At 40.3% G+C, this 72,089-nt stretch overlaps 1 protein-coding gene across 2 annotated transcripts; it reads right to left on the reverse strand.

Annotated features, from left to right (window-relative positions):
- Positions 1 to 2,723: 2,723 nt before the first annotated feature.
- Positions 2,724 to 55,724, reverse strand: Gucy1a1 (guanylate cyclase 1 soluble subunit alpha 1). Of its 2 annotated transcripts, none has more exons than XM_051157344.1 (9): positions 55,515 to 55,724; positions 28,845 to 29,203; positions 22,937 to 22,998; positions 20,156 to 20,214; positions 17,641 to 18,350; positions 14,962 to 15,447; positions 11,090 to 11,233; positions 5,928 to 6,082; positions 2,724 to 2,928 (listed from the first exon to the last, which is right to left on the reverse strand). In XM_051157344.1, the coding sequence occupies exons 2-9, from the start codon at positions 29,097 to 29,099 to the stop codon at positions 2,724 to 2,726; spliced, it is 2,076 nt and encodes a 691-aa protein (XP_051013301.1). In that variant the 5' UTR covers positions 29,100 to 29,203; positions 55,515 to 55,724. The 2 variants fall into 2 exon arrangements, with proteins under 2 accessions (XP_051013301.1, XP_051013303.1); XM_051157346.1 differs by lacking the exon at positions 55,515 to 55,724 and adding an exon at positions 55,077 to 55,180.
- Between the last annotated feature and the right edge of the window lie 16,365 nt (positions 55,725 to 72,089).

The raw sequence follows: 72,089 nt of genomic DNA on the forward strand, positions 1-72,089 counted from the left end.
GCCTTGGAACTTGCCAGTAGGATATACAAGATGGCCAGAGAATGTGAACCTTGGAATCTGCTTGTCTCTACCTCCCTAGTGCTAGGATTACAAGTGTGAGCCACTATGCCCCACTTTCTGCATGAGCCTTGGGATTTGAACAGATGTCACCACACTTGTATGCACTTTACTGACTCAGCTATCTTGTCCGTACTTTTGGCAAAACACCCAAGCTATAACGTGACCTGTTTTTCACTATGATAGAAACAACTGTTCACGTGATTACCTCTGCACATAAGTATTCACTGTTATCTGTGCATTTCCTGAAACAGTTTTTGAGAAATACAGAGTACCTACCACCCTCATCCTTTATGATTCAGCACACCCCTTGTCTCATGGTTCTAACACTATTATAGAGAGAGAAGAAGATGATGGATCTGTATTTCTTTTTCTATAGTCAATGCGTGCTCATAAGCAGATCTAGAGAACCTATAAAAGATATTTGCTCCAGAAAAATAATTTTTGATAATATTTTTATTTAGATAAAATGAGAAAATAATAGAAAAAAATTATAGGAATCGTACAAGGAGCTCCCATAGGTTTTTTTTTTTTTTTTTTAATTTGGATTCTACACAGTACCTCCATTTGCTCCAGGCATGTATGCAGGTGACATAGGTGAGTGTGATCATACATCATGTACATGCAGTTTCTTCGTGCTGCTTGGGTTGGAACTCAGGGCTGCCTGAATGCTAGGAAGGTGCTCTTCCACGGAGCTACATCTCCATCCCTAAATGACACTGGGGAATTAATCCTAATTACTGCGCAAGCTCCGGAATCAGATTATTAGTAATGTAGCAACTACCTAAATGCACAGGTTAAGAGGATGACGTCCTGTTTTACGCTACTTGTCTGTAGTTCCTATTACTTTCCTTGTATTAAATTTTAGTTTCAGAGAGTGTATTTACCTCTTTACTATCTTAATAGGTATTCACTGAACTTCATATCAGTGTGACACTGTAAGTACACCTTTGCCAGGCCTGTGACACTCTCCAACATCAGTGTGACTGTTTAATGAGACACTGCCAGTCTTTTGGAAAATCCACTGGAGGGTTTTAGTCACACCCCTAGGAGGCTAGAACTAGGCAAATAATGACTGCTACTCCCTATGCCTGGAGACGGATGGCAGTGTAAGGGACTTTTCAGCCGAGGTTCTTTTCAAATCCTCACATAAGAAGCCGGCATGTCTGTAGCTCTGCCAATACTGATTCAAAAACTCAACTGCATCTTTCTCCTGCTTTAAAGTAGATCTTTTTCTAAAACCATATCCTTTTTATCAAACTGAGCACTGGGACCTATTTGGGAGGGAGTATATGCTGACACCATTAGCAATAAAACTCAAGCTCTCTGGTGAAGAAGTCACTCAGTGACAAAGCCTGTGCCCAGTATGCACAGGCCCTGTGTTCAGCCCACAATCACACATACATGCACAACAGGAAGGGGAGAAAGGGAACTTGAAAGGAGGGCAGGGAAGGAAAGGAAATTAGTTCAAACTCAAGGGAAAAACATGTTTAGAAACATGAAACCATGTTGAGGTTTTTTTGCATTGGTACTAGCGGTTTCTTTAGAACATGTTACTAGGATATTTTAACTAGAATAAAAATTTTATGAATATACACAGAGTAATACAAAATCAGATTCTTTACACATACACAAACACTAAAATGGTGAGTAGAAATATTTATGAAGCTCTCAAGAAAGATAAAACACTGCGCCCCCCCCCCCCCAGGATTGTATGGCTCAACATGGCAGTAGGATCATTTAAACATATATGTGTGTGAACACTTTGCCATGGTTCTCTAGAGCAGGCTCTCTGTGTGCAAACTTTAATTCCACGGTATGCTGACTTATTTAAATTAGAATATTATTGCATTTTAACTATGGCTATAAGCGTTTTTAATCTTGAAAGCTTTGCTGTTAGTAAATTTTACATGAATTAATAGGAAGTATGTTTTTTTATTATTAATAAGAATAGGTTTATCATATATGACATCAAAACCAAAGAAGTATTTGTTGTATGATATATTGTGCTATAGAGAATATCTTTAATGCCAAAGCATGAAAATATTCCTTGTATTTGCAGAACTACTTTATGCCACGTTTAATGTAATCTCTAATGGCTTAATTTCTCGGAAAGAAAAGAAAACATATACATATACACAAAGATGTAGCTAAAAAGAAGGTGGAGCCTATTGTGTTACATATGCTGCAGTTACTAAGGAAATCTAATTAGATACAGAGTTGAAAGGCTGGGAGCTCTTACAGAATTAAACACTGATCACTTCTATTTGGAGAGTTTAAAGGGGGATGCTATCACAAACACACGTTAATAACCACGGCGCTGCACTGGGCACAGGCTGCAGGTGAATCCATGACTTTGTACACTTGAACTTGACTATGACTGTCAGGAGTATGTACAATGTGCTGGATTTTAAGTGCAGGTAGTGATTGTTCTAGAACAAAACTATGTCCTCAAAAGTCACTTTTGAGGTTTGTTCGTTTCTTAAATAGAAGGTTGAAGTGCTGCAGCGAACACCTTTTCTTTTTGCCATCTTAGATGGGAGACAGAGGAGACTGGGCTTTAGCCTCTAAGAATCTAACACTGCTTTTCATCTTCCGCAAGCCCAAAGTCATCTCTGAGACTCTGCACATCCTCAAAGGCATCGAGCATGTGAGCACATGGCTCACTAATCTACTCCTGACGCTTTGCCTAGGAAGTTGGCGTTTCCATCTTCCACGACGTTCTGCTGGAACCATGGTTTAGAATTAGGTCCTTGTTGCTGATAAGCATCCAGAAAATGGCAGATTCCAGGAATGTCACTAGGGAAGTTTGGGGGAAGTTCCTCCCTCGATCTCGGGGTAAACACGAAACCAGGACAGTCCTTGAGTAACCTGAAAAAAAAAAGACAGTAAAATGAAAACGTAATGCTGGCAGAAACATTTGGCAATTCAGGACAAGAAGACAACAGAAATAAATGAATATTACAGCAGTAACCATATTAGGTATGATTGACAAAAGGATTCCTTCCATAAGACACTCCCATGAAAGAAATACTACAAAGAAACAAATGCATAGAAAATTCTACTCACTCATACTAAAAGAAAGATTAATTATTAGATATTTGGGAAAGTGTGATTTACATAACAATTGAATTCCTAAACACAAACATACCTAAAGTTTTACTAATAGCAAACATTATTTTAACATGATTGAAAAGGATTTCCTAAGTTAAAAATTCATTCATTAATTAATTATATAAATGCAACTGGGAAGAAATCATGGGCAAAATGTCATGAAGAATGGTAAAATGATAAAAGTGATATAAAAATTACTTTCTGAAATATTAAACGATTTTTAAAAAAATGAATTCCATAAAGGTAGAACTCCAATGATCTTTTTTTGGTGGGAGGAGCCTATGTGAGACTGTGCCTCTTGTAGCCCAGTTTGGCTTCCAGCTCACTGTGGACTTATAGAAGACCTTGTCCTTCTGAACCTCCTGGCCCCACCTTCTAAGGCCTGGGATGACAGTCATGCACAACCACTCTTGCTTTATGCAGTGCTGCGGATCCATCCCAGGGCTTTAAGCATGCTACGCAAGCGCACTGCTAATGGTGGCATATCACCAGCCCACAAACGGGCTTCAGTTGCATGTGCTGGTGCTCTACTTACTGTTTGGCATGTATTTGTATGATGGAACATAAATGCAAAGGGACAGCAAGAGACTAACTTGGCAATCAAGAAGGTGTTATGTTTTAAAGAGACGAAATGGTATGATAGTCTTGTGATCTGTGGGGACCTAGAACAGTTTATGTTATGTTGGGGTGTCCACTAGAGCTTTTGTTTTTAAATAGGACAAAATTTATGGAATAAGTAATAGTCTATGGATATGGAATGGCTGCTTATCTTCTGGTTAAATGAGGGTAAGTGTTACCACAACACAGCAAGTTAGTTGCTCAGGTTGCCACCTGCACATTTTCAAAGAACTAGAAAGAGAGGTCTGCTTTTTTTTTTTTTTTTCCTTTGCTGTATGTGGGACTGAACCTAAGGCCTCATGCATGCTAGGTCAGGCTGAGCTATGTGTCCAGTCCTCCTTCAATTAAAAAAATAATTATTTATATATGTTTTATGTATATGGGTGTTTTGCTGCATGTGTAGTGTGTTGTGTATGTGCCTGGTGCCCACAGAGGAGAGAAGAGGGCTCTGGATCACATGGAACTGGAGTTGAAACAGCTATAAGGTCCTGTTTGGGTGCTAGGCATTAGACCAGAGTTCTCTGGAAGAACAGCAACTACTCTTAGCTGCTGAGCCATCTCTCCAACCCCCTCCTGCAAGTGTTCCTTTAACTGTTTTGAGACAGGGTCTCATAAATTGCCCAGGCTAGCTTTAAACTCTGTAGTCCATACTAGCCTTGAACTTGATCTTATCCTGCCTCAGTCTGCCATCTTAGTAGGAATTATAGGTCTGTGCCAAACCATACACTCTAAGACGTCCTTTGACCCAAGATGACACTTGCCTCCTGTGCTATGTTGTCACCATTGCTGGTCCTCAAGAATACAGGCTGGACTGTTTAATAACCTGACAGCAGTTTTCTCTGCTGAACCTTCCTACTGTTCTGAAACAGGGGATTTACCATTGGAGGGAATAACCCGCAAACCCAGGGAAAGTTCATAAATGACAGAGTTGCTGTTGTTTTTTATGAGCCCTTTGGCTTGCACCTCAGTTGATGTTAATAAGATGATTCAGAATGAGATTTGGGTTTCAGAAGTATCCCGTTATTAAGAGAAGGCTGAGGCGGGGGACTGGAAACTGAGTTTTATTAGTCAAGCCAGTGATCCAGTCCATCCTCCCTCAATAAGGAAAGCAGGGAATGAAGGCATCAACCCTTATAAGGGCAGAGCTTCCTTGTTATAACCCCACTGGTGTGGCAAGAGCCAGCAATGTGTTCATATTGCAAGGGGGAGGCATAGGAGCTCTGCATTTGGAGCCCAGCCGGGCCTCACCTATAAGCTTCTTTCTTTGGGTGATCTTGATTTGCAATCTTTACAATGAAGGTGTCCTGGTTTGCTTGGGTGACACCTACCTGATTCTGGTATCATTCTCAAAGACTAAGTTGAAGGAGTCAGGGGAGTCCTCACATTTGTGGTTAGTTGGTCAAAAGTGTAATAGCCCAGGCTCCCCTGAAGTGTGCCTGGTGTCTGATGCCAATCACTTGTCACTTGTTGAGCCCCTGTCACTTCAAAATGTTAGAGTTAAACTCTGGTTGCCACTAGAGTTATGCTAAAGGACACCAGCTGCTGTCAGAAGACCCACTGATATACCAAAGAGGTTAATACACATTTTCAATAAAAAGTTATGGTAGAAAATACAAAGTCTGTTAAGAATTAATGCTACAATTACCTCCCAAGCATAGTGAAAACTTCAGAACAAGTTAAGAACAAGGGCACTGACTCTGACATGAACTATGAACTCTGGTGCCCCATATTTGACCACTTCCCCCAGGTGGGGAGGTCTGGTGACACTCAGAGAAAGGATAAGCAGGCTACCAGGATGAGACACAATAAGCTATGATCATATGGTGGGGGAAGAGGTCCCCTTCTGTCACAGACCTAGGAGAGGGGGAAATAGGGTGAAAGAGGGAAGGAGGGAAGAAGTGAAGGGATAACAGTTGAGATGTAATATGAAAAAATTACTTAAATAAAAAAATAATAAAAAGGAAATAAAAAAATAAAAGAAATCAGAAATAAGAAAGCGGGGAAAAGCAATGCTAACATAATTCATTTCATTTTCCTATAAGATTTCTAATGCAGAAAATGAGGCTGGAGGATGGATAAAGATGACAATTGCGTCTAAAAGAAAACCATGGATTTCAGGTTCTTAACGCAGTTAGTACCTGTATGTGGTGGGGCTGACATTGATTTTCCGTGGCACACTGCAGGACTCAAATTTGTTAGCCAGAGTGACATTATTTCCAAACAGGCAGTAGCGGGGCATTTTCACTCCAACAACTCCAGCAAACACTGACCCAGAATGCAGTCCAATTCGCATCTGAAAGCAAAATAACAGCATTCCAGGTCACCGGCACGTCACTTCCCACTTGTCAGTATTGTCTGAGCATCTTGACAAGATGTTTCTTTCTGATCAGTAACTAATTCCAGCACACCCCTGTCTTCCTTGAAACTTCCAGTCAGCCACAGCTGCTCACGCAAGGGGGCACTGCCAGGGCTGGCCAGTGGTCACACCTGGAAACTCTGCTCCCTTGGGTGTTGTTTAGTTTCACCTGTCTTTAACGTCTGGGATAAACTTGTTCTCGGGCCTCTCAGAATCGCTGTGGCAGAATAACAAAGCATCTGTAGGCTGCTCTGTCCTTTACACAGGAGGAAGCCATCCTTTCTATACTCGAAATTCTCAAACCAAGGACAGAGTATGACACACCTGTAGTTCCAGATACTCAGAAGGCTAAAGCAGGAATATCTCCTGAACTCTGGAGTTTGAGGTCAGCTTGGCCAAGACAGTCAGACTCCAATTTCAAAAGGGATGGGAATCTAACAACCATTGCGCTTTAAAGTAATTTTATGGGCAAACACTAGTCCTTTATTTAAATGACTAAGAACTGGGAGAAAGGAATTATAATATCGAAGTGGAAATGACAGAGGACAAAGAAAATCAGAGTGTCTGGGCCCCACATCCCTGTGTTTACAATCTATACAGTCTAGACGTGGCAACCTAATACCCAGACCCATACCACACGAAGCTTAGGCAATGTCTAAATAGAAGACACGAGTCTGGAGCAGAACTTAGAAATTATGAGCAGGCAGAGGAGCCTTGAGTGAAATGTTTTCTCTGAATTTTGGGCCCATGTAGTCTCATGTGTTTCAGGCTGTCCTTAAACTGGCTATATCCTGGAGGATAGTCTTGACAGTGTGAGTCTCCTGCCTCCACCTCCGAATGCTAGACTCGGAATGAAATACTTTTAAGTGAGCTATTCTGAAAGACTCAGTTCCTTGACGGAGTGAGAGGATACTCACATTCTTAACTGGCTGCTATAGCGAACATGTTAACACATGGTAAGCATATCTTACATGCTCATTCTTTTCAGATTCTATGTCTGATTGGTCATTTGAAAGGTTTTATTAGCTGTACATACTTTTTAAAAGGTCAAAGATTCAGCTATCTGAAGTACTTCTTTATAGTTAAAGGACTCTGTTAGTTTTTAATTTTAAAAATATATTTATTATCCAGATGTGGTGGCTCATGTCTTTAATCCAAATACTCCAGAGGCAGAAGCAGGTAGGTCTCTGTGTTTTGTGATCAGTCTGGTCTACATAGTGAGTGCTAGTATGGCCAGGGCTTCATTTTCAAAAGGAAGGAAGGAAGGAAGGAAGGAAGAAAGAAAGAAAGAAAGAAAGAAAGAAAGGAAGGAAGAAAGAAAGAGATGGGGTGGGTGGAAACATGGCACAGCAAGTTGTGGAGGTCAGAGCACAGCTGTGTGGAGTGGGATCTCTCCTCCTACCTTTGAGGGCTGACGATAGCACTCACTAGGCTTGCTGAGCCAACTTTCCAGCCCAAGATTTTCTTACTTTTACAGCTAACTTTGGGCATCTGCTAGAAATGACCAAGAGTCATATCACACATTCCCCAGCAATTTTCAAAGCAGAGCACTGGGAGAGCAGCCTGCTGAAGAGCTGCCTTCTGTGCCTTTGTTTGTCTCTGCTTATTTCTTCATCTATGAAGCACATCGGTGGATGATCCTGAAAGCCATATTTCTACGCCAAGAAGCAAAATTTAGATGTCTATTGTTCCTAGGTTTTTGTCTTTGTGAGAATATGGGCTTACACACCTAACAATTGTACAACATTAAGTTAGACATAAATGCAACCTTAGCACAATATCCTGAGGAGGTTTTATTCTCTTGGGCATCCTCCTATGAGCCAGTTTCTCTGTGTATATGAATGTTCTGATTTTTCAGATGATAAATTTACCATAGCATTTTATTGGTTTATTTCAAAAGTAATATGTAAGTATATTCCCATCACAGATACAGCCAAAGCCCACATATTCCTCCCACACAGCTCTCCCTCTCTCTCTCTCTCTCCCCTTCTCAATGTCATATTTAGCCAAAACTCAAGAACAAAAGTCCATTAATAGCATAAAAGGAGCAACGTGTCTGAGCAGACTTTTTTTTTTCCATAGGAAAAAGACAGTGAAATTATAAAAGGCAAAAAGAATCCATCTCTCTGGAGCTCTTAAGGGGAACCTTATAAGGAAGCTCTCTATTTGAAGACTGCTCAGCATTGCTCCTTTCTCCTCCTAGGTTCTGGGGCTAGGCAAGAAGATACCTAATGTGGGGTTCTTCTTTCCTGCTACTTACTGACTTGCACTGTCAAGTCCAACCCTCAGTGGTCCACCACAGTCTACTTCCAGTGTCCCAAACCTAAGTAGATGAGAATGAGTGAGGACAGTCCTCAAGAGGAGTTCATGACTCATGCACACACATGACTATACCAGAGACCAGCACACAGCTAGAGAAAAGAACAAAGGAATTCAACAAAAACCAAACAAAACCATCAGGGAAGTAGTTTTCACTTTCTTATGAGGAAACCAGGTTTAAAAAAAAGTAAGGGAAGTCTGATTGCTGAATCCAAGACTTCAAATCTAGGTGCCCAAGGAAGCTGGCCAGTCTTCAAACTGTTGTCCCCCAAATTAAATGAGGCAACGTCTAAATCACAGTGTGCAGCCCTCCATACATGCTCATGTTTCCCCGCATGCTAAAATCACTCCCCACTCAGCCCTGTATTCTTCCCCATGAATGTCTAAATCCATCGAGTATTTCCCAGGACTCCAAATGCATAGAAAATAAAAGACCCATTTACTCTCTTACTTCACAGGTCATTAAGGCTAACCTGCAAGGCTAACCCAGGTAGTTATCTTTATGGCTAACTATAAATAATTCTCTTAGCTGCAAAAAGAAGAAAAACTACATTGAGACAACTAACAAAAACACTGCCATTAATCTTCTGATATGGATCAGACATGTAAAAATAATTTATGTGGCAATTATTGGCCTTATTGCTAACAGTCTAGATATTTTTATTATGTATTATGATGTTATGAACTCTATTACCAAAATATTAGAACAAAACCCCTCACTTTTTTCTCTAAAAATGCAATCATAGAGACAACGTCTGTTAATGTGAGATGCTGTGAAGCTTTTACAACACTATTCTGCACTCATTTGCTTCAGATTTGGGGTCGGTGCCTCCTCTGAACAGGTGCACGATTGATCTGAACAATAGAATAGGTGGAAATGGCTCTGTGTGCTGCATAAGGCCAAGTCATAAAAGGTCATAGAGCATGTACCAGCCATTCACTGAGATGTTAGCCACCATGGTAAGGGCTTGATCACTCTCAGTGCACCATGCTGGAGCATGTAGCATATAAGTAGGCATTAGTAGTTGATACCAGACTTTCCTCTACCCAGCAGGCGAGTAATGCAGTTATTTAAGAATGGATCCTCCTGCCCGTGCAGTGCAATCCTAGCTTTTCCATAACACCTTCATCTATTGCCAGCCAGGGTCCCAGATACTGTGTAGCAAAGACTTGGAAGTCTGCTTATAACTTAGTCAGGCTCATGATGCAAAAAGCCAGTGCACAATAAGTGGCTGCAGATTTACACTAATAAATATTGGGAAGTGTTTGACACTGCAATGTATGAATGAGCTGATGACTGACTTTGAAAGTGCCATGAAGGCTTAGACACATGGCTTCTCCTAAGGTTACAGACCAAGGCTAAACTTGTCTTTACAATAGTTTTATTTATAAGGTTTTTGTCTGTCTTGGAATTTGATATCAGAAAGTTGAGTGGATAGAATTCTGTATTATTTTAAGGGTTCGTTGCTGAAAAGCCATCAAGTGAAGAATGTTCTTTAAGATTAAGTGGTAGCCGGGCGTGGTGGCGCACGCCTTTAATCCCAGCACTCGGGAGGCAGAGGCAGGCGAATCGCTGTGAGTTCGAGGCCAGCCTGGTCTACAAAGTGAGTCCAGGATGGCCAAGGCTACACAGAGAGACCCTGTCTCGAAAAACCAAAAAAAAAAAAAAAAAAAAAAAAAAAGATTAAGTGGTAAATTAACTATAAGACAACTTCTATTATAATCCAGCCAAGTTCTATCTGCTAAATCAATACCTAGTATATTAATTTCATTTTCTTTTTGCAATAGCACTTTATTCTGGATATGTCTCATCTAAAATTTTTACAGTGTCACATTCCTGGAGAATGCTGTTGGTTCCATAGTCAACATTTTTTCAGTCTTAATTTTTTATTAAAAATTCATTATAAAGAACCTGCAAATAAAAGTATGCCAGGCAGTGAAATTAATAATACCTAATCTTTACATTTCAGTGAACCTCTACAGCATTAGAATAACCAGTCCATACACTAGGGTATATATATGTGTGTATCTTCTGCTATTGCTGAAAACAAAAATTGCCTAACACGTTGAGAATACTTGAAGTTTGGTGGATGCTAGGCATGTGCTAGGGTTTTGGATGGTCAGACTCTGTTCCCAGTGTTTACAAGTGTGAGTGCTGCTGTGAAAGGTTTGCAACTTTCTATGGCATGCTTAGCAGAGAGCCCACTGACCAGGCTCACGCCCTGCAACAGCACTGACACAGAATTTCCATCTTGCTGCCTCAATTTGCAGTCAGCAGTACTAGAAACAGCTTTCTGCATGTGATGGTTTCCTGCCACAGCTGCAGCGCCATAGCTCTATTCTATGTTTCCAGGCCAGAGGTAAAGTGGTGGTGTGCTATAGACCTTTAGCAGGCTTTTTTGAAAACTCAACTTGCAAGTGGCATTTTCACTCATCCAAATACCCTGTAAGTCCATGTAACACCCTATAGGGATGTCCTCCCCCCTCCCTCCACCCACTACCACCTAAATGAGTTTAAGAAGACTTTGCTCTTTAAAACTTAAACCCTGGTCAACACACCAGCTTTTAGACAATGCACACTAGGTTTTGGACAACCAACACTTATGCAACCAGTCACTGCCTTACCTTGATGGGTTCTCCATGGGGAGACATGACCTCACTGGAGAGCTCCATCATCTTCAGGGCCATCAGCGCTATCTGGACAGCATGGGTGTCACTCTCTCTGTGCAATCCCCCTGCCACACAGTATGCATCCCCAATGGTCTCCACCTACAGATAATAGAATTTGTCCATTATAAATAGAAGCTTGGAGGAAGACAGCACAACAGACCTGTACAGCAGAAACCTGAGTGTGCAAGTCCTATAGAGCAACCAGGACAGTGGGACAGTGTCAGGAGTACTTTTCATTTCACAAAATGCATAATGTTCTAATGCCTTTAGTCAGGGTAGTAAACTGAAAGACAGCACAGTCTGTAAACACACCACCAGATGATCAGATAGTCTCTACAGTAGGCTTACTTCTACTATACATTCTTTCTCTCAAAGCAAAACAAAACAACGAAAACAAAAGACAATATAAAATGACTTTTATATAAGCAAATGGATTTGGTATTTAGATTTCATCTTTATTCGTGGTTGTATGTTTATTTATGTGTATGTGTGCTGTATGCATGTGTGGGTGCCTTACAGATGCCAGAAGATGGTATTGGATTCCCTGAAGCTGGAGTTACAGGCAGTTATGAGACATCCCATATGGATGCTCAGAGTTGAACTCATGTCCTCTGGAAGAACAGGAAGTGTTATTAATGGCTCAGGCACTTCGGCAGCTCCTAATTTGAATTTTGCTAGTGGGATCAATTTTCCATCATACACTCAAACACAATGAAATATCCATCTATGCACAACTGCATTTAAATGGATTCATCCTCCTAACAATATCATATGAATGCAATGAAAATGTGTGACATAAAACTAAGATCCTTCTAGCAATAAAAGAAAAAAAGATAGGGCTTTTCTGGGAATTTCTGCAGCTATTAAGCGCATACATGGATATTAATCACAAAGGATGCATAGAAACCAAATTGTTAGGTAGAGAATGAAAGAAACAGTGCAAGGAAACTGAAAAGGAAGCTGTTATTTAAGTTTGAACTATGCTTAGTATCTTTATTGTTCTTTCCATATGCAATTCTGTATTTTTGAGAGAGCTAAGTGTTAAATTATCAATTAAAATATATATATAATTCTTCTAACCCAAATAGTTGAACTTGTCCTGTCCTTACATTAAGCTATTCTCATCTAGAGTCCACTATGAATTACAAAAGTAAAAAGAAAGTGGGGCAGCCATTGTGAGTTACTTCAAATAATTCCCATTATTGATGGGCAGCTACAGGTCTTTGGATGCCTCCAGAGTTGCTATGGTATAACTGGGAGCTGCAACCCTAAGGCCTAGCTTTCATAGTGTCAGAACGCCCTTTGACAGTTATTGGAGAAGAAAAGTAATAATCAATCTTATACCAACTGTGAATACTGTGAGATACGTTAATGACCCGCCTGGCAAGATATGGCCATTGATGGCATGAATGTTAATGGAGTAACCAACCACCTTTAAAAAAATTAATTTAAGGCTCATCCCACAAGATGGAACCTGTACTTGATATTGTCAAGGGCACTAAGAACCTGTGACTAGAGAGGTTGTGGGCTGTAGGTGAAAAACCTACTACTATTGTTCTGCTTAATACACAGAGCATCCAAATTGTTGTTCCCACAAGTCGGTGCATCTCTCCAACCTCATCCTTCTTCTTGCAATAGATGGTAATTAATACAGTGTATGGAGAACAAGAGAGTTTGGAGTGCTCACTCTCCATGAGTGTCTATATCGCAGCCCACTTCTCAGGCATGAGGTCTACTTGGAAGAGGGGACAGAAACATTGTTAGAACAGAGGTGGACAATGACTTCAAGGAAGCAGTGTTTTACAAATGTCACAGAGCATATGGACATACAGCCTTGCGGTGATTGCAACAGCATGCACAAGTCTTGTGAAAATTCTACCCAGACAAAATCCCAGCTTGGAGGAAGGGAGGTAGCAATGAAATTCAAGCCCTAGCTGAGGAGAAGACTTTAGCATTTGACTGATGCTGGGAGGAGAGTCAGTTTTCTTTAATGATGTGGTACCTGATATGCTGAGCACACTCCATGTCAGGCCCTGTGCCCAGGAGCAGTTGGCCAACATGGACTGGAGCTGACGAGTTTTAACAAAGAGTCAGAGAACAGGAAGTTGGGTGGATAGGCAGGTAGCAGGGCTTCAGAGAGGGGAATGAATAGGATCAAACCATGATGTATGAAAATCTTACAGAACTCTTAAAAATGGTTTAAAAATAGACCTTTCTCATTTCTCATAAGCTATTTAAGGTATTTTCATGCAGAATCAGAAATGAGGAGAAGGTAGAAATGAGACCTGGGGAGGGAGTGATCAGTGGTGTGTTATCTGGCTCCATCTGAAGCTAGTTAGCCAAGAAACTCTGTGGACACTCTCCTTCTTGGAGGGGATATAGCTAAGGAATATCACTAGAACCATTGCAACTGAAAGCAGGGGCTGACAAGTACTTCCTCGGCACTCACAGCTGTCTATGTGACGAAAAAAAAAAACTTACTTCTCTCAGTGCTGAGAGAAAAACCATTCTCCTTGGGCAGCATAGGTACAAATCAACAGTAAATTCCACAAGAGGCCATCAAATGTAACTGAACCGATGCCAATTCTTTTACTGTAATCATACAAGGACTTCTTCCTCCCCACCCCCCAGGAGAAAATTTACAACTCCCTCTGAGATTTCCTTTAAAAAATTCACCAGAGAAGGGTTTTGCTTCTAGCATCCCCACAGAAACAAGGCAGGGTCTGTGTGTTCCCATAAACAGTATTTGCTTCTTCCCAACAGTTTATTTCTTTTGTGTTGGGCTGAACTCTGGAGTAGCCAACTGCTGTGAAAAGCTAAACTGATTATTCAAGTCAGGCAGAGATGAGTGTTTCATTCTTAACTGCACTGCCTAACATGAGGCAAAGCAATTTAAGCCAGTGGAACTTTCTAATTGCATAGAACAGGTAGAACCTGAAATTTCATTTTTCCCCTTCCTTAATATTTTTTAAAGAAATGACGTATTTGTCATCCAGGACATAATTGCACTGTTGGATCCTCAGTATCTAGAGAGACGCCTATGTGATCACTCGAACCCCTTAAAGAATCCATGATCCTGAGCCATAACACTTAGCATCTACAAAGACTTCATAATGGTTCCGTTGACAAAGGTTATGGAACATTATTTGTGGATGCAAGCTCCGGAGAGGACTACTGTTTTTGCTGTTTTACAATTGGGAAATTGCTTGCTCTGTTCACAAAGCAAGAAAAGGCAAAGACAGGATCTGAAGGCGGGCCTCTTTAATTTGAGTGTGTCTGCCTTTGATGAAGACGCAGTGAACGTTTTTAAGGAGCTGATGCTGATTTCCTGCTAACTGTCTTTGAAAAGTATCAAGTAAACCGTGCATTGACTTAGTCTATTTTAGGACAAACCCTTTAGTATAAACCCTCTGTTTCTTTATTTTTAGAGATACAAAGGATAAAGTTCCTCTCTGTGAGTCATACCTTTAATTAGGCCTTGTTTAACTCAGTTTCCACAGTTAAGTGGCTGGTCCATGGGTGGCTAATCCCTACCTTCTCACCATAAGAAAATCATCCATTCACCCAAATCTCTCTCCATTCTATGCTCATTTTTAGAAGATAATGTGGCCGACCTCTCCAGGAACAATTAGTTCTTATTGAGCTATTTCTGGCTGGAGCACCACCCACATAATTAATGCACAATGCCTGACCCCCAGATATAGCCTGTGTGACCCAAATGCCGGGAGCTATTCATCAGCATCATAGTTTAACCAGATGCCAGCCACCATGCCTTCTTTCCAAAGTGCCTTCTGTCTGCTGGGCCATTCTTGTTCTACCTCCCCTACCTTGTAGACATCCAGTTCTCCACACTGACGGTCAAAGCGAGTGTAGAGTGCGTTGAGCATGGTGATGACCTGCAGAGGCGAACACTGAGAGCAGATGGCAGTGAACCCTACGATGTCTGAGAAGAGCATGGTGACGTTACTGAACTTCTTGGCCTGCACAATCTGTCCCTGCCACAGCTGCTGAGCAACCTCAGAGGGAAAGATGGAGCACAGAAGATCCACTGTTTTCTTCTTCTCCTCCTCCAGGGCTTGGTGGGCATGTTCCAGGGTTGCCTTCAGCTTCCCCAACCTCTTCTTGAGGCCATCCTGAGCCCTTGCCTGCTCCCCTATCAAGACAACATCCCTCAGGGCATTATGAATTGGGATGTCAGACAGATAGAGCCCTCGTCCTGTGAAATCCTCCAATCTGTCCACACAGGGTGAGCCCAAGAACAAGATGGCACTGGATTCAACAATGTAGATCATTTGGCCTTTGAGATCCATAACCTGCAAAGGAAAGGAGGAGCAATTACAGTGGGTTTGTCAAGTTCCCCAAACCCACTGAAACAGGTGAGGGAATGGATATGGGTATAATCTTTTTGTGTCTGACATTAGAAATGGATAATGAGATAATCTACTCTGTTTTCAGTATGCTATAAAAGAATAGGCTTTTTAATCACTTCCAGTTTGCTCTCTGTTCTGAAATTCATGCAGACATTTGACGAATATATTAAAATATACTACACAGAAATTATGAGCTGCTGTGAGCAGTGTGAAACATGTCTTGCTCTCAGGCTCTGTGAAGCAACACTCTGGTTCTGTTGCTGCTGGAGTCTTCTTATATTCTCATGCAGTTAATCAAAGTTATAGTTCTCACATAATGTGGTATCTATCAAAACCCAGTTTCCATTCACCCTGCCCAGCCCCATCGTTCTCTCTCTCCTTTCTCTCTTGGCTTCTTTCTCTTTTAGCAAGCTTCTCTTCTTTTCTCCCATGAGTGACTTGTTCCATCTGGCAGGCGTAGAAATTAAAATATCTCTGAATATGTGTTCAAATATTTCTTTTTTTTTTTTTTTTCTGTCTCAAGAGTGTTAGAGAAACATCGTTTGGAAATGATTATTTCTCTAGTATTTTTAGCCTGAGCTATCTGGGCCTTAAAGGAGAGGATATGTCTGTGTTTCAATTTTGTCTTTAGCTTTTTATTAAAAAGGCTATTTTCCAAAATATAAGAAAAAAAAATACAACCCAACCTACAGACACAAGTGTACCCAGAGGGCCTTGCAGGAGGATAAGGCCTCAAGGGAATGTCTTGGACCACAAACTTGTTAACATATAGAGAAGTGGACACACTTGTGTTTACACTGTGTCAGAGGCCAAGCAACCTTAGTGCTCATCAATGGGAGACTGGAAAAATAAAATCAAGCTTAACCACTGAGTGTAGTAAGCCACAGACTCAAAAACACTGAGACAAACCAATGTCCAACAGCAGGGATGAGCGACTAAATTCTGTCCTTCAGTGGCAAAAGCAGTTGTAGGAATTTGTTGTCGTATCTGTAAACAAGTATGCATACACACACACATACATAGGACCCCTCATTTTGATGCAGTTAGCATCATTTTAAAGTACCTAAATATATATTTTTGCCAAAAAAAACAAAAAACAAAAACAATACAGCTGTGTTTATTTTAAGGAATAGTCAGCAAATCTAAGGGGTTCTGTTCCTAAGGTCACTCCTTATCTATGTATATGGCACCCACCATGGAATTAGTAAACTTTATTCCTGAGACTAAATGCTTGCCAATATTTTCTAATCACAAAACATGTCCTCCCTTATACACACATTCTACAGCAGCCCATCAAGTTAGTCTTCCATGTATTTATTATAGATTGATTAAAATTCATTCACCCACTTCTTACAACATTCAGCTTTCTCCTTATAAAACAATACTTTTTATTACTCAAAGCCAATGACCTATTTGATAATAATCAAAAGCAGATTTTCATATGAACACTTCTAGCTTGCTTATAAAGCTCTCTGTTTTGATTTTGTATTTGTTTACTTATATTTAGATGTCAATACATTTATGTGTATGTGCACTGGAAGGCATCCACACGCCATAGCACAAGTGGAGGTCTAGGGGCAACTTGTAGCAACTGTGCTTCCTTAAACTCTGTAGTTTCAGAGATAGAACTCGCCCTCAGGTTTGGTGGCAAGCACCCTTATCCACTGAGCCATCTCGCCCTGTATCTTGTTTTGAGGTAGGGTCTCATTTACGTGGAGCTGGCCTTGAACTAGATATATAATCAAAGATGACCTTGAACTTCTGATTCTTCCACCTCCTGAGTGATGGGATTAGAAATATGTGATATAACCCAGTGTAATTTTATGGAATATTTGGGATTAAACTGCTGCAGGCCAGGCAACATTCTACTGATGAGAAGTGCACATCCACATCATCATTAGAATTCTTTTTCATAATTATAATTTTAAGATGCAAAGTGCACTCAATCAATATTCCTAATGAATGAAGTAGGCAAGAAAATGAACATAGAAAAAATTTACTGGTTAAAGTAATTTTAGAATTTTAGACAGCTGTGTTAGCAAAATGGCATGTGCTTGCTCATTTGTCTTGTCATTCCTTCCCCTTAAATACGAAACAAGTGGTTTTATTTTGGATAAGAGTTTGCATCTTCCTTACCCTTGATGACTTCTTCACGGAGTTATCCCATCTCCTCACCCGTATCACAAACTGCATATTTAGCATAGTCATGATGCCGCTAAACGTCTGGTTGATTTTGGGAGTCAGAATCTCAAAGAACTCTTCAAAGTTGGGCTTCCCTTGGAAGTCCCTCTTGTTCACCAGCCTTCTGATGCCATTACCCAGCTGTAGGACAGCCAGGTCCCTGTCCAGCATAAAGTGGAATGGGAAAGTCTTGCAGAAGAGTGAAGTGGGGATCACCAGTGAGGACTGGGGCTTGCCTGGGGACAGAGAAGGCTTGGTGCTCTTCACGTGGACAGAGTAAAGCAAATAGGGCTGGTTCACAAATTCGGTGCAGTCACTTGGGAAGCAGGAAGGCAACAGGGACACCTCCACGTGGCTTTCATACAGTATGCAAGCGGCTGCTTTAATGATACCCGGGAGAAGCAGGGCTGTGGTTCTCTTGGGGAAGAAGTAGTAAACATTGAGAAAATCCTCATCCTTGTCCAGGCATAAGATGGAGGCATCTTCCAGTCGTCCCCTCTTCTCTGCCTCTTGGCAATGGCTGCTCTGCTTCAGGAGTGTGCTGAAGCTGTTTAGAAAGTCCTTTAGGGTGCCGCCAACCACTCCCAGGCTGTGCTCATCTTCCTCATAACAGATCTTGAACAGCTCCTCACCCAGGGAGTCTTTGAGCTCCTCCACCGGGACCCCTGAAAGCACACAACAGAGTCGGCCATCAAGTGTATCAACACAGAAGGGGGTGGCTAGTGTCACTACACACACCATCCCACGATTTGTGATTAACTTCTGTTACTATCTGCGGAGTTCTAACTCAAATCAAATGCTCACACTAAACTCAGCAACATAGATGAGCTTTTAGAATTCTGGTAACTCTAACTATCCACAAACTGTTTATTGTAAACTGAGAATGAATGACTGAGTAGATTGTATGACTTTTTCTCTTAAATATAATGAACAACTAGAGCTCCAAGATTAAGTCCATTTCACATGAGGCCTGTCTGTCCATCTCTTAACCACTCAACATGCCTCTTTCTGAAGAGTCCTCTACCCAAGAGGTTAGAGTGTACGGCTGAGGATAAGAGTCACAACAGAAGTTAATTTAAAACATGAAACTGGGTTATGTCTGGAGATGATTTCAGGATGATGTTCCCTAAGTGAATATTTGCACGAATCTTATCATTTGCCTGCAACATCTTCCTCCCAAGCTTCCTTCTTGTCTCTATACTCTGGGCACTACATGTATATTATTTCTTTTATTTTATGGTATAATTACATCATTTCCTTCTTCCATGCCTCTCCATCTAGGTCTTCCCATACACTCCTTCTTACTCTCTTTCAAAGTTATGACCCCTCCTTTTCATTAATTGTTGTTACATATATACATATATATATACATATATATATATATACTGCTCGGTTTGTATTATGTTACTCGCATGCGTGTTTTTCAGGGCTGACTATTTGGGTGATGAATTGGTGGGCTCTTCTCCCAGGAAAACTATTTCTCCTACACTGAGGATTCCTTTGTTGCCTGTGGGTCTCTTTTTAGGCTTGAGGCCTTGCAGGGCTTTCTCCATCCACTTTGGCATGCCCACAGGCACTGCCTTTGTTCGGGTCCATTTGAACAGTCATGTTGGTGAGACTTCATGAGTGCAGCTCCTTGTATTATAGGAGATACAGTCTTACAGCAAACCCCCTGATTCCCTGGCTCTTCTTATCTTTCTAGCCCCTCCTCTGCCATGTTTCCTGAACCACTCGGACTGGCCTCCACAACTCTAACTTTGATTGGTTGTGGTTTTCTGTTATGGTCTCCTTTCTGTTGCAAAGAAGTTTCCTAGATTTTTTTTTTGTAAAGTAAAAAAAAAAAAAACAAAAAAAACAAAAAACAAAACCAACCAATACTACTGTCTTTGAGGAATATTGTGATGCAAGGAAATTATGTTTAAAAAACGGTCTATCTTCCAAAAATGTTTCAATATTCAGTAGCCCTTGTTAACATTATATTTCTTAAACATGCTATCTTCCTAAGCCTGTGACCTCTCACTTTTCATGCCCATACTTGAAAAGGTTCAATAACAGTCGCTCATCTCTCTTTTCCCCTGAAGTTAAGTATTAATGTCACAATTCTGGCAGACTATTTTCTTATGATTCCTTCCAATCTTTTAAAATACCCTTTAGTTTACCTTGTTGAGCAGAATTTTTCACATACAAATGAAAAGGACAAAGCCTGTGAAAGTCAAAGTCTGAGAATCAGCTCCCCACCTAGGCTTATATACTTTCTCAGTAAATAAACACTATGAAAAGAGGAAATGTTTGATGCCATACAACAGCATGTCTTATGGAAAGAGTTAATCTGCATTAACACATACAGAGCTCAAAGACTTCATGCTGGGAGTCACTAACAAATAAATACAAATATGATGAGATAAATATTAGCTATTCAGGGATGGCTATGCTTCCTAATTGTATATATTTAAATAGTGTTATTTATTACCTGCTGCAATTGCTTGTTCTGCAATTATTTTTTCAAGGTCTTCTTTTTCTGTAGATCTCCTGGGAATAATTAAGTATCTTAAATTATGAACTGATAAATAAATGCTAAAAATTAAGATCCTGTACAACATATAGATAATGGTATGAGATAATTATTTTTCCAGAAGCAAATCTTGACTCAACTATATACGAAAGAATCAATAACCTGAACAACTCAGAAGAACTGAGAACAACTGAGGAAACCCAGTGTATACATAGCATGGAATGTATCATAATTCTTCCCGAAGCATATTTGCGTTTGCGGTTCACTAGTCACTGTGAAAATCTGCACCAGCACGCAGTCAGGAGTGGATAATGGTCAAGCAGAGAACAGCAGGATGCGGGTAAATGGCAGAGGAACTGCCCTGAATGTGGAGGACCCGGCTTCCACCCCCAGCACAGAATGAAGAAAATGTACATTTAAAATAATAATTAGTATTTATAAGGATTATTAGGAGGGTGAAATAATTTCAACTGAGCAGCCTTTTACTCTTAATTGTAGAAAAATTTAAAATTATAATTATTTATCTTATACGCCAGATGATTCCTATAAACGTTATGGTTTTCCTTTGTACTTATTCTCCTTTTTTGCTATGTTTTATTATTATTATTATTTTAGATAGAGGCTAAAGTCTGTGTCTTTTGTTTTTTCTGTAGTTCTTAATTGAACATTTACATTTTAGACATATTTTTTTTTTGTGCTTAAGAACCACATTTTCTTCATGATTCCTGACGCTCAGCGATATAGAATGTCAGTGTCTTCATAATATCAACCACGCAACTTTGTCATTTGTGTCCAGCCGGCTTGCTTTTTGAAAGCCTCTCATTATAGTGACTGATTATGGGCAAATTTGCCAAACTCTTCCAGCACTTTAAGAGTATAAAAGGCTCTATTTAATTGCAACGTTCAACTTGTCATTAGCTGAGCCAAGTTTAAATGAAGGTATGCTTCTGCTGTTTCAAAATAGCATTTTAACAAAACAGGTTATAATTTAAAGAGTTTTAGAGGAAAATATTTGTGAGAAGGAAAGTTGGCTAGAGCACCACTTTGTTGCATAGAAATATGACGCTTGTAAGTATGTAAAGTACTAGGTGGAAATATTTTTTTTCTAAATGGACTAAGGCTCATGATATAATGTTATATTCAATTTGAATGGGGAGAGCTGCAAACCCTTTCTTAGATAATTCACTACACTAACAAACATTTGTTATTCCTTCATTATTTTAACTTAAGCAGATTTTTTTTCTTAAAGAAAGAGAGCAGGCCTCCTCCTCACACTAATACTGCCATTTTCTGACATTCACGCTGTCAGAGGAGAGCAGAGTGAAGCTTTGTCATTCCAAACAGCATACAGGGAAGAATGAACTAAATATACCTTACTTTAGCAAACACAGCAGAAAGACTTGTGAGCAGCCAGCAAACTTAATATTCTCTCTCTCTCTCTCTCTCTCTCTCTCTCTCTCTCTCTCTCTCTCTCTCTCTCTCTCTCTCTCTCTCTCTCTCACACACACACACACACACACACACATTAGTTATGAGTTCATGGGGGGGCAGCTGCAGCAATTCTCTGAGCAGCAAGAGAGATCACAGTGACTGTATTAGATAAGGGCTCTGGACCTTCCTTCTTTCAAGGACAGTTCGCTGCTTAATCAGCAATCAGCTGCACGAAACAGGGTTGAGATGTGCTCATCTGCTGGCAGACCGAGGAGAACACAAGCAGTGTTTGTGAGGCACCAAGAAACAAGTGAGAAAAGAGCAGCACACAGAGGATGACCAAGACTCAAGAGAAAGGAGACAGAGCCACTCCACGCGTCAGCGGGCAGGAAGGAAAATCCTACTGCACCAACTGGGTCAGCATCATGGAGCTGTGTCAGCCTGCCAGCACCTCTTTTCGTTAAGAAATGATTTCCAAATGAAAAGATTGCTGGGGTGGGTTACCCTTCTGAGGGCTCTTTTACAGGATGCACCACAGAAACCAGAATTCCATCCAGCAGCGGGCATGTTTCAGAGAACAAAGGCCTGAGAATAAATCTCTAGCTCGCTCACTGACTGCCAAGGCCTTGAGCCAACAGCCCCCAGTAGCACCACAGAGATTGACTTGAAGCTATCTTATCTGCCTGCCTGGGAACTAAGGACAGAGGCAGAGGCGCCTGGGATGCTTGTCAGCTCAGTCCACCAAACAGCTTCTGTCAGACGCAGATTCACACTCTCCTGGGCCGTTCATGACCCTTTCTTGGCTCAGCTGCGCTGCCTGTATGAAGTCTGACAGCAGTAACTCTGGAAACTTCAGCCCAGAAAATCCACAGGGCAGACTACTGTGCTTGTGAGGAGGAGAAACACGTGAAGGTGTTTGTAGACTGTGCTCACCGCGGTGCCGGTTAGAAAAACTACAATGATCTGCTCTGCGAAGGCAAGCTTAGTGTTTATTATTTACAAGTAAGTCCCGAGAACAGGGATAGTCAATTTATCCACCAGCAGCACGTGGCCAGCATTATTATAAAGACTATCTATACTAACCAGATCTAAAAATAAAATAAGAAAGAATGCAGTTCTGTCTTGCATCTCTTCTGAAATCTTTAAAAGCAAGTGCGTTTAATTTCAAATTTGTGATTGCTAACATACATTTTCAGTTTGAGTGTATATAATAAAAATCCCCTAAGCGTCAATATATTCAGTAAGGATTAGTTTTTAAACAGTGTTCATGGGGTGAGGGGGTCATACAACTAAAGTGATACGGCTTACCTGTTTTCTTTTATTTTATGCTTCGCCAATGTTCTCTGGAGTGCAAGGTTCAGTCGCTCGAACTAGAAATCAAAGAGACATTTGTAACATTTCCTTAAAATGCCTTATAAAGGGTGGGAGCTTGACGGTGAGTGTCACGGATTTTCTAGGTTGGGACCTGGGACTTTGTTCACTCGTGTATTTCAGTACCAGGAAGAAGACTATTTTTGTGTTTGGTTGCACGGGGGTCGCTGGCCATAAGTCTCTGAGAGAGTCAGGATGAGTCTGAACTCAAACAGAAGATGTCAGGTCTTCTGCAATGCCGGCCTCCACATCATCACCTCCGTCTGGCCGGGCAGTCTCTCTGGACACACTGCCAATATTTCCACTGCCGAGCTCAAGCCAGACACACTCTATCCAGCCCCAGACTCTATCGCCTCCACCGCTCACCCAAGGACGGCAGCGCCCTTCCCACACGCTCTATTCACATTTCAGATACCCCAGGCTCTCTCTGCCCTTCTTTCTGCCATTGCCCTTTTAGGCCCTAAAGCTAACCTGCCACAAGGATTGTTTATTTCAAGATTCTTGGGCTTATCTTTATTAACTTGCATTTTTTTTTAGCCAACAAGCCTTATCCCATATTAGCACGTTCACTCTATTATTCATTTCTGGGCAGTTTATGAGTTTTCCTCTTCTGTGAGACATGCATATGCAACTCTCCTTCCACTTGGTATGTTTTTTTTTTTTTTTATACTGTATACAGATCTCTTTTAATGTGCCTTTGTTTCTACTTGATAAACAAGAAAGGACATTAATGAAATATTCAGTTTTGCATCTGATATGAAAACCGTACATCTATGCATGGATACATGGTCACTGATTCTTATTTTCACTTTACACAGAGGAAAGTCAGGAACTTTCTGGACATGATCCAAGTTGGGAAATTCTTTTTTGCCTTAATCTATTTATATCTCTCATAGAGTTTCCACTAGTCACAGAAGGCAGTGATTTTTTTTTTTTTTAAGTACGGAGAGCTTCTTCTGAAAAGGACTTTGAATTCTAAATATACAAATCAAGCTCAGACAAGTACATATAAAATGTATTCAAAGAAAATACAATTGCTAAAAAGAAATGAAAAGAAAAATTTAAATTTATAGTGCCGAGCAGTTTTTTTTTTTTTTTTTTTTTTTTTTTTTTTGATGGCGTAGGAATGAAGAAGGGGACACAGATGTGACAGGATGAAGAAAAGCTGGTAGATGAGTCCAGAAGGTAGACTTGTGAGCAGGCCCTGTGGACTCTGTGATAGCAGAAAGCCTGAAAGGTAACAGCTCAGTGACAGTCACAGGGGAGCGCTTCCCAGTCAGTCAACTTTCACAACAAGGGAGGGAAAGGTCCAATGCAACTTGTGAGAGCAGAACGGAGCATCTCAGACAGATGCCTGGGAAACTTGTTTTCTCAGGAGCCTTCCACTCAGCAGTGACTCCCTGCCACTAGCTACAGGACACCGCTGTGGTCCAAGCCCAAGAAACCACAGGCCTCTGAGTGCTATCTTCTGCAAAACACATCCATGTGAGAAATGGGCTGTGGGGGAAAATGAGGGGTCCTATTCTGCCCCTCCTCTGTGTATGAGGCCTTGGTTTTTTTTCAGTGTTGCTACCCAAGTTTTTGTCTTACTGTCATTTTTATCTAGTGGAATAGAAGCCAAGAAATGCTAAGGAAAAAAATCTGTTTTGCTCATCTCCATCAGCTCCTGGTCAGAAGTGTTGATGGACTATGAAGAAAGAAAAATCTAACCAGTCCAGGCATCACAGGGTTATTTGTCCTTTTTCCTGTGTGGTGCTGTGGGAGATGGCTTTCTCTTGCTCCTCAGTTACACCCTCAGGTGCACTCTTTTGCCCTTAAAAACAAGCAAGCAAGCAAACAGACAATCCTTTCTTATGTTTCTATTCCTTCCGATGGTCTCCAGCTGTGCCTTCCCTGGGTCCTTGCTCCCAGCATGCACTGGCACATCAAGTTGTGGAGGAGTGAAAATGATGTGTTTTTTTTTCCCCCAGCATTGCTGGACCAGACATTTTTTTTCTGGGCTTCCCAATCAAATCAGACTTATTTTCTTCTAAATGAAGCTACATACTTCTTAGGGAAGCATTGACTAGATTATTGTAGTGGACTCTTGTTGGACTCTAACTTTGTCTTATAACAGTCTTGTAGTGGGTGGCTTCTTCTAGGGCAGACAAGACCAGACACGACCACCAGCCATCACTCAGGAGAGGTTGCTATGGTGATCCACAGAATGGCCTTGGCCCCATAGCTATAGCAATGGAATAAAACAAGTGATCACCAAGTCTATTGCTATGATGTAGAGGTTGTTAACAGTTCCTAGCAGAAGAAACTGGGGGAGGGATAGGAAGTCTTTCTCCCAGGAGTTCAGCTATTGTTTTCTACTGCCCCACAGATGTGTTTGATCTTGTAAGATGCAGGACTGCACAAGAGGTAGAAGGTTCATTTAAGATGAGACTCCAATTTTTTTCCCCTAGCGATGTGAAGTCATCCCTCACGTTGTGTTTAGGACGATGTAGCAGTTTTTGTACCTACCCGTGGTCTTGTAAGTAACCTTAGTATGTCCATCAATTCATGAAACTGTATTTGGATATGATACTTACATGTATTTTCTCTGTTATTATACCCTATCTGGGGGTGATCAGAGCTTCTTCTCACATCCCTAGGAAGAGTCAGGAGACTGCCTTTGCGGTTATGAAAAGGTGTATGCTCGAATGAAACACACAGGTTTTCTAAGCAAAGTGCTTCCTGGCAAAAGATGGGGGAATGGAGTTTCTTCCTTCAAACTGTATTCTGATTTCTAAATCTAGACACTGAGGTGAGTCTAGACTGTAAAGTGATAGGCCAGACTCAGATAAAGTAGAGCTTATCACAAACAGTCAACTCCAAGGTCCATGGTGTAAATTCAAACAGCTTGGGACTTCTCTCTCTCTCTCTCTCTCTCTCTCTCTCTCTCTCTCTCTCTCTCTCTCTCTCTCTCTCTCTATGTTGATTTTATTTTTAGTTTAGTGTAACATTTTAGGACTAAATCCATGATGTTTTTAAAAGTCATCTCATAATTCAGTATATATACAGGCTAATAGTCTTCTGGGTATTTTTTCTTCAGGACTTCTTTATATATATGAGAAATCTCTATTCTGAGATTTGAAGACATTATCTATAATCTTTGTGTATTTTAATGTTGTGGCTCACGACAGAAGGTATGCTTTAGAAGTAATCACTTGTTTTTATTTTTCTTAACAATTATCCTTTGGTGTGATAGAGAATATGTAGAAATTCCTATTCAAGCACACACCGGAGTCATGAATACATCACATGGACAGTTGAGGAATAAACACTATTAGGAGAAACATTACTGTAAATGCTCTAAAATTTGGTGTATAGAATTTTGCTGTTATAGTTTATGGATAAGCCATGATTTCAGTTGACTGTTGCAGTTAGTGTAATAAATGTGTATGTGTGTTTTAAGCGGCATTAGTCTGTGTACACGTTCACCTGTGTGTACAGGTGGACTCCAGTAATCAAACACAGGTATTCTTCCTTGAGCTTTGTTTTGTTTTCATATTTAGACAAGATGCCCCACCAAAGTTCTCCAATTAAACATGTCTGGCCAGCCAGCGAGCTCCAGTGGTCCACCAGTCTCTTCCTCTCTAGTGCTGGGGTTACAAACTATGTCCATGCCTAGATTTTTACATGAGTTCTGAGCATTAAACGTGGGGGTCTCATGATTACGCACCAAACACTTTGCCCACTGAGCTATCTCCCTAGAAGCCTCTTCATTTTTAATGCTTCTCTAAGTCAATCCTATTTTAATTTATAAGGATAAATTATAATGCAATGCATTATCAATGAGATACAGAATTCTTCATTAGAAGTTTTCTTTCACAATGAGCAAATGGCACAACTTTATGTGCCTTAGCTGTTGCTTTTCAAGTAGAAATGGTAGGTTTCATTAGGTGATGCAGAAAGCCCCTTTAAACTCAGCCAGTTCCTAATATAAACCTGTTCCAGCTAATGGATTTTCATTATTGCCATCCCTCATGAAAACATAATTGGAGAGTTAAATCTGATTATCTAAAATAAGGACTATGATGTCAAATTGAATTTTGAATATCTTTCATAAGGTTATAGAAGTAACTGAAAGTAAAATGCAAGCGTCAGAAACTCAAATGCCAACTCAAAACAAACAAACAAACAAAAAACGTGAAAAGCAGATTTATCTATAAAAATATTGAACAGATATTTGGACAGGTGATGAAGTAGTATAGATTACTCCACATTTCAAACATATTCAACATTGGGGCACTTACTGCCATAAAGCAAATGACCCTAGCTGTGAAAGAATGCCAGTACATAGTGGCAGATGCCCAAAGCGTCCTCCTCTCTGCTGCACTGCACTGTGCTCAGAGCTCGATCATCATTCTCATGGGTCCAGAAACCAACAACACAGCTCATTCTAAATATGACTGTTTGCTATTGCTCCCTGGTTTTTCGCCATTCCGAGAAAAAGAAGGACAGCTTGTAGTAGTCTGCTTGTTTCTTCCATGTTGCGAGAAGGCACATTATGTGGCTTCTTCTCCAGGAAATGGGGAGAGAAAAAGAAACACATGGCATAGAAAAGATTTCAGGGATGTCTCAAACTTCTGGCTGGCCAACCACTCAAGGTACCTCCACTCTCAAAGTCAATTAACAGAGACTGACAATCTGGCTGCTTCTTTAAACAACACAATACAAGGTCTTAGGAGAATGTGACAGAAGTACATCTCCAGTCATCAACCCTAGAGAAATGACAAGGAATTCAGAATAATAATCTCGAGGCAGTTTAATAATCTGTAAGAGAATGTAGACAATCAAAGAGAAGAGAATTGTCCTCAGTAAAGCAGATATCAACAAAAGGAGATTATTAAGCAAAATCCCGGATATCATCTATTTGCCACCCTATAATCTCACTCTGTCCTTGGTCAAATCCACACACTGCAATACAGTGGCCTCTGTGGGAAGGTCTGTGTCTCCTAGTCTCAACAAAGCTGCGTAACTAATGACTAGATTAGGGAAATGATTCAATATTTTCATTTCAAAAGTCATTAAGGTGCAACACGCAATAAACACCATCTTTGAAATCAGTGTCATCAACTTTCTAGTAACACCACTTTACCTTTCTTTGGAGCTTCACTTCCTGTCTCCTGTTCCTCAGGCATCCCCACCCCCCTACCCCACTTCCACCCTGCCCTGGGCCCTCACTCCCCACCCCTGCCTTTGTTGTTAAAGCAGTATTCTCCTACTGAACTGTTTGATTCAGGTTGAAAAAGCCCACTTCCCTAGCACTTCCGGGACGAGGGTGGAAGATAATTTTATTCATTCATTTCATGAGCAGTAACACTCAGAGGTAGGTGTGACACGACTCCATTTCACAGATAAAGGAAGCTGAGGTTAAGGATCAAGTGAAGACAGGAAGTTCTCAGTCTACTGATCTTTTGAAAGAAATTCCAGATATGAAACTTTGTTTTTTGTTTTGTTTTGTTTTGTTTTTGAGACAGGTTTTCTCTGTGTAGCCTTGGCTGTCCTGGACTTTCTTTGTAGATCAGGCTGGCCTCAAATTCACAGAGAACTGCCTGCCTGTTTCTCAGAGTGCTGGGGTTACAGGCATGTGCCACCATGCACAGCTAAGATATAAAAATTTTTAGATATTACACACAATTTAGAATATTGTTATTTTAAAAAGACAGTTTTCATATGTTTCAAGGAAATTCTGTTTCCCATGCCCTTAAAAGTGAGAAATTCATTTCTAAGTTTTTTTTTTTTTTTTTTTTTTAAACCCTTAGCTTTTCTGTTTTTGAAATACCACTATCATTGCTAAAGGGAGAGCACTCACCTCTGGGAAGATGAGCTTACAAATACTCTCTGTCAGAGTGTGCAGGTAGACTCTGTTCCGGCTTGTCTTTCTTTGAGGAAGATTGCCTTGTGCATTCTTCTCAGGAATTTCCTGGCAGATTGGCAGAGTGGCCTGGAGTTCCTCGGAGCCTCCTGCCACCTCCTCAGTCGGCTCTTGAGGAACCTGACCAGGGGCCAGTAAGGAGAAAGGACACTCCCCTGTGATCTTGAGATCTTTGAACTTCCGGCAGAACATGGCGTTCCTGGAGCTCAGCGGTAGTTTCCTTCTGACTAGCTGGTGTTGATGTGCACTGATGAAGGTTTGCTCCTACTGAATCAAGGACACGGGTGACCCAGCATCTATGGGCAGCAGAAAGTCAGAACAGAAAGGAGAGAGGGGTCACTTTACACACAACAGAAAGCTAGGCGCACTAAGGAAACAATCATACAAGGGGAAGTTGCTAGCAGAGTATCAATTAAAGATAAGTACACTGGGAAGGAACTGAATGTACCACTTAGGATGCTGCAAAGGAAAAGTACTTGCCTTGAGTATGTTTAAAAAAAAATTAAATAAAAATCTCATTTTCTCTCAACGTCCTTAGCACAAGCTATTGATTTCTACTTTTGTACCCATTTGTTTCTGTTTAAGGGTGAAACGCCACAATCTTCAGTAATGCTAGAACTAGTATATTTGATGTGTGTCCTGTCTGCATATCAGAATAGTACATGCCAACGTTTTCCTTAAATAATTCACTATATGTATCGTTCTACATATACAGGAAACTATCTGGGTGAGGTGAGAATGAGATTTGGCTTCAGCTAGACTTTGATTAGCCGGCGCTGGGCCAAAACTTCTGGAGTCTGACCCCAAAGAAATTACTTCTTGCATATTTAAATACGGTAAAACTCTGGGAAAATGTTTCCATGTGACAATTATCAGGACAAAGCTGTAGGCAAGGCCACATCTGAGAGAGTCCTGTACAAAGTACATCTCTCTAGTGAAGCCCCTGTGATCTTTCTCCCAAAAAACAAGTTCTAATGACTGGGAAGCAACACTCAGGACTTGAGGGGATCCAGTGAGGATCAGCTTTCAAAACAGCAAAGGTATTAACACAACCATTCCTTGGTCCTCCAGATGCAAAACAGGTGTCAATTTCTTCCGTTGAAGAAAAAAAAAAAAAAAAAAAAAAAAAAAAGCCTGTGCTTAGCAATTTGGCTTTTTCTATTACTATCTGTACACACATAATCTAATATCTTGTATGGTATTTGCAGGGATCTCTGGCTAGAAATGTACAGGTCACACTTAGGTAAACCAAGGAAGCTGCCATGCCGGGGCAGGCGGGGCTCCTGTGTGTTGCCTTCAGCGTGTTTTTGCTTCTTTGCTGGTGACATCACTCCAAGTCCTCACACAAGCCCAAGCCACTTGCTGCTAGGTATTTGTCACCAAGGTTCTAGCTTGAATTCATCTTCTAAACAAGGCCGACCGGATGCACAAACCGTGTCTTGCGCTTGAAACGTCAAAAACCACAAATTAAAAAATGGAAATAAAAACTTGTACATCTCTTAATTCCCTCTTACATGCCTAGCACAGCACTGGGAACCTCAGCATTTCTTCTGGATGTAGAGTCTTCTGGATATAGACACCACTACCCACAGAGGACCAGACACTCACAGGTAATTTCCCCTCATTTAAATTGCTAGAAACATTTCACTTGAAAGCCCATCTGCCTCTCAAACTGGCATGTTCTCTACTACCGTGAGCTCATTCCAATGGGCCGAGTTCATAAAGTAAGATTAGCTCATCTCGGAAATAGACTTTATATATTACATTAGACATCAGAAATGATTGAAACGCCCTTGCTTCTTGGCTGGTAGTGTCTCCATCTCCATCATGCATGGTTCAGGTTTTTTTTTTCTCAATATAATGAATATCTATGTAGCTTCAGAAAGACCTAACCATGAAAGGCTTTCACTAGCTTTTTTTTTTCATCAATACTTATTACTGTTACTTACTAATTTCTATTCATGTTCAAGGCTGATATATACATATATATATATATATATATATATATATATATATAATTTTTTCTACAAAGGTTATATATCCTTTCAGCTTTGTAGTCTATAGTCTCAACTGCCACTATTCACTTCTACTTTTACACCACAAAGACAATCATAGACCATATACGAATAGACATGGATTATATTCCAACAAATCGTTTTTAAAGCAGGCTGGAAACCGTGAATCTTTTCCCCAGGCTGTGGCTTGCAGACCCTTGGATCTAAACAGCTGAGTGAATCATTTGAATCCATATGTAAAGACAGAGTTGCCTTTTCATCTTCTCTACCACTCCTCTCACTAAAACTTTAGGTAAGTGGATCCAGCGTGGGTATGAATGGTTGCAAGGAATAATCTAGGCACCATATTTGCTGGGCAAGCATCCTACCCCTGAGCCACATCCCAGCACATGGACCAGTGCAGGTGGTGGACTAATGCAATGCTTGGGAAGAATCAAGTGCATCACATGTTCTGGCTGAGCAGTCTGCTCCTGAGCAGCATCCCAGCGCATGGATAGGTTCTGTACAACTTGAAAGTAACTAGAAGAGAGCATAATTTAAAATACACATGTATTTCTAAAAGGTAGTGACAACACCCTTTTACGCTTTTACTCAAAGTAAGTGTCTGAGTTACGGTGCCACAGTTTCAGTTCTCTCTCAGCCTAAGCACAATGACTATGAAACAGCACTCAGAAGGGAAAGGAAGGCAGTGATAAAGATGATGTGTTGAATCTGCCAGCAAAATAGTGCTGCTTGCAGGAACTTCTTCTAATTCATATTACAGTTTTAGCATTTGGCCTTGGAGATTTGGCTGAATAGTTTATGATAAATCCTTCTATTACTGGATTTGAACCCTGGCCCCTCCAAGCCTAACACTTCCCCTCCTGCTTAGCCCGCCTACACTTTACATATAACCTGTCAACTGCCCATGAAATCCTCCTTTCTCTTGAATTGCACAATGCTCTCATTTCCAGAAAATGTGCTTGGCATGATTTTTATTCGCTTAAAAAAAAAAAAAAAAAAAAAGCAAAGGGAAATAAGTTGCACTTATTGAAGACTGGCTGACTGTTTAGTCTCATTAAATCACACATGTATAAACAAAGTAATTAGCGTTCTTCATCTGTGACCAATGGAATTACACCAGGAAACAGATGTCCGAGGACCAGTACACTTGAAGCCTCTGCTTGTCTTGGGTTTGCCAGGAACACAGGAGACATTCTTCCACTAAACTAGAGATTATTTTTATGTGTAATGTCAGCACTCACTTCAGAAACAGTGTGGTCACTTGATGAAGTCAGTATAGAGCTGGCTGGGAAGAGAGGAATTATGGTAAAAGGGGAAAACCAATTAAAGTAATAACTTTACTGACAAGGTCCTGGCAACTGAGATTGCATGTTCTCAGAATCTTGGAGAGTTTATCACTATCCCAAAAGCTGATGATTAAGCAGACCACACATTACTAATGGTCTCATTGCTATGTGAAGATAATGACCATTTCCTGGGCTTCTGTTAATAATCAGGTATTTTATTATTCAGGCAAGGGCACTCTTCATCATAAACCATAACATTTGGGTGGACCAGGAAAACTTTGTTTGCTGCAGTCAGCAGGGTCATGCAGACCTGAGCAGAGAGCTTCTTAGCTACACCAAACACCAAGCACCTCTTGGAAAGCAGGAATTGAAAAGCAGATTTCAAACTTAGCAATAACTGTGAGAAAAGTGCATCTTGGGAACTCAGCCTCCACCTGAAGAGCAGTGTTGACTGTAGCATATATAGCCTGGATACGGCCGTGATTGAAGCAGTGTACCCCTTTGAACACTGAAGCTCAGAGTTGAGGCTTTTAAGACTACTCATAGAAGGGTGGGGGAGGTGTGTCAAAAGTGTAGATAGGTGCTTTAAGTTGATGAGGACAGGGTATGATAGATATTGATTTACATTCAGAGTTTTAGATGCACCAAGATAGGAAAGATGTTTTCTCCAAGCATACCAAATACAAATAGCCAAAACAATAAGAATGTAACATTTATGTAATTCTTGATTGTGTCATGGTTCTTCTTGCTATAGATAGTTTATTGTATCTATGTGTAATAATATAAATGTACATGTAAAAAATACTTTAAAAATCCAATATCAATATCAGGATACAGTTTGCAAACTTCAATATGAATTATAACTTTTTTTTAACTAAAAGGAAGGACAACAGTTAATGTTCAGACAGACTGAAAGACTAGAAGGGTTTCAACCTTCAAAAGTAGGAAAATAGCACAGATCTGCCTTAGACACTGGGCTGTTCTTTACTCTGCAGTAGGAAGTGCTTAGAGAATTTTCTCAGTAATCAGGAAAGCAAGACAAGTAGAAAACTTGGGAAGCGTGTTCAAGTTTCCCCCGTCGTTTTTAGGGTGATACACTGAGTGAAAGGTGATGCACTGTCCACACACTTCCTGGCAGGTTGCGGGTGTGGCTGAATTCACTTCTGCTCACCACATTTATTTCCCAATCTACCATTTTCTGGCTTTTGTTTCCAAGTCGTGACTGAAGCTCCCTTGTTAAGTCAATGACTTACAGGACAACCCTCAAAATTCTCTTGCCTCTCAACAAATTTGAATTCATTTGTTTGCTTATTCCTTTACATAATTCTGACCCAGGCCATCTTTAAAAGCACCACATTTTCTTCTGCTCTATTTATGCTGTTCTACAAATATGGCTGTCTTGCCACCTGCCAGGCAGTCTTCAAGACACAGTGGCTCAGTGACAGCCTAAGGCGCTCTTTTGCCCTCATAGAACATATGATCTCTCAGTAGCCTACATCTGGGACATCTGTTCCCAGAGCCAGTGCTCAGTGCTGTGGGAATGCAAGTCAGGACCTTGATTCACCTAGGAGGAGCATGGAGCTCAGCCATGGGAAAGATTTTCAGAAGAAAAATAGCATGCTTGAATATTAAGATGTCATGCTTAAGGGCTGAAGTAATTCTAGGCTGACTCAAGGAGAGTGTATAGGAAGAAGAACAGGGGATAGGATGAAAAGATAAATGAACACAGGCAACCATTCCACAGGCTTCTGTGACTAGGCAAAATAAGTGGAAACTCCACATCAAAGGCATCAACTCCAACAGATTCTTAAGTGTGGATAAGTGACACCATTTCTAGAAGACTTTGGATATGCATAATGGAAACTGGGTTAGGGTTATACAAGTAATAGGGCTGCGATGGGCCAAATGGGAACACTAAGGATGAAAGTGTTGACCAACTCCACAAGTGTTTTGAAGAGAAAATCCCTAAGCCTTGGCCAAAAGACACATTCCTGGGACTGTACCCTAATCCCAACCCCAGAAGGCTCTCTCTCTCCACAGACCATAGAGTAAAATCCATATAGGAAATAGTGTGCTTTCATTGACCTTGCGTATTTGAATATAATGACATTCAGAATCAAGATTTTGCTGGCACCATTACTCCCACATTTTATGTGAGTTAGGCTCTTTAATTAATCTGACAAGTCTGCTCTTTCAATTATTAAACATAAGATATAGCCCTGATCCTTGGGAGGCTGAGACAGGAGGGGCATGAGTAAATGGTAGGCTGGGTTACACACTGTAGCCTTATCACCAAAGAAAATAAAACAAAAATAGATGTTTAACACTATGGAAAACCAGTTTGTTTGTATCTAATGTTCAAATAGACATATGCATTTCTACAATGTGAGCTGTTGCAGAAGACCGATAGGTAGAAGAGAGTGGAGTGGAACTCACAAGAGGTCACCCTGAATTTTTTCTCTTACCTCTAACTGACCAGATTCGCCCATCTCATAAGTGCCTTGGATACAATTTTCCTACAGTCTTAATACTCACAAAACTACACGTTTAGAAAAAATTTCTTCCTATCAAGCTATTTTCACCTCTTTTGCTTGCAATCAATGTCTGTCATTTGTTCTTGTTGGGTGATTTGCACTGGAATTTAGTACTTGTCAGAAAAGCTCCTTCCCTGGGTCACCAGGCTGTACTCCTCATCATGGGGGTAGGGGGATGCTGGCAGGTGTGATAGCTGGGGGGGGGGGGATGCTGGCAGGTGGTGATGGCTGTGGTGGTGGTGGGGGGAGTTAGTTTTCCTCAGGGATGCTTCCCCTGAGAAGCTATTCATGCTCCAGGCACTAGTCCTGCACTAAGTGGACTCAGTGGGTTAAAAAAAGAAAGCACATAAAATTGAGGGTAACAGTAGTGGTGGGGACAGGGAATAAATGTTATAATGGGGTAAAAGAGTAGATTTTATTTTATTTTTTAATCTTAAGCATAGACAAAGTTCTCAAACAATAAAAACATCTCTGTTCTCAACAATGTATGATTAAAGTTTAGGTAAGGTTGGGTTTATTCGTTTACTTACTCTTTCCTTCTGCAACAGTGGCGTTTTATATGTTGAGGGCACAAGGAAGTAAGTGTATGCCGTTAGAGGGACTTCCTGAAGATGTTGATTCATAGTGCTAGTCATGCGCTAAAGCATCAAAATCAAGGTGTCAGCTCAGGACTTAGGTCATCGCGACAGATGTTTCTCTGCCTGTCCAAAAGCTCACCGAAACATTCTCCATCTTGGAAATAAGAATACCAATACAAATTATCATATGGTGTGAGGATAAAAGAAGCAATAGGTGTGATGTGCTTAGTGCTACACCCAGCAGTAGTGATGGCTGTACTTTGTTTAGTACAATTGTTAGTGGTGGCATGGCACTAGATGGATTTCATAACCTCACACTAAGCTTCTGCTATCTCCCCCATTAAATGGAGACATGATGTTGAAATGCAATTTAACTGAATACTCGAGGTGCCTCGTTTTCACTGGCTCCCACAGAGATATAGTTTTAGAAAAATCTTATATTCAAGTATCAAAAACAAAAGACACACTGTCGTTTCCAGTACGTATCTGGAAAACATCTTGTATCAGTGTGTGGTTGTTAACTTCTGAGCAGCCCATATGACGAGTGGCTTGGGTCCATTCCATATGACCATGATATGGCACCCCCTCAGGTTTCCCTAGTGGTCACACTAGCAAGCACTGCGAACTCTATTACTGAGAAATCTTTCATCTTCTCAGCAACACTCAGTCATCTTTTATACCCATAAGAACCTTGTTAACCAGTTATCAAAGCCTAGGAAAGGGACCTTTGGAATGTTTCAAGAGTTGTTGCTATGAAATTCTCAGAAAAAAAGATGCATTTGAAGATTGATGAACAGCAACAGAGTGATAGCCATGCCTCTTGGCAGGAAGCTAGGGGTGACATTAAGAGATTAGAGTTGATCCTGAAGATGAGGATAATAAAATTACCTGAGTACTGATTGATCTTATTCAGAAAGAAGAGCCTAAAGTAAGGGACAAGAGGAACTGCCATGGTTCTTTTAATGAAGCACTGGGGACTTTTTACAAGTTCTTTGACAAAAAATAACCACAAAGGGCATAGCCATTGTAAGTCCATATTTTAATGCACTATTAGAAAGAGAAATGTATCAAACATGATGAAGATCTAATTAATCATGAGGTTTGGCCACAGAGAGAACACCAAAGTGAGACTAGAGAGAGCAAGCATAAGAATGTGAGTGAGGGGGGATAGCCAGCTATGAAGATCCTTCCATGGGTCCTGGAGGCCTAGAGAGGGTGCTTTTCCTAAGGCTGCCTGGTGGCTCAGCCACTAACCGGTGGGTTCTGTAAACAACTAGAGCCTTCTTGAAGTTTCAGGCCAACAGTACAGTTCTGTCTGATTCTTATGACAGAAAATGATCTTTGGTTACTAATGCTGGGTCAGCGGAACACGTCTTCATAAGGTTCATACTAGGGCCAGGCTAGCAGCAGATACAGAAAATGTTAGCATAAATCCAATTGATTTTGAATATTTATATAGTGATTAGTTCTGAAGATATCATAACCAAAAATTACATCTGGCTTCTTAACACGTACTTAAGGTGTATATTTATTTTTTCTTTTTTCTTTTTTTTTTAAATTAATTTATTCTTGTTACATCTCAATGTTTATCCCTTGTATCCTCCCATTCCTCCCCCCCCATTTTCCCATTATTCCCCTCCCCTATGACTGTTCCTGAGGGGGATTACGTCCCCCTGTATATTCTCATAGGGTATCAAGTCTCTTCTTGGCTACTTGCTGTCCTTCCTCTGAGTGCCACCAGGTCTCCCCCTCCAGGGGACATGGTCAAATGTGAGGCACCAGAGTACGTGAGAAAGTCATATCCCACTCTCCACTCAACTGTGGAGAATATTCTGACCATTGGCTAGATCTGGGTAGGGGTTTAAAGTTTACCTCCTGTATTGTCCTTGGCTGGTGCCTTAGTTTGAGCGGGACCCCTGGGCCCTTAAGGTGTATATTTAGATACTAGTGTGGAATATGTGGGGAGAGACTGAGCCTTTTTTCCACTACATCCAAAAGCACAATGTTATTTTAAAAACGTTTCCTGCTCTCTCATTGATACAAAATAGACAACTAAAATAAATCTGTATGTTCACAGTAAACATCAATTTTTACTTTTATATCAGTATCTTTTACATAAAGTAAGTGAAATACAAGTGAGGGATAGTGGAATTTGGAACTGGAATAGGTGTTAGGGATCACTTGTGCTCTTTTGTACTTAACAGATGACAGATGTCTAGCCTTTGGTGATTGTACAAGCATCAAAGCTCATCAGAGACAAAGGTGAGGTAGGAGTTCAATTTGACCATGAGCCCAAACTTACATGGTTCACCCTGACCTCTTTCGTAACTAAAGTGTAGAAATGCTCCTTCTACAGATTCTCTAACCCTAGCCTAGGGCCTCCTACATGCTGGGCAAGGGCTCTCCCATGAACCTATGCATGCTTGGTCCCCCTTAGTTCTTTTGGGTTCTATTCATGGCACGCTTTCAGCATTAAATTCTTCGTCTTAGTTGAATCAGGGCATTGCTCATCATTACCCACATATCACATAATATTAAGATAATTTGGATGTATCATAATTTCTTAAATCTTTTTCCAGACTATTTTACATGATTTTCTCATCGTATTTTATACTTTCTAAATGGAATAGCTTTAGTCACCTTTCAATTTTTCTAATATACTTTTTCTAAATAATTCTTCACTACTCTATCTTTGTCACCTTACCAAATCCCAGATATAATTACTGCCTTTGTCACACCAGCTGTGTAGATCAGAGTAAATTTATCTCAGATAGGCAAAACAGAGCATTATTTTCTCAAAACGATAGCCAGAGAAAAGGGCATTGGATGTGAGAGTGTATCTTCCAATGAAGTGAGAACTACACCCATGAAGTCTCACCTATATGACCACCCAAGCATAAGCTGATAAAGGACAGCAGGAGACATACTGAAGTGGATAGGAGAAAACTCACGAGGCACCAATCCTCCATAAGAGAACTACAGACAACTATGAGGCAAGAAAGCCCATTGCCTTCCTTGGGGAAGAACACACCAATTAGTTATCCAATAGCAAATGGTCAAACATGAACGCATACATACAAGAAACATGGATGGAACAGGCTGTATTCATGCATTTATGAATATATATTAAGCAACATTTATTGAGGGGAAAAAGAGGCCATAAGTCGGAAAGAGAGCAAGGAGAGGTATATGGGGGAGATTTGGAGGAAGGAAAGGGAAGGGAGGAATGATGTAGTTATATTACAATCTAGACAAAGTAGGCATGGTAGCTTAAGCGATTATCAAGTTGACTCATTTCCCTCTGGTTTCCTTAGTTTTAGTTTTTGACAACTCATGCACACACGCATAAATGGCACTTGACTTGAAGAAAGCAACTTTAAATGGTCCTATACACCTTCTTTTTCTCACTTACTATATCTGTAGTTTTAAAGTTTGTTGAAAGGAAAATGCTATCACAACCTAGGTTTGTGGATTTCACTAGGGTCTGACATTGTCAAAGAAGTCAATGATGCCCGGGAAATGTCCCATATCCTCCCCCATCTCCCAGCTCCATCATCTAAGGAACAAGCAGCACGCTCCCTATGGTTCAAAACATTTTCAAAAGCTTTTTGCACAGTTTACTCTGTCCCTGAACATTCAATGAATGTAGCTAATATTGACAGATATAGTAATATCAAACTATCAGTTCTAAATAATATATAGACCAAAACACCAGCAATAAAAATTATAAAACATAACTGTCTCGGTCATCTTCTCATTTGGAAAGCTACTAACATGCACTCCCGGCATACTCAGATAATCAAGTTTACTCCTTCTCAAGTCTCTGAGGGAGTTGAAGACCAGGTAGCTTAGTTTTACAATGAAGCTTAATTGTTCAGGAGTTGAGATGGTTTTTAGGTTAGATAGGTGTTCTAAGTTGATAATGACAATATGGGACAGAGATTGATTTACGTTCAGAAATTTAGATGCACCAAGACAGGAAAGACATATTCTTCAAGGCTGTCAAATACAAATAGCTAAAACACTAAGAATGTAACATTTATATAATTCCTGTTTGTGTCATGGCTCTTCTTGTGACAGGTAATCTATTGTATATATGTACAATAATATAAATGTATATGTACAGAAATAAAATAATTTTTTAAATTATAAAACATAAGTAAAATTTAGCCAGATCAGAGCCTACACATTACATTGTCTCTCAGAAACAAGGTCGAACACATGTTGTTATAAAGTCATCTATTATTCAGTCAAAATTTAGAGACTGTGAAAATCATTATTATTATTTTTTATTCCAAAAGATGAATGTGAAAGATACTCAGGCTAACTTTGTTAATGGGCTATGATGAAGGCAGAGTGGGGGAAGCAATCATTAATGGCCAACGTGCATGGGAAATATCACTTCCAGGCAGTGCGCAATGGGAAAAGGGGAAAAGCAGCTGGAGACAGGCAGAAGCTGAGCAACAGTGGGAAGGTAACTAGGCCTAGACACAAAGACTGGCAAAGGACCATGGAAGAACTGCCCAGAGGATGCACGAATGGAGGAAGCTGTGGGAAATGCACAGGAAGGGATGGTTGCTAGAGATAGTGTGAGATTAAAATGAGCATGAGGCGGCAGCTAAGGAGCTCTGAGGACCACAATGACTCCAGGGTTCTCTCTGAAGAGATAGCTACGCAGTTATAGGAAGTGGGAACAGAGGGAGCACAGAAAGTCCAAATGGCTGCTCAACTGTGCTTTTGTTTATGTGGCTTTTGACTGTTAGCAGAATCTTTAGGGAGAGGTGTATTGGAAAATGGGAGACCTCCCTTCATGAGCAACACTTTAACCTGTGTCCCTCCCCTGAGTGGAATCCAGGGAACACAGAACTTTAATTAAGGCCTATATGTCACACAGAGAGAAAGAAAATGGCTGAATTTAGACTCTGGGACTGGCCATGCTTAAGGACTGAAGAATGATGTGATGACTAAGGCATAGCAATTAGCAAAGTATGATGGGAATGAGCATGAAGGGGAGACGAGTTAAAACAGAGAGAGCTGGACTGGAGAGATGGCTCAGTGGTTAAGAGCACTGCCTCCTCTTCCAATGGGCCCGGGTTCAATTCCCAGCACCCACATGGCAGCTCACAACTGTCTTTAACTCCAAGATCTGATACCCTCACACCAATGCACATAAAGTTAAATAAAATATTTTTTAAAAGAGATAGATGTGGAAAGAGTGGAAGGAGTCTGAGGACATCATCAGGAATTCAGATTGGAAAGAAATTTACAAAGACAAGCAAGAAAACTGAGTAGCCACAGTGAGGTGAGGTGAGGTGAAGTGAGGTGAGGAGAAATGAAATTAACTGATACAGTTGTGAGAACTTGATTGGCAAATAGCAAGTTCAAAAGAAAATATTTTGAGGAGAGGAAGTTTCTTTTATTTGTCTATAGCCCTCATAAATTGCTACGCAGTGCAAGGTTAACTGTGAGAACCTGTGTAATGTCATTGTTGCTGGTCAAGCTAAGGAAAATCCACAAGATACTCTCGTCTCTGCCTCTAGCAGCGAAAACAAACACGGAGTGTTTTCCTGCCGTTATCAGGAGCAAAGGAAGAACAACTCCCTTTCGCCACATCTTACCCAACAATCCTGTGAGGCCAGGGCTACGGAATGGTGTTAAGAAGAAACTACCAGAAAGAAGCCTGAATTTTCTGTCCATGTAAAATTAATTGGTCGTGTAGAAAATCTGAACTGACCCATGAAGCAAACATGAAATCGAGAAGAAAATATAATGGGAGTCAGGTCATTCGGCTGATACAGAGAAGGCCACCATACCTTTCATACTAAGACTAAATATTGGGGAAATGGTTACCTTAACACATTATCTGTCCCGTTAACACATACAAATATTTTACAGTAAGTCTAACCATGTGTTAGAAAGGTCATGACCTTACTACCTACAAATGTTGATAAAATAGATTATGGAAAGCATAAAGAACTGGACAGACAATTTTAAAAATAATGTTAAGAGATGAATTTTCCTTAAGGTGTTCTTTAGGTTGAGTGTTATTCTTGCCAAAATCCCAGGCAGCCCTTCAGTAGAAATTGCCAAAATGATACTAACATTGGAGCGAAGACACAGAAACGCTAAATCAATAATAGAATGAAAATAAAATCATTAGTTACTTACATATAATTGAAAACTCAAATGACTGTTGAGTGTTTGTGTGCTCGAAGCTCACCTGCTCACCGTGATTCACCTGAGTGCCCATCTCTCTCGTAATAAACTCTCTATATTTTTGTTATCTTAAAAAAAAAACGTACAATAAAGCTGGAATGTTCTAGACAGTTAGGAGTCTGCTACAGTTATGTATGCCTGCAGTTACAGCTATCCATAGAACTGGGGCAGGGAGATTGAGATCAGCCTGGAGGACACAGGGAGATGCGACTTCAGAGATAGGAGAAAATGAAAACAAAAGAAAAGAGAAAGAGAAAGGAAGGTGAGAGAGGAAAAGAGAAGGGAGAAAAGGGAAAGGAGGGATAGCAAGGAATGTGTTGGGCTTGAGTTTGAAAGTGATGATACAAAGATTCAATGTATCAGACAAATATACAGATCCAAATATACAATCCAAAACATATTAAAATTGTATCATCAATGGAAGTTTCCAGGCACTACAATAAGTAAAGCTTTCTTAATAAATTGCACTGAAACAACTAGATATTCACACAGGAAAGGGGATCTTTACTAACGCTTTATCCTAACAAAAATTAATTGTAATGTACCACCAACTTAAATGTAATTGCTAATAACATGAAACTTCTTGAAGAAATATTAAAGGAATATTTTGTGACCATGCACGAGGTAAACACTCTTGTCCTCTGAAAGACAGGGCTAAGTTAGCTAAAGGATAGACATTTGTAAGACATCAGCAACATATCTACCAGAAAGAATTGAATCTTGAATATAGAAAGCATTACAGATCAATTTAAAAAAAATTAATAATTTGTTTTAAAAATGGGCAAGGATCTGATTTATATTTCATTTAGAAGATCCATGAGTATCCAGTAAACAACAATATTGTAAGTCAGGATAATCCCCTAGAGTGACTAAAATTCATGTGTGTGTGTGTGTGTGTGTGTGTGTGTGTTTACATGCACACGCAAGTGTGTGGATATAAGTATATGCATGAAAGTGTGTGTGTGTATGTGTGTGTGGGTGGGGGGTAATGGTGCTCAAACTCAGGACCTCACAAATAGTCTACCATTAACATAACCTTTTCTCTTATTTATTTTTAATTTGAGTCTAACTAGATTATCCATGCTGGCCTTGCAGTCACTCAATAACCCAGGAAGGCCTTCAGCTGGGACGTCCTGACTCTGTGTCCTCTTCAGATGGAATTATAGGCCTATGCCACCAGGTCTAGATGAAGTTTGAAAGCATCAAAGGTTATTTTTTTTTTTTTACAGTGTGAAATAACTAAAGTACCCATAGGCTGCTGATATACAAATAATACCAGCAATAAACTTGGTGTTTCCATTAAAAAATGTTAAGCATTCCCTATGAAATGATGTTTTTATTCAAATTTTACATGTTTAAGAAAAATATGAGCATATATCAAATATAGATTCATATGTAAATGTTCACACCAGCTTATATTTGAGGTTTGGCTGAGCCGTGTCTCCAGCCCTCCAGCTTTATTTACAAGAACCAAAAATGGAAAGTACTTCTAAGATCCATCACTGCACAAACGCATAAATAAAATAATGTGTAGCCACACATAAGTGGGAATATCCCTCAGATGATGCCCACATGACCAAATGGATGCATTTCAAAGTCATCACTGTGAGTGAATGAGATCATGTACACAAAAGGACAACTGCAAAGTCATTTGTATATAAAATATGGAACCTAAAACATTATTTCTGTTCTTCTTGATTGTCTTTACATTCTTTAATCTCTTAATACGCTTTACCTAATGCTTATTAATATCCATTAATTAACATGATTTTTCTTGTACTTAACATGTAAACAAAACAGGCAGCTATACATTATTGTTTGGGGGAATTTTCTAATCATTTTGACATTCCTAACTTTAAGCTTTTCACTTAAGCCATTACCTTCATGTTTAACATTTATCTTCATTTAATGGAAATCTATTTATGTATGTCTTATGACGACGGTTGGACTTTTGACTGAGAACGAAGAGCCTGATCACGCCCTTCATCTGCTGCTTTAGTACCTCCATGTGCCACGACTGATGGCTCCATAGCACTTAAAGTCCCTCCTGAAGCCACGTGTGGTGGTGCACACCTTTAATCCCAGCACTCGGGAGGCAGAGGCAGGCTGATTGCTGTGAGTTCAAGGCCAGCCTGGTCTACAAAGCAAGTCTAGGACAGCCAAGGCGACAGAGAGAAACCCTGTCTCAAAAAACCAAAACAATTTAAAAGATTAAAAAAATAAAGTGCCTCCTGAGGCCACAATGGCATAATCAAGGGAGCTCTTTGATGCTAAGTAATGAGTCATATTGCCATGTGCAGTGTCTGAAATTTTCAATATATTTGTAGTTACTGATGGACCAGCCTGATACATGACAGAGACATGTGATGTCATTTGAGCAGGATGGTTCAGAGAACATAGCAGAGTTTAGGGTCCTGAGATTCTCATAGCCCACACTGCAAAGCGGCTCTTAGGAAAGTATCATATCTTAATTTGAGTGTCATACCCGTAATGTACGAAACTCCAATGTGTGATACTACACACTAAAAGACTCCTTTTATATATGTATCAGTGTAACATTGGTTTATTTTTCCATATAATTCCAAGAAAATGATCTTCATTTGTTCAATAATAAAAGCACCTGGCTTTTTATTTCAAATAGCCATATAACATGACTGTGGATTCTTTTTACCAAATTTATAGACACTACTTAGATATTGTGTGCTCCAAGTTTATGCATCTTTAATCTTGTGGATGACACTAGCATGGCAGTTAAGTGCCGCAATAACTCAGTGTCTCTGAATGCATTTTCATCACACATGGTGACACTTTCCACTCTGAAGCACATATCCCCATAATGTTCTAGGCTCCATAGTGCCATCCTCTCTTTAGGACCTTTATTTGACTCCATCTCTATCTATTCTTCCCTTAGGCTTTTCCATCGGTTCCTTCACTTGCAAATTCTTTCCTTACTATCTATTTGTTCATTCGATCCTGGACCCCAACAGTATTTCTCAGCCAGTTATTGTTGCATTCTCAGGAACAGAGTTTTAGAAATGTAGAACAAAACCCAGCTCCATTCCCTTAAAGCAAAGATTGCATGTGGAGGCTAAGGCCACACAAGTTCAGTTCAGTGTGAGAGAGTGTGTCATGGCAGGTTGTGAAGGTGACGAGCTTACATCAAAACGTGCATCTCTTTCTGAAGACACACACAAGCACGGCTTTGTAAAACAAGCAGGAGACAATGGAATAGAGAAATCATGTTGTGAGGGGGCCAAATACAAGACGTAGACAGAAAGAAGAATGTGGTGAAAACTCACAGCTGAGGTGAATGGCTGACTGAAGAGGAAAGAGGAGGCAAGCCTACAGTGAGAGCAGGGTGCCTGTTAGGTGACCTAAGCTTGACCTCTTGAGCAGGTGGACTTTAGTCCCATACAAAATGGTGCTAAGTGTGAGGCACACAACCAAAACTTGAGATTAGTGTTCACTGAACCAAGTGTCACTAATCGAGGAGGGTTAACACAATTATAGCTACATAAAAAATGTACTGTGTAAAGCCAGACTGGCCCCAAAGGCTAGTAATTTCCACTATGAAATAAAACACTTTCCTCTATGTGATAGAAGTGCCTAAGCTGATTTATTGTGGTTTTATTTAGATATTCAAAGTTTCAAACTGCTGGCGATGAAAAAATATCCTACCCATTCTCAATAATGAAGACAGCGCATAGGTCACAACAAAGTGAAGTCACTTTTCTGACCACCTTCCGGCTGAGTGGGCATCCTGTTGTGCAGCACACCCTAACTGGGCCTGCCTTTTTTATCTATGCGCCACATGCTGGATCTTTTTTTGTTTTGTTTTCCTTAACTTTCCTTTTATTTTAACAGCCTTTGCCCACATGCCAGGTTCTTCACGGAAGGCAGTCAGAAATTGCTATTAAGCAAGCAAAGTTGTACTGGATTAACACTTTCCTGTGGAAGGCTAGAGGCACAATAGAAAAGACCACATCCACCCAAAGGATCTTAAAGCTTAGGGCAGGACCAGGAGGGCAGAAACTTGGGTGAAGGATAGGCTGAGAATAACCCCATATACGGCCTTGCTTTTGGCCATACTGACAAGGTTTAAGTCAAAAGGAATTCACAGCCTTTTTTTTTTTTTTTTTTTTTGAGACAAGATTTCTCTGTGTAGCCTTTGCTGTCCTGGACTCGCTTTGTAGACCAGGCTGGCCTCAAACTCACAGCAATCTGCTTGCCTCTGCCTCCCAAGTGCTGGGATTAAAGGCGTGTGCCACCATGCCTGGCTTAGGAACTCACAGCCTTAGGATGAGCATGAAGAAGAGAAGATGCAGAGGCTTCAGTTAGGATGCTTTGCTTTTCACATAAGATACAAACTTGATGAGGAAACACCACCACTGTCTCCCAAACACTGCAGAATGTTTAGCATAAGGCAACTCCGCTAGAGCATGAAAATTACTCTGAAGCCATTCACCAGAAAAGGACTCAGAAATAGATGCTGGGCCACATTCAATTACTATTTGGCATACAAACAGGCAAGGAGGAGTGCCGCCTATAATTAATGACTGCAAACCTTTCAAAACATTTAAAAAGAAAAAACCTGCCCTGTACTAACCACATTTACAAGCATATATAACCAATCCAATGTAAGGATGTCTTGTTTAAGTTAGCTATGGTGTGATATCCTAGCATTGGAGAAACCAAGGCATGAGAATACTGAGTGCAAGGCAGCGTCGGGGGAGGGTGGGATTACAGAGTGTGTTGGAGGCTAGCCTGGGCAACTTAGGGATGGACTGTCTCAAACAAGAATAGAACAAAAGGAACATCATGTGGAGAACTTTAAATTTTGACATCTCTGGTGCTGATAATTTACTCCACCTATCCTGACCTCCTTCCATGCTGTGTGTGCAGCCTTGGAAATGACTCACGCATGCAGATACTTTTATGAAGCTGCATGGTGACAGATGTACAGGTGCACAGATACCTCTGCTGATGAAATACTGAAAGCCCCTGATCAGCGCTTTATCAGTTCAATACTACAATTCCCTTGGTTGTCAGGGACCCATTTCAAGAGATCTCTTAGATTCTTGAAATTGTGAATGCTCTCAAACCAAATTGGTACAAGGTGTGCTATTTTTACTGTGTGTACATGCATATCTATGATAGCATACAATTTCTAAATTAAGCCCAGAAAGAGTTTAGAAAATAATGTTATAACAAAATCTACAATAATAAATTGACATAAAAGTTATAAGAAAACAGGGATTATTTATTTCTGGAATCTTCTACTTAACATTCTTATAAATTATAACCACAAAAATAAAAAGCATAGATAAGATTATATTACTATTAATGGACCAAACTTCATTCAACTGCTTGTAAAAAAGCATATCTGAAGTTACAGTGTATTGACTGACCACTGAAGACTGAAGCTAACAATTTCAGTGTGTATGTGTGTGTGTGTGTGCATGTGCATGCATCTTAGACTAGGAAAATAAACATCATCTACACAATCATGAGGAATTCAAGTTGTAAGATTTTTACTATTATGAAGACACATAACATCATGCAAGGCATCCCCATCACTGATTCATAACTTAGTCCCAACAGGATGTTATTTGGACTGAGAAATCTTTGGACTCCCTATGACCATTTCTTATAGTACTGTAAGTGGACCAAAACACAATGTAAGGATATCAGGTAATTTTATGATTAAGTCCTCAAATAAAATTTGACCTGTGAATGACTAGAATTGACTTTTCAATGTGCAGTCAGAACTGATATGTATACCTTACACCCATGTCCCAACTCTAAAAAACAAAAAAGCATAACACAGCTCAGCATCACCTAATAAAGCAAAAACTCTGCCTAACATCCTGGTCTTATGATCTAATCCCTCTTTATCTTGAATGCTTTGCACAAATGTGCTCTGAGATAATCTCATTGCTCCAGGCAGACCACAGCATGGGACACATTTTACTGTGTACTTGTGACATTCAGTACTTCTAGACGTCTGTGCACAAAATGGGGACTCAGGTTAACACCCCCTGGCCAAATCATCCTGGTGGGAAAGGACAATTCTGAATACAATCACAAAATAGTAAGAGAACATACAGGCAACGTGCTGGGTGCTGCGCAAATGTGCAACAAGACATTCACTTCAGAATTGGAAGATGAGGGAAACTGAATCTGTAGTTTAAAGAACAAGCCAGAGTGGCTCTCCCAATATTAGAGCAAGAAGAAAAGTAAATAGCATGGCAGAGTAAGCGGTAATGCTTTCCCTAAGGAAGTAGTTATACCAGGCAAGAGTGCACAGCTGTAGCAACTCTAAAGACTGAGGCATGAGCTAGGGCTAGGCCAGTCAGAGTAAACCCATGTCTCAAAAGAAAATGAGCTGTGATTTGCAGACTGTCTGGGCTACTCCCCTGTCTGACACTCCCCGCTACTCGAAAGTATGAACCCCGTGGGTTCTGTGGAACCCAATACCCTGCCCTTGTCCTAGATTGTCCTTGGAACTCATTCCTCAGTTTTTTTTTTTTTTTTCCACTGCAGAACTGTCTCCCTTCTCAGTTCTTGAGAACCTATTAAAACTGCCACAGGCATATCAAGCTTCTTGTTAAGGGCTGACATGTATAATTTGGAGACTATTTCTTGCTTTTGCTAGCTGCCTTGTGCAGACTTTAAATTCCTTCCAATCAAGGACTGTGTCATCAACTTGGTTGTGTCTCCCTAGTGACAAGTATAATCTGTAATAAACTTTATTGAGAGAGGAACAAAAGAGCCGCCGGTCCTCTGAGAAGGGTAAATTACAAAGCATGAGACAAACTGAAGCTTTTAAAACTTAGGATAACAAAAATGTCTTTTGATTCCCACTACTGATTGATAGATAAAACAGTAATGATGGCATTTTAATTAGATGTGGGGAAAGTGTTCTGCCTTCAAGGAGACAAAGAAGGTCAAATCCTCAGTCTGTGTGACTCTAGATCCGTGTCACTACTGTTCCTTTCCTGCCCCCAGCGCCCCCAAATCAGTAATATTGAAACAGAAAGTAGAATAAATATATTGTCCAGCTTGTAAGATGCTATAAAAACCTTTTAATGAGTTTAAGTCCAACCAAAGGAAGAAATCACACTGCAGAGCACCAACAACATTTGTGGATAGGAAAATGAAATTCTCCAAATAACTTTCACAACTACGATGATGGTAAGTTTGAGTGGTGCAGCTAAGGCAGAGGAGTTCTAGGTCACACTGAACTATATCAGAAGATCATGTCTCAAAGTAGAAAGGGAACCAAAGGGAGGGAAAGAGGGAAGAAGGGAAGAGGAAAGAGAGGGAGGAAGGTGGGCAGGGAGGGAAAAGGTATGAAGTAATGGGTTAACAGACAAGAAGAAATCCAGCCAGTACCTCAGTTTTCAACCCAGCGAGTACATTCCACTAACTCCTGCCCAGAAAAGTGGGCATTAACAGCAGGCACAATTCCAAAAGACTCTTAAAATCATGCTGCTTAAGCCCTAAAACTGTGATGTGTTGTTACCAGGTCATTACAAATGAAGGCAGGGTTGCCCCTTCTGTTTTTTGATAAGGTTAACTTAGTATCAGTTCTTCAGAAAGTGGAAACAGATTCGAGCCAGGAACCTGACAAGGTCTAGTCTGTACCAGGAAACTCTGTGATCACACAAAGAATGTAAACTCCCAGCAAGAAAGGCATGAGACTGAAGGACATAACCTGAAGAGGATGGCTTTGCTGATGACCCTGAGACAGAGGGAAGGGTCCTGGGACCACGTTAAAGGTCCGTTCAGCTCATCATTCTGCAGTCACTTAGACTACGTACTGATAAAGTCTGCCAATGCCTCTGTGGTGAGAGATGTTTATTCTGTATTATCAAATTCAAGGCCTAAGAGACTCTGACTTTCCGAAACAATAAGGTAAAAACAAAAGTTAAATATAATTGTACTAAGTATTTGTTTAAATCCTAAATTAAACCAGGTGTGCTAGCAAACCTCCTCTAATACAAGCTCCGGGTACTCAGAAATGGGAAGATTGGAATTTCAAGTCCAAATCAGAGGTCCAAACATAAAATTGGGGTGGGGGGAATAATGTATTTGTACAAACAATTATGTGGGATTCAACTGTGTGGTAAGAATGCAAAAAAAAAAAAAAAGATAGAACAAAAGAAAGAAGAGATGAAGGAAGACTGGAAAGGAATGAGAAACTGAGGAAAGGATACATTGATGTCCACTACAGCATCCAGTGGAGATGAACCTGTACACCTGACAGCATCCAGACAGCCTTCACACATGTGTGTGCTCAGCTGTAAGGACTACACTTTATGCAAAGCTTGACGCTCATTGAAAGGAGAAAATTCTCTATAGAGAAGAGTCTCTCCTCGCTTTCCAATATGAATAGAATCAATGAGTAGTACCTCAGAAATTATAGAAGGTGTTTATATGTAAGAGAATTTTACCCAAAGGGCAAATGTAAAGAAATAAACCAAAGGAATATGTCACTTGATGCATTTGTTCAAAACCAGCCTACCAAAGAAAGACCAGCTCACAAGAGCCTTACAAGGATTTGTCAAAAGTGACCTCATCTTTTTAAATTAATTAGGAAATATGATCACCTGCTAAGAATGAAGACTTGGGATGGTCTGAATAGAAAACTGATAAAATCCTAGAACATGTATGAGGTGTGGGTAATTGGTACAGAATAAATCAAGAAGAAAAACTAACTTTACAGCCTTGTCAATATTTAAAAAAAAAATCAATGATATCCATTAAGTGTCCATTAATCTAGAGGTAGAACAGGCCAGCTGGTGACCAAGCAAAGGGGTGTCTGAACTACTCTTCTAGCCAAGGCCATAGCAAGGAAGGCTTGAAAACAGACATGCCACAGAAGCTGAAAGAGTCTGTTGGGTCTTTGGGAAGAGATCTGAGAGTTGAGAATAGCTGAAATTAGAGCCTAAAATGGCTTTGTACAAATAAGAAACTGGTAGAAATGGAGAACAAAATGGAGAGAAAGATGTCAAGTAGGTTTAAGTTAGTAAAGTTTTTGGAAGGACAGAAGGATTTGCTCAAAAAAGACTATGGGCCTCCAAGAGGTTTTAGTTGAGGTTTAAAGTGATAAGATCCATGAGTGATGATGGAATTGATGGTCTTTTAAGATAGTAGAGGAGCTAAATATAGACCAATCACATTAGTAAGCACTGAATGAAGCCCTGAATAAGCTGAAAAGCCTATATAACAACACAGAAGGGCACTAGCATGAGTGACACCACACTCGTAGCATCTACCAGACTTCTCCCACAACAAGTATCGTGTTTTGCATGGTGTTCTTGAATAATATAACTAGAGGTATCAGACACAAAACACCTTAACTCAGTACCAGCAATGTTCAGCTAGTTAGATACAGCCTGCAAGTTATTGAGAATCCAGAGAGCTAAGATTGCCCAGAGGTAGAGACATCGAAACAGACACCTGCAGTGTCCTGTGGAAGAATGGAAAGGGATGAAAAGCTAGGGTGGCCTTAGGGTTAATGTGGGAGTTTACCTAGCTTCCTTTCCACCCCCATCTCCTGCTAATCCTTACTATGTAGGAGTAGTTGGTAAGGGAGTCAGAGCTGGTTTCCATTTTATAAAAAGGAAGGTTTGTTTTAATAAAAGATTAATACTAGGTGGAAAGCATGGTGACAAGGAAACTTACGGGCACCAACAATCACGTTTCTGTAGCAAAGAAATCATGGCTGAGATCCTCATCAATTTTAATAAGTATTGTTCTCTCATTGTGTGATGAAGATGCACCTGGATCCAAGCTCATTTTATCCCTGAAAACAACTGGTTTGTTTTCTGTTAGAGTGCTGGGTTAGAGGAAGTGGAAGCCTGCAAGCCTAGGCTCACAGAGAGGAAAAATATATATAAAATAGGTAAAGTATTTCAAAAACATTCTGAAGAAACTTAAAGAAGAAAAGAGCTCATGAGATGACTCAGTAGGCTAAACTTCTTGACACAATGACTGAGGTCCTGAGTTTGAACCCTGGACACACATAGTAGGAGATGACCAGATAGCTTAGAGTTATCCTCCACCTCTGACTTTCACATGCAGGCCATGGTATGAGCATGCATAGGCATATACACACACCCACAAACTAGATAAGTGAAATTAAAAAAAAATTGTAACAAAAATGAGTAATCGGGTGTGATACAGGATGGGGGAGAAAGCAGCCAGCCTCCACTAAGTCAACTCATCCAAAGATACAGAGAACTCAAGATTGCTGAACACTCTTGTACCAGGGTAAGACAGTGATAGCTAAAGGAACTGCTGCTGCCCGGACACTCAACAGAGGCTAGACCAAGATGGCCTGGAAAGGACTGTCATTATGCCTGTGTTAGAGTGAGAGCCACTTCCTTCTACAAATGTGTGCAAATGTAATAAATAGAATGCCTGGGGGAAATCTCTTGGGTAAATAGCTCTAATCAAGTGGCATAAAATAGTTTCATATCAGTTGAGTATTCTCGCAAAGCAAAGGAAAGCAAAAAATTCCCCTCTGCATAAAAGTAATTCTAAAACACCACTTACTACAATTTATTTCCCATCAGTAACAGATTTTGGTTTCTTTTGTCCAAATATTACTCTACTTTTCCATTTCCTCTCATGAAAGGAGATTCAGTCTTAAAGCTAATTTGGTATTTATTTCTTAAGGATTCACTAGAGATTTGGGGGAAACACATAATGCTATCTTAAAGAAACTTGTGAACAAACTCAGTATTCTCTCTTCTCCCATATACATCCTCACTTGTGCTAGCAAATGCAAATAAAAAAATTCATGTTTCTTTCATGGTTTCTAATACAACCCAGTGTTAGATGGTTTCAATTGTTCAATAAAAGAGGTTTTTTTTTTTTTTTTAAGTCTGAACATATCTATGACAAATTATTGAAATTTTAATCCTCTAAGTATTCTACTGATCTATTACTCATAACAGCATAATTTTAGTGTCATTACTTAAGCTTGTAGTGAAGTCTACACTAAAACAACTTTTCAGAATGTCTTGAAACAAGATTATCTAATAAGCGATAGTTATGAGACACCAGCCTTAAGTTCTGTGAATTCTTTCCTACTGGTGGATATAAATCATAGCTTCACGTTCCTTTCCTCATTCCCAACTGGCAGAAGAAAATCATGTACTTTACCTGAACATGTACAACAGGGTCTTCCTGAGGCTTTCTACATTGTAATGCATTCTGAGGCACTATACCAAGCAAAACTACTTTAATTTTGGTGGATTTCAATGAGAGAAAAGTATTTTTATTTTCTGCCATAAACTGGGAATGATATTACAGTGCAAGTAGAAACAAAATCTACCCATCTATGCATCACATATTTCATCAAGTAAACTTCACAGAATTAATCTTGCTAAGTGATATAACGATGCACTTAGGAGAGTATTTCTTACGGATTTTCTGCACTTAGGAGAATATTTCTTACGGATTTTCTTCTTTTATTGATGCATCTTATTTGGTTTGCAAAGTAGGGCATTTTATTGTGACATTTTCATAGATATGCATTATTACACTATACTTTGTACTCATTTGCTCCCTGCCCTCCCCAACTTGTTAGTCTTATCTTTCCTCAAAATCGTTTCTCCTTGTAGTTCACATTTCATATATTCAACTGCCCTTCTTTGTCTCCAATCCCTCCTCCCTTTAGCTTCCTTCCTTCCTTTTCGTATATGTATATATATATATATGTATATATATATATTTTATATATATATTTCTAGATTCTGCATATGAGATTAAAAGCTTTTTGTCAGTCTTATTTCTTTGTGAGTGATGTGCAGTTCCACCCATTCCCTGCAAATACCATACTTTCATTCCTCTCTACAGAGGAATAGATGTGTACATACCGTCATGCATCTGCCCCATGTTGTCTTTATTAATTCACTTGTTGCTGGGCACTAGACTGGCTCGATATATTGCCTATTGTGACTACTAAATATCTCTGTTGTGTGCCGACACAAAATCTTCCTTGTGTATACCCGAAGGAGTATAGCTGGATCATGTGGTATTTCTATTTTTAGATATTTTGAGGAACCTCCATCCTGATTTCCATAGTAGCTTCCCAAGTTTACATTTCCCCGGGTAATTTATACAGACTCTTCTCCCTCCACCACCTCACCAGCATTTAAAATGTTTAATTATTGTAGCACTATTCTTGCGGTCTTTTCCTAGTCCATGTCTGCATACTTTATGTACAGAGGCTAGTATTTGGATCAGAAAAATGTTCTGCTTACAGATTTTAACTCCGATGGTCATTTTCCTATCGTGTCCAAAATTTCTCTGCTTAAGAGTTCATTCTATCCCCTAAAAATGCAACAGCTCAAATATTTTGTTATAACTTCTATGACTACAAAATCGCTCAAATAGATCCATAGACCGGACTATTTAATGACTGAACCAAAGCAGCGAGCATCCTAGAATGCTTCAGAACTCTAGAGGGTTTCGTGTTGTCATCCTTTGGCACCCTTGATTACCACTGCTCTTCAAAAGAAAGCACCTGACAGGATCCTTCCTGAAGGAAAAAAGTCACCAGTTTAGGGAAAACAACAGATAGTTGCTACATTATGAACCAAGACACAAAACTGCGTGTCTTTAACTGTCTCCATGTGCGTGCAACAGAAAGATGAATGCTGCTCCTACTAAGCCTGGTGCTAGTCCGAATACAGACAAGAATCACTGGTAGATGTACTAACCTAAAAAACCACTATGAAAAAATTAACTGAAGCAATCTATCTTCCTTTAAACCCAGAAAGCCTTCAATATGTCACTAACCACTTCTGTGAGTGAGCTGAAGAAGGCTTTGGTTTGCCTCGGATGATGTAAACTGAAAACTGTTTATCAAATGTAAAAGGAAGGAACAACTCTGTGAGTCCCCCAAAGCAAAATCCCCAGGGATCATGTGACCACACTGCAAGGCAGACCCCCCACCCCACTCCACCCCACCTCACCCCACCCCCCCACACAAAAGTCACTTAGAGGCAACTCTGAGGACCCAGGACAGGCTGCCCACTCAGATAGGCCCAGGAGACTGTAGTGATGCCTGGCCATGCCTTTCAGCTTATCCCAGTCAATAACAACAAGAGAAAGGCTGCTAATGAGCAGTTAGGCTCCTGCACCTTTGCAGTGGCCCCAGCAGAGGCTGGAAGTTTCCAGTTTGTTTATTCTCTGGGGCTTTAAACAGCTTGCCCAGTCTGAGAAGGGGAAAACCAGGATGAGGCCACAAGCTTTAGATTCAGGGAGTCCCTGTGTTGCTGCTGGGTGAGGCAGGCCACCCAGCTGCTCAGGGCTGGCAGCACGGGCCAGGAGAACAAGTTCCCCACTCCTTGCAGGTCCCCACTGCGGGCCCACAGAGCCTTTGGACCGCAGTCCCGCCGTGATTTTGCTTCCCAGGGCTGAGCAAGATCCCGGTAGGGCGTGGGAAAGGATTCTGCCAGGACTAAGAAGAGGGCTGCGTGCCCGGGGAGTCCCGGCTGGCGAGGGCGCTATCACTTACTCAGTGGCTTCCAGACCTGGGGGACCACGTTCGCGACCTCCTGGAGCTGCCAAGCACACTCTGCACAGCAAGACCGCAGTGGATCTCAGAAGAAGGGCAGCTGCACTGGCTCTGGACTAAGAGGCAACACTGGATCGCACCTGTCGGTCCCCGCGCGGGTTCCCGCAGGGCACTCAAGGCCACGCCGCTCACATACCCGGCGCGTTCTGTCAACCTGCTCTATGGGCGCGGCGGGATCCACGGAACACCCTCACAGCCTGGTCCCCCCACATTGCTGGAAACAGTCGCTTCTCGCCTTTGTTTCTCCCTGCCATGACTCAAAGAATTCTCCGGTGTCTCTTCCCTACTGCACAGGACATCTTTCCACATTTCTGTGCCATGCCTCTTCCCTTCTCCAGCCCCCAAACACTAGAAAAGCAAGTAGCTGAGCAAACCTACCATGGCGCGGTCACGCGAGACCAAGGGCACCGGGCTGCAGGTGTCCCTCCTCCTCCGCTGGCTCCCCAGGCTGTGCACTGCTGCTCTTAGCCTTGGGGTCGGGGCGGGCAGGCACTGGAGGAAGACTGCCTGGAAGGCTGTGTGTGAGAAACTAGCTGCTCTGAGTCCCTCCCACTCTTCCCAGGCTCAGCTGGAGAACTGAGTCCTGCTCCCTGCCCAATCGCCACCCTCCAAACCACCAAAGACACACACACACACACACACACACACACACACACACACACACACACACACACACACAAACTTCAGGGAAGGAAACAAGAAAGAGAAAACAAAGGAGAGACTCTAGGAAAAGTTGGCATATTAAAAAACAAAACAAAACAAAAACATTTTCTCTAGTACAAATCGGTACAGAGCAACTGTAGTTTCTGTAATTTGAGACTCCAACTCTGTAGGGGAAGTTTCTCTCTCCTTGGTTGGCTTTCCTGGCCTGGCTTTTAGGTTTGAGGTCAATCTACTTACTGCGAAGATAATTTTGTGGTCACAGAAATGTCATTTCTTTTGAGTAAGGTCTTATCTCTATTTGGTTCACTACATTCAATTCTATTTGCTGTTAATACAAGTATGTGTGAATTGTTGTTTTATTTTTTTAATCATTAGTCATGCACATGTGCGTGACACACACACACACACACACACACACACACACACACACACACACACACGTCCAATTACTCCTGGTGTCTTTTCAATCCTTCAACTCCACGAAGTCTGAGACAAATAGTTCTTGAGAGTTTCCTGACATACCTGCTTCCTGACTCATCACCTGCATTGGTCCCACTGAGGCTCCCCGCATATGAAAATGTTTCCTTCAGTTTCGCCTACGCCATAGACAGCACCAGTAAGACTCAGCGTAAAGAAAGGATGGAAGTGGACAGAAACAGAATTAGTCAGAAACATCAGGACAGCTGCAGGAACCAGGGAAACTTTAACCTTAAGGTCCAACAGAACCTCATAGTTGCTTTGTTGTTTACAGTTTAGTCTTTGCTGTTATTTTCTTGCCATCTCATAAACTTATCTTACCCCCAGATTAATTTGTGACCTAATCTTAGATCAGTAGAGCAATCTCTATCCTCAGACAACTTTGAACTTAAGACCCAAAAAGAAACAAAAATATAACTCATAATAAAAAGGAGCCACCCCTTTTAGTTTTAAAGTAAATAAAGTAATATAAACATTCAGAGAAAAAGAAACACTGCTGGGACAGATAAAATGTTTTTGGAATAATGCGGACAGTTTTGGATCTCGAAGGGTCCTTTAATTTTTGGAGAAAGATGGTGTGGAAGGAACTGGCAGCTAGCAAAGGAAACAAAGGAAAGTCCATGAAGAGGTGGAAAAGTGGGGCCCCAGTGGCCAGAAAACAGGACTGATTGGATGGTGTAGAAGTTAAAGGTCAGAAATTAAACTGAGTAAAGGAAAGTGTAGGAAGATGCAGAGGGCACAGGATATTGTCTCTGCAATGCTGGGAGGTTCATATTAAGACGCTTGATGCTATCTTTCCACACCGACAAGCCTCTTTCCCGTCGTCCCTCCTTTCTGAGACAGGATCAGGCTGAGCAGAGAAGGGGCAGCTGAACGGTACAGCATCTTCAGGTCTGTTCTGACTTAGGGCCAGTGTGTAGGTTAAAGCCTACTTGCCTTCACTCCACTGAGAATAGGAAAAGCCTTAACAGTATAATGCAGACAAGGGCAGTTTTTCAGTGCAAACCAAGTCTTCTGTAACATCCTGGTCACTTTCAGAGAATGTAAACAATTTAGGTAGACCCATTACCCTCAGTAAGTACATAAACTATATTCTCCGGTGAAAGCATAACATCTTTGTGAAGCTTCACAGTTTCACAGTTTCAACTGGCTGTTCCTGTCGTTGTGATGACCTAACCTAGGTTTGCTGCATTCCCCACCCCCAAGTTCTTTATAATGAAGTTTTAATTTAAAAAAAATTTTGAAAGAAGAAAGAATCATAATCTGATCCTGAGCTTTCCTGTGAGGGGAAACCTTATTAATTCCAATTTCATTGCTTGTCATGGGTCTGTTCAGTTATTTGTATACTCTGGCTTTAATTTTGATTGATAATATGCTAAAAGTTCACCAAAGTATTCTAGGGTTTTGAGCCTTTGAGAAGCTTATGTTTTCAAAATGTCCCCTAACTTAGTGCTGAGTTGTACTTGAGTCTGTGATCGGGACACTATTCTCCCCTCTAATTTTGCTGCCTTGTGTTTTCTTCCTTTCTAGGCAGATTGGCTAATGGTTTGCCAATCCTACTGACTTTTACAAAGAACCAACTCTCTCTTGTCTGGTTGATTCTGTGTTTTCCTCCTTTAGTCTCTGTTTCATTCCTAATCCTATTTCCATTTCTTCCCTATCCAGTTATTTCTTGCCATCTACTGGACTTGGGATTGATTTCTTGTAGCTTTTCAAGAGCCTTGAGCTGTACCTTTAGGTTATTTATTTGATTTCCCTCCCCCTCCCCCCCTCCGCCTTTCTCTCATAGCTATTAAGATTCCACTCAGTGTGGCCTTGGCCATGTCCCAGAGATTCAGTTAGGTTGCACTCTCATTTTCATCGGACTCCAGGATTTTTAAATACCCTTTCTAATTCCTTGAGTGATCTGCTATTTATTTTAAAATGTTAGTCTTATGGGTTTTGTGTGGTTTCTGTAGTTTCTCTTGATGAACCACAAAAGACTATGACAGTGATTTTACTTTAAAAATAGAAAATAAAATGAAAAGGAAATGAAGGATGCAGATGAAATTATACCATAGTATCTGTATGGGCCTAGAGTAATTATAAGGATCCTTCTAAAAGAAAAGAGACAGAAGGTCAGTGTCAGAGTCAGACAGCTGGAGTGAGAGCGTGAGAGAGAGGCTTCACATTGCAGTTTCCAGCCTTGAGAACGGGGAAGGGTGGGATGCTTGCTGCCTCCAAAGGGGGATAAGAGGAGGTTATTTTTATCTTAGATTGTTCAGAAAAGAAAGCTGCCCCCTTGCTACCCTGGTTTCAGTGTAGTCAAACTCAGTTCCGACTTCTGTGAAAGTTACAAACTGAAGGCTTTTAAAAGCACTATTGGGAGTTATTTGTTATGGCAACAAACAGGAAATTCATAGAGCATTTTGATAGCATGGGAAGTGGGAAGTGATTGAAAGAATATCTAAAAATGTGCCTCTGGAACTGGGCAATAGCAAAGGCTGCATGATTTTTGGAGTTAGCTTTTTGTTTATAATCATTTCAATAGACAGCAATCTCAGGTAAGAATAATGGTGGAATTAAAATTGTCCTGTTCAAGAATACATAAATCATTAGGAACAGAGGTTGGATGGAAAAACTAAAATGAACATTAACATTGTGGGTGGAAACGGAAGTGAGTTAGGTGTTATGGGAAACTTCAGGGAACAATCCCCTCCCCTCCTTCTACATAGTGGTAGCAAGCTCAGCAAGGTGCACCGAATACATTTGTGGTAATAACAATTTGTACGCTTAGCAGAGATTTCTCAGCTGGGCCTTGATGCTGCAGCCTTGTTTCTTGTTTCTCTTTGTTTCTGTTGAAGTATGTGAGAAAGGCAGACTGAAGCAAGGACTGTTAAGCAACATGGAAATAGATGATTTAAACCCCCTGTTTATGTATGTTTTAGTGTGTGCATGAAAAAAGGGAAAGAGGGAGGGAGGAAAGGAGGGAGGGAGGAAAGGAGGGAGGGAGGAAAGGAGGGAGGGAGGAAAGGAGGGATGGAGGAAGGGAACAAGAGAGGAGAGAGAGCAAGAGAGAGAGAGAGAGAGAGAGAGATATTACCATTTGGTTGAAGTGTATGTGCACGTCCACAGAGACCAGAGGAGGACATTGGGTACCCTGTCCTGTTGCTGTGTACTTTATTCCCCTGAGATAAGGACTTTAACAGAAACTGGAGCTAAGTCAGTAGCCACCAATTTCCAGTGAGAGCCCTATTCATGTTTTATATGTGGGTTCTTGGGATTTGAACTCATGTCCTCGTGATAGCAATAGTCTTAAGGCAGTCATCTCCCTGCCCTGTAAGCTCTTCTATTTGCTGAGAACTTTTCAAGCCCCTCTATTCACATTCCAAAAGATGCATTATACTAATTGTTTGGGTAAAATTAAATATATATATTTTTTACTTTTGGAACATTGGTGTATCTGATGAATTCTGAAGTTGGGAAATTAAATCTATAAATATAAAAACTCTGTAAATGCTTAATTTATCTTAAAGCCATAGTTACATTGGATATCTTGCCAATATTTGAGCCCTGATAGATTACGTTGACACTAGTTTTCCCCTGTGTATGTGAGTTTGAGAAGGAAATATGTTATAGATCTTGAGGGACTTAGTGCTACTTAGTGCACTATCCATCCATGAGGACAACTTAAAGTGCACCGGCTTTGGGAACTGACATGCAAATGGACGCTATATACCCTGACTTCCAGGGCAGTAAGATGAGTGTGTTCATGACTGCTATAAACTCTACGTTTTTGAAATTCGTTTCAAGGCACTTGGGATATTTTTCACCTAAGATATTTCTCATGAATAAAAGTTGACTAGTTTTAAAGCAAGAATTCAGCAAGAAAACAACATAATGTCTATTTAAAAGAGTCAAAAAGAATTTATAAGAAGATAGCTATAATTAGGATCTTAATTTATGTGGGATCCTCATCACCTTATTTTTCAATAATGCTTTCCCCATCCCCCTCTTTCTTGGTCTCTCTTACCCAAGCCTTATGTTTTTCAAGGACTCTAGGATCCCTATAAAATAATAGAACACTTGAAGAAAGATTTTGGTTTATGCATGTGTTTCTCTCTCTCTCTCTCTCTCTCTCTCTCTCTCTCTCTCTCTCTCTCTCTCTCTCTCTCTCTCTCTCCACACACACACACACTTTCGTTTTTAGTTTTATCACCACTCCAGTTTTATTTTATTTATTCTTAATTAGATTTATTTATTAAATTTCTGTGAGCATTTTACCTGTGCATACGTATGTGCACCTCATGCATCCTTGGTGCCCTCAGAAGAGGGCCTTGGATCTCCTGGAATTGGAATTCCAGGTGGCTGTGAGCCACCATGTGGGTACTGGGAATCAAACTTGGGTCTTCTGCAAGAGCAACCATCTTAACCACTGGTCCGCCTCTCCAGCTTTAATTTGTTTTTATGGTGCTGAGTATCAATCACAAGGTCTCATGTACACAAGGCAAGTGCTCTATCACCAAATTATACACTCTGCTATTATTGGCTTTTCTCTTTTCTAAATAAGAGATAGCTCAATGCCAGCTTCGAACAGTGAGATTTGCAAAAATAACAAGCAAATGCTTATTTGCTAGGACTCTAATATTTTAAATGTCAAAAGAAGCATGCTAGCTAATATTGCAATATGTTAATTACATGCGAGGACTATTGAAGCCAAGAACTATTTATATGCGCTGTAACTTGATTAATGTGAAAGATTTGTGTATGCATAATTTATCTTAAAAACCATAGATACATTAAAATATCACTTTTGGGAAAAATGGAGATATAGGGTTATTAAGCATCTTTTTCCAAATCACAAAACTAGTGATTAGGAAAATCAGGGCTCAAACTCAAGTACTCTGAGAAGAGAGATCATATACGTATCAGAATAAAAGTCCCCACTTAGACTTGATAAGTCATCTTTTTAAGGTAGACACCATGAACCTGGTCTTGGGCAAGGGCACAGTAAAGATCACTTTCTGTCGTGGGCCAGAGTCACAGTGACCAAAGTCTGGTCTCTAGCCTAGTACTGTTGAGAAGTACTGGAGTCATCAATGGGAAGAGACTAATGGGAAAGCTTCATTTAAGTCACTGCAGTGGGTGCCCTCCAAGAGGATCATGGGAAACCCAGCCTCTTCACTTTCCTCTCATTTCCTGGCCATGAAATAAGCAGCTTATTTGCACCACTCTCATCCAAAGCAATATGACCAATTATTTGAGGGAATGAAATTTACAATCTGTGAGCCAAGGAGAGCATTTACTTTAACAGAATGAGGGATGGAGGGAGAAAAGTAGTTTACTGAAGCAACTAGGCAAAGCATTGCAGAAGCATGCAACAGACTATTTGTATTTTTTTTTTTAAATTAAGTGTATAAGCCCAGGATACATTAGCCCACTTTTCCAAATGTCATAGAAGTTGTCATTCCTTCTCCCTTTCCTGTAAGGACTTATTTTTAAAAATAGTTGATTAAGTAAATGTCTGTATAGAGAGAGCTGATTTTTTTACATCCTTTATTTCTAGACATTGGATGCATAATCCACTTCAAACTTCCTGAGACTGAATCTCCCAAGAATATTGTTAGTGGGGGAGCTGGCTGCTATTTGAGGAGTTTCTTGAAAGGCTGGATTGAAATAGAGTTTCAAGTCACAGCTCTAAGCTGAAGACATAGTTCATCAACAAATTGCTCATCTAGCACTTGGAAGAAGGGTCTTAGGACTGATCCTAAGCACCTAGAAAGGAAAAAGAAAAAAAAGAAAAATGGAAATTTACAGCATCAACAGAATGCCACATTGTAGAGGATCACATTTCCTGAAATTTGAAAAATTTAAATATGGATGTCTTTGAGCTTTGAATATTCTCTCCTGTGGTTTAAACCCAAGGCTTCACGCATGCCAGGCAAATGCTTTACTACTGTATTTATTCATTATCTTTTAATTTTTTATTTGTATTATTTGTGTTTATGTATTTGTGCTATATGGGGGCTGTGAGGGTCTCAGTAAATGTCACATGTGCATAAGTACCTGGGGAGAACAGAAGTGGGTGTCCAAATCTTTGGAGCTAGAAGTTGTTAAGCACTGGTGTGGGCCCTTTACTGGAGACTATGCACTTTTAACCATCGAGTCGTCCTATAGACCCTCCTTACTGGTTTTTAAAAATTCTTTCATCTTTCAAAGATTTATTCTCTCATATATTACATTCCGCCTACAGTTTCCCCTCCTTCCTCTCCTCCCAAGTCCTCAAATCCACCGCCCTTTTCCCCCACAGTCCACTCCTCCTCTGAAAAAGGCAGGCCTCCTAGGGATATCAACCGAACACCTTATGTCAGACTGCAATAATATGGGGCACCTACCTCATAGTAAGGCTGAAAGAGGCAATACAGTAGGAGGAAAAGGGTCCCCAAAGCAGGTAAAAGAGTTAGAGACAGATCCTACTCCCACTGTTAGGACACACACACACACACACACACACACACACACGGAGCTACACAACCGTGACGTATATGAAGATGATCTAGTCAAACCCATGCAGGCTCCTTAATTGTGTCTCAGTCTCTATGAGCCCCTGTGAGCTATTTCTGTGGGGTTCCTTGTGGTATCCTTGACCCTCTTGGTTCCTACAATCATCCATCCCTCTCTTTCACTGGATTTTCAGAGTTCCACCCAATGGTTTGCCTATGGGTCTCAGCATCTGTTTCCACCAGTTGCTGGATGAGGCCTCTCTGATGACAACTGGGTTAGGCACTGATCCGTGAATATAACAATATGCCATTTAGGAATTATTTCATTGGCTTTTTTCCTTTCTTTTGCCAGTCATGTTTGGTTCTAACCTAAGTCTCGGGGTTATGTAGCCTCTGGGGCCTCGTCCTCCAGGAAGTGTCAGGGGTGGGCTCCCTTTTGTTCAAAAGATCTTGAGCTGGACCAGTCAAGGGGTGGTCACTCCCACAAGTTCCATACCATCTTTAGCTGAGCACATCTTACAGGCAGGGAAAATTGTAGGTTGAAAGTTTGAGGGCTGAGTTGGTGTCCCAATCCCTCAACTAGATGTCTTCACTGGTTACAGAATATGACCAGTTCAGGTTCTGTTTTTCCCATTACTAGGAGTTTTAGCTAGGGCCAACCTTGTAGACCCCTCATATTTTTCATTGTACTAACTTTCTACTTTGCCCCTGAACTGTCCAATTCAGGCTGTCCCTCCCAGACTCTCTCCTTCTAGCCTTCCCCTGCCTGATCCCACCTGATTCCATCCCCATGTATTCCCAGTCCACCCACAATATCTATTCTATTTTCCCTTTCCAGGGAGTTCCATGGTAGTCTTCCATTGAGCCTTCCTTGTTAACTAGCCTCTCTAGGGCTGTGGAATGTAGCCTGATTAATTATCCTTTTCCTTAAAACTAATATCTACTTATAAGTGAATACATACCGTGATTGTCTTTCTGAGTCTGGGTTACCTCACTCAGGATGATTATTTTTTAGTTCCATCTATTTGCCTGCAAATTTCATGATGTTATTATCTTTTAATAGGTGAGTAATATCATTGTATAAATGTACCACATTTTTATCTATTCTTTTTTAGAGGAACATCTAAGTTGTTTCCAGTTTCTGCTTATTATGAATATAGCCTCTGTGAATATAGTTGAGCAAGTATCCTTGTGGTAGGATGGAACGTCCTTTGGGTATATGCCCAAGAGTAGTAAAGCTGGGTCGGTCTTGAGGTAGATGGATTCCTAATTTTCTGAGAAACCACTAAATTGATTTACAAAGTGGCTGTACAAGTTTGCACTCCCACTAGCAAAGGAGGAGTGTTTCCCTTGTTCCACATCCTCTCTAGCATGAGCTGTCACTTGTACTATTGATCTTAGCCATTCTGACAGGTATAAGATGAAATTTCAAAGTAGTTTTGATTTGCATTTTCCTAATAGCTAAGGGTGTTGAACATTTCTTGAATTGCTTCTCAGCCATTTGAGATTCTCCTGTTGAGAATTCTGTTTAGATCTGTATCTCATAAAGAAATTCAGGAAAAATGAATAAATCCCTTAAAGAAAGCTGAGAAACATACACACACACACACACACACACACACACACACACACACACACACACGCACACTTGAAACAAATGAATAAACGTGTTCAATACCTGAAAATGGAAATAGAAGTAATAAAGAAAACACAAACTGAAGGAATCCTGGAGATGAAAAATCTAGATAAGTGAACAGGAACTACAAGACACAAGTATCACCCACAGAATACAATAGGCAGAAGAAAGAATCTCAGGCATTGAAGATACAATAGAAGAAATTGATACACCAGTCAAAGAAAATGTTAAATAAAAAAATCCTGACAAAAAACATCCAGGATACCTGGGACACTATGAAAAGGCTAAACCTAGGAGGACAATGCATGTGGTACACCTAGACTCCCTGTTTGAATCCAGCCAATGGACAGCTAATTTTCTATGGTTGTGGGGAGAGCAGGGACTGCTTCTGACATAAACTCTGGTGCCCCAGATTTGATCACTTCCCCTTGGTGGGCAGGCTATATGGATGAGACCTGACAGGGTGAGGTTTACAGGAGAGGGATAGGGCAGAAGAGGGAGGGAGGGTGGGAATGGGAAGATGGGAAGATACAAGCAAGGGAGATAACAATCAGGATGTAATCTGAATAAATTATAATAAATTGAAATTTTTTAAAAATTAAAAAAGGAACCCAGATAGAAAAAAAAATAGAAGAATCCCTCCTCACTCTTTAAAGAAATATCCCAAAGTCATAAGAGCCTCTTCCTTCCAGCAAAGAAGGCTGATGCACAAAGGCCCAATTGTAAATGTTGAACCGCTGTCAAGAACAATCAAAGCATATTTTAGTCAGTTAAGCGTTCTCTCGTTTTAATATAGGACCAAGGAAAACTCTCTCTCTCTCTCTCTCTCTCTCTCTCTCTCTCTCTCTCTCTCTCTCTCTCTCTCTTTCTCTCTCTCGTTTTATAGCTTTATAGTGGTCATGTATGATCTGAGAAAATAATATAGCTGTTACAAACACTTTGTTGGAGTAAGGCATGGTGATTTTCATCATTCCTGCTTACCAACCTATGATGTTTTTATTAATGAGATAATTGGGAACGTTTAGATACGTAGAGTGAGTACGTGTTGATTCTGCTTTTGAGTCAAACTTTACTTTAGAAATTACGGAGTTTCTCTGATGTTCACACCTGCATTTCGTGGGTGTGGCTTCCTCTGGGTCTCAGACTGAAGAAGGATCCAAGAAGAGTCAGGGACTTCCAATGACAGTCTCATGGATAGGCCCCAAAGGCTCATCCTGAGCCACGATTGAAAGAAAAGAAAGTGCTTCGAACAGCACAGTAGAGAACTGTATTTTAATATTTTTTTAAAAGGCAAATTTTGCTATGGAAGACTTGTTAGAATCTCTTCTTATGAAAATGACAGTTGTGACTGCTATGTTCCTATTTATGAAATGCTTAGTTTAAACAGCTGAAAACATTACCGAAGGGAAATAGCATATCACCAAATCTCTTCCTTACTATTTTTCAGAGAGGTCTATTTTGCTCTGATTTTAAATTGAAAGCAAGATACTTTGCTTTGTAACATGGCAGAAGATTTATAGCAAAAAACTAAATACTAAGAAAGCAGATTAAAAAGAAAAAACTAAATGTGCTTTTGTGGTTTCACCTGGCTGTGTTTTTATGAGCAAGATAAGACTAGACTCAGTGAGAAAGGAGAGTATCACTGAAGAGCCAATGGTCCAGAGGACAATGGTCCCTTAAGACACTGAGCCTTGTTGCCTGGAGTTTGGCCAGAGGAGACAGGAGATGCAGCTGGCCACTCCCAGGCAATCAGAGCTCACCAGTAGAAGCAACATGGAGTGCACGCATAGAGAGAGGGTTTTCACACTAAATGCTTTGTCTTTGTGGCTTGGAAAAGAAGAGGAGAGAGGCGTCTCCTTCCTGAGAGTTTCAAACCTCAAGCCTGTACTTCTGCAGTGGTAGATAGGCACCAACTCTGTATCTCAGAAGTGTTAGGCAGAATCTTTATTTTAAAATGAGCATCTATTCAGAAAGTTCTGGGACTTATACAGAGGCGAATTTACACAGATCTTCACAGAGGGAATCCGCTTTAAAGATTTTATAAATGGAGCCTCAAAATTAATCTTTATAAATGGAGTCTCAAAAAAATCTTTTTAGATGGAGTCTCAGGAAAATGAGCTGCAAAAAGAAAGTATCCTAGCTTCACTGATGTTCCTGTGATAAAGACACCTGACAAAATTCAACACAGAGGACGAAGGAGTTTGCTTGCATTTACAATTCCAAAGTAAGGGCCTTGAGAGATGGCTTGGCAGTTATGAGCTCTTGCTACTCTTCCAGAAGATCTGAGTTCAATTCCCAAGACCATCACTGGATAGCTCATAATCCAAAACTCCAATTCCAGAGGATTCACCACCCTCTCTTCCCTCAACACAAACCCACATACATGTATCAGATATATAGATACATAACTAAAAATAAAATAAAATCTGGAGTACAAGGTATCTTTGTGGTACAGTTAAGGCGTGAACAACTAGTCACAACACATCTACAGTTAAGAGCAGAACGAAATGAATGTACACCCTTGGTTGTCTCTCTTCCTCTCAATAGACCCTATAAACTAAAAATGTTACTACCTCTCAGTAGCACTACAGGTTAGAGAACAAGCCTTTAACACTTGAGGAATTTGGGGGACATTAAACAGCCAAACAACATCATTATTCAACATAGAATATAAAGCAGTCACTTTAATATATTTAAAGATAAAATGTGAAAGTTAACCAGTTTGAAGCTGGAATCAAAGAGAATTTCCAGAAAAGTACAATAATTAGAAATAAAATTTTGTGAGTTAAATTTCATAATAGAGAAAATTAAAAATAATGTTAATTTATAACTCAGAAAGTAGTCCAGATTAAAATAAAAAGTAAGATAAAATAGAAAAATAGGATAAAATATATAAAGAATAATACAAGGAGAGACTAGAGATTCAGAGAAAGACAATTTATTCTGTGAGAAAACACCTGAGATTTTTTTCCAAAATTTAGGTTAAATACTTTATGCTCTGATTAGCCCAACAATTCCTAATTATAATTTTAAAGTTTTTCTTAAGAAAGACTTTCATGTAGTCCAGGCTATCCTCAAACTCAATGTATTATGTAATCAAAGATGACTTTGCACTCCTGAGTCTGTATCTGCCTCTCAAATCCTGGGATTATATGTCTATCCCATTATATATTCCTTAGGAAATAACTAAGGTTTTAAAAGTTCACTCATAACTTTTTTGTTAAAATGACTAAACCGTAGGTAATATAATGTTAGAACCAGCAAGAAGCAGGCATATCGTGTACAACAGAACAGCAGCAACCAATTGCCAGCTTTGCTGACTTCTTAAAAGATGCAAATAAAGGCAAGAGAAAGCAGGCCAGGATGCAAAACATCCTAGGATATGATGAAAGAAAAATACCTGTCAGAATCGTATTTTGTGTGGAGCAAACTGGCCTTTGAGAATTGGAGATCAGGTGTGAAGGGAGAATGCTCCTTGATACCATGTAGCCAACATGTAATAATTAAAGTCTATAAACATCAGAGGGGGTATGAGGGGTGTAGAGGGAGTTGAAGGGGCCAGAGTGTGGGGTGGAAGGGATAGGGTGCTTGTGAATGAAATTCTCAAAGTTGTTATTAAATGTAAAATGTAAAAACAAAAACAAAACAAAACAAAAACCAACTAACCACAACAGTTTTTAAAGGCTTTGCATAACCTGCACTACAAAAAGGGAATTTCTAAGACAAAGTTATGGTGTGGGAAGGCAGTGGGCAAAGAGAATTCATTTAGGTTAAACTAGTATTATTATCATAAAAAGAATTGGATTCCATTACGACATTTTACTCAAACAAATTTGCTTTGCTATTTCTTTTCCTCACTTCTTCCCCCTCACCATTGTATCCTCCTGTCCTCAGTATTTTCTTTTCTGATTTAATGCCACACATGATCTTCAGCCTACCCTGTCCCCCTTTCTCCACACCTCTTGTTCTCATATCATTTCCAATTTAATTTTATAGCTCATAACTAACCCCTCTCATTTAGTCCATTGTTGACATGGGACTCCCATGTTGACATGGGAGAATGGCCCCCATAGGCTCATTATGTTAGAAAGCTTGGTCTCCAGTTGGTGGAACTGTTTGGGATGGATGGGAAGGTGTGGCTTTGTGAGAGGAATTGCATCACTGGGGGTGGGCGTTGAGCTTTCTAAAGCCCACACTATTCCAAGTCTCCCTTTTCTTCCCCCATCCCAAGCTCTCTGCATCTAGTTTTTGTCTCAACATGTAAGCTTTCAGTTATGGCTCCAGTGCTAAGCCTGCCTGCTGCCATGCTCCCTGCCATAATGATCACAGTCTCAACCTGCTGAAACTATAAGCTCAGTAGCTCTTCGTTCTGTAAGTTGACTTGCTCATGGTGTCTCTTCGCAGCAATGGAAAAGCAATTAAGACACAGATTTAAATGTGAGGATTTGCATAACTGAAAAATACAGCTGCTTGTCTTTATGAGTTTAGGTGACCTTACGTAATGTAATAATACTTTCTATATCCACCCACTTTGCCGCAAATTTCATAAGTTCATTTCTCTTTACAGATGAATGGAATTCCATTGAGAATATGCGGCATATTTTTATTTTCCAAAGTAAATAGGAAGTTTCTTATATGCATTGGCATAAACTAAATGAACTGTGTCAATTTTTAATTGTAGAATGCCTGTTTATTAAAGACAGTCTAAGACACGCTGAAAACTAAGTTAAATGTGACATACAACACACAATTACCAACAGATGAAAATTTTGCTAGTTAGTAGTTTTGCCTGCATGCGTTCTAATTTCCTTTGATCTATTTCCAAGAGCTTTTATTTCAGAGAAGTTATTTTATTGGGACTAATGCCATTGACCAGATGGCTTGGTGAGTCTTATGCAGGGGTATAATTACATCAGTCCCATGTAAAGGGTGATTAGCATGTTTCTTGATTTTTAATTGAATACTTACGTTAGGTACTTTTTTTTTTTTAATGTTAGGTACTTTTTATTAAGCATGAATGCCAAATTCTATTTGTTTTATGGACAATAGTAACTATTTACTGAGTTTTTGTCATCATTATTATCACAACTCCATACCATTTACACTTCTTCTGGGCGTGGCGGTGTACACCTTTAATCCCAGCACTCAGGAGGCTGAGGCAGGCAGATCACTGTGAGTTCGAGGCCAGCCTGGTCTACAAAATGAGTCCAGGCCAGCCAAAGCTACACAGAGAAACCCTGTCTCACAAAACAAAACAAAACAACAGCAAAACAAAACAAAACAAAAAACCCACCAAAAAAACCAAAAACTTTTGTAACTGCCCTGGCAAAGTAAGAGACATTTTAAAGAGAGGCCCTTATATCACTACCTTCAGCTGTCAGATTACTGAAGGAATGGACAGAAAAGAGTTAGAATTTCCCTAGAAATACCATGGTGAGAAAAGGGACCTGTTGAAGGCGGCACTAGGAAAAGACACTTGCCTCCCAGAAACATATTCCACCGAGTTCTGAGAAACAGCATTGTCTTGAAAGAAAGACTGGAGCTACAGAAATGACGGGTCTAGGAGGGACCACACCTGGACAAGGACTGCTTAGTTATGAATGCCTCTTAACCTCACATTAATAAAATCTCATGTCAGTATCATTAGCATCACCAAAAAAATAAGTAGATGTTACTCTTCCCAGCGTGACTGTGTCTCCTTTCTCTGTTTTCACTCTTTCTTGTCTCTTCAGTGGTATTAGAGATAGTGGCTGAGCCTAGCTTATCAATAAGGGGCTGCCAGAGAGGCCAGGGTTTTCCTCCAAAATCTCTGGCTCATCTTATGTTTATGCTCTTCGCCCTTGGTTGACATTTAATAATTTTCCCTACTTATCTGGAACTTGCATGTTGAGAGTAGTCATTATATCAACATTTTCAAATTCATCTTAAGATAACACGGAGCACAGATCACAAGGAACCTTAAAAAGGAACCATGAAAGAAACTAATACCCAGCTCTGGGCTGATCATTCTGCTTTTCAGCGTGAAGACCATCAGTGTTACAGTGACCACGTGAGGACAGCGAGCAGGCATGTTGATCCTCCTTTCCACACTCAGAAGTTCTTAGCCCTCATCCTTATTAATCTATTCACTGAAAAGTAAGCCAGAGAAATAACTTGTTCATGATCAGACACTTGATTTATTCTCATGCTTCTATCGAATAACCATTATATCTAAGTACTTTTTACAGAGGATTAGAAACACGACAATGAGGGCCACAGTTGCAACGGTTCTCCCAATAAAGTAAGATAGACAGCTTAAAAATTAAGTAACGCGTATACAGTGTCATATGGCAACATGCATGGGGGGGGGATGGGGCTAAAAGGGAAGATAGGTGGGAGCATAATACAGCCGGGAAGGGCAAGGAAGAGAAAGTTAACTTCTCAACCAGATTCAGCTGTGTGGTGCACTGTTTCTTTAAATCTCCTGCATTTTGTGACATCCACTCAGACTCCTCATCAGTAAAGCAGAAACCTTTGTATATGATTTGCACAGGAAAAGGTGCTAACAGGAAGACCCAAGGGTGGCATTCAGGAACGAGAAGGAAATACTATTGGCTAGACGAGATGAGCTTCCTGCTATGTGGGATGGTGATAGAAGTCTTCAGACCCTTCGTCCCTGGGGGAGGGGGTGGGGATGTGGTTCACAGCTCTGGCCTTTCGCTTTGACATCTAAGTCTCCAATGAAATCAGAATCCAAATTCAACCTCTGGCTGGCAAGGGATTCTGGGAACCATCATTTCACTCTCTGCATTGTGAGTGTGGTGCTAAATTGATAACAGAATCACAGGCAACATTGGGAAGTAAATTTATCATCATAAATTATGCAAATGTTTACTTTTATCCAAGTAAAGTGTGTTTGTTGTGATATTAAACTTGTTCATTTAAGTTATTAACAAATTGACTAGGTTTGAGCTAATTAAGGCATTTGGAGCATAAAGAAAATGTCATTGGACCGAAACACCCTAGCCTCAGTACAGGCTGTGTAGAAAGCTCTGTTCAGTTTTTTTTTTTTTTTATTTTGAGTTCCTTAATATGTCAGTATAAGAATCAAGAGCTGTCTGAACATTAATTTATTCAATCATATTTCATATCCATTATTAACTTTTTAAGACTGCCATAATAAACTGTCACAAATCTTGTGGCTTAAAACAAGAGAAATATTTTTTTTCTCAGAGATCCTGGGTACTAGAACCTGTGGTCCAGGTGTGTGAGGAATGTCTTCCTATTTGTAATGAGATGAACTTATACCATCAGTGGCATGCTCCAATCATTTAGGGTTATGCTTTATGTTTGCTTAAATGAGAAAAAGAGACATGACATAGTCAATGTTCCCCAAGAGCTCACAGTCTAGAAAAGAGAAAGAAATTGGAAAATAATTAGAGAAACATGACACAAATGATAAAACTGAGGTGAGCGCTAGGTTCGTAAGGATCCCACAGTCTAGTATTAAATACTTAATGTTTCTGGCCCTTTAAATGACTCCCTGCCCTTCAGTGATTCTCGGACTTTTGGGAACAAGGGAGGATATTTAAACAAAAGCTAGCAAAGGCTGAGAACTCAGATAGTAGTAACAGAGAGAGTAGGAGGGGGAATAGACAGAAGTAAGTTCCAGTAGATAGAAAAGTAGGGACAGAGAAGAACTAAGATTTAGTAGGA

This window comes from Acomys russatus, chromosome 15 (assembly GCF_903995435.1).
Source record: "Acomys russatus chromosome 15, mAcoRus1.1, whole genome shotgun sequence".
In the NCBI taxonomy this organism is placed as follows: Eukaryota; Metazoa; Chordata; class Mammalia; order Rodentia; family Muridae; genus Acomys; species Acomys russatus.

Bases quoted from the DNA above. Each gene is read 5' to 3' on its own strand.
- Gucy1a1 (XM_051157344.1), bottom strand. From the start codon at position 29,099: ATGTTCTGCCGGAAGTTCAAAGATCTCAAGATCACAGGGGAGTGTCCT. The intron at 22,999-28,844 runs GTGAGTGCTCTC...TTTGATTTCTAG, and splicing joins GTAAGCTCATCTTCCCAGAG to TTCGAGCGACTGAACCTTGC. The intron at 18,351-20,155 runs GTAATAAATAAC...GTGTGCTTTCAG, and splicing joins AGAACAAGCAATTGCAGCAG to GGGTCCCGGTGGAGGAGCTC.